Source organism: Cyclopterus lumpus, chromosome 8 (assembly GCF_009769545.1).
Source record: "Cyclopterus lumpus isolate fCycLum1 chromosome 8, fCycLum1.pri, whole genome shotgun sequence".
NCBI classification, from domain to species: Eukaryota; Metazoa; Chordata; class Actinopteri; order Perciformes; family Cyclopteridae; genus Cyclopterus; species Cyclopterus lumpus.
Genome location: NC_046973.1, coordinates 4,967,429 through 5,039,517, shown reverse-complemented (window position 1 = coordinate 5,039,517; position 72,089 = coordinate 4,967,429). Strand labels below are relative to the sequence as shown.

The window sequence follows — 72,089 nt, the reverse complement described above, 5'->3', positions numbered from 1 at the left end:
CATTGAGTTCAAAGGGAGGAACTTGTTAGCCATCGGGGGGGGGGGGGGATGCTGCACTATCTCCAGCTCCTCTGGCGCTGCACCCTATGTCTCAGATATTGACATTTCTATAGACTCCTCTGTATTGATCTGAGAACATGGAGGGAGTTTAATTGAAGCGAGGAGTCATAATGAAACGTAAAAGGGAGCTCACACTACGGTTGGTCTCCAACCTGCAGTTGCCAGATACAGCTAAGTGCTTAAAAATATGAAATAAGGACAGGTCTCAGGTCTCTTCTTGCATGTAACATCCTCAGAGACTCCCTTACCAGCACTTAGCTGAGCTCTTGTGCTTAATTATGCATGTAATATGTCGTCAGAGGAATTGCTTCAAAAGTGTGGGATCCAGCTCGTCCCCTGTCGTCACTGTACGATAAGATCGATTAATTGCTTTAATGAGAAGTCTTTCTAGCGTCTCTCCGACATATGTGGAGGGCGATGTCATCCAATACGAGGTTCTGTCGAAAGGAGACGTTCAGTGGACTGAATTTAAAACAAGTGGCTGGTGCAGGGCGTGATATTGATGTCCAGGGTCTTTTTCTAAATACATATCATATACGAGGAAAACATTGGTCAATAGTTTTCAATCAGAATGATAATAGGAGATGCTAAGTTGAAGTGGATTGGCTCACACAGTACACTCGTAACTGCCCGAGCACTGAAAGTGGCTGAAAAGATCTAAATATGTGACGAGGTACATTGTGTGTGTGATATATATATATATATACACCGTATATATATTGTTTGTTTAGGAGTTTTCAACATTTTACAGCATTAAAAAAGTTAATTTGACCTTTACATTGTTCTAGATGTTTTTACTCCCTACAAATAGATGCACATGTTTAGAACATGTACTCACTCGAAGGCAAAAGACAGAAGTCTTCCCATTTAAAGAAAAGGTTTGTTTTCGAAGTCATTCCAAAGAGGACGACGGCTTCACAACTTACGAAGCTCCCGAACAAGATTGCGGCATACCTCGGAGCGCCGAGTCCCATTTAGTACTCTAACCACGTCATCCTGGAGCACAACAGGCTGCCGAGCCTGAATGCTTAATTTGCGGCCAGTGGGATGCTTTATCTAGAGATATAAACAAGTGCAGGCCCTATTGCATGCGCCGTCACGTGGGCTGAGCGTGGGCTGAATACTTAAACAGGGTGTGGAGCCTCCTTGTTAACCCCCAGAGCCAGAACCCAAGCATCCATTCAAGAAAGACCCCCAGACCTTGAGAACCAGGTTGCGCATAGCAATCGAAAATCATAACACCGAGGATCTTGTCGCGTCAAGTTTTTTTTTCATTATCTTTGACTCTTAGCGTCACGGCAACAATGCCCCCCCCCCCACTCGTGCAAAAATTGAAAGGCCGCAATTAATTCCTGATTTTCGTATCAGCATAAAAAAATGATATCCTGCAAACTAGAGACGTAAACGGTTTATTAATTGTTTCGAGAAAAAGACTTTTCTATTATTGCATTGTGTGTTAGTTAATGTGTGAGGACGGCGGAAAGTGTGTTTGTATAATACCAAATAAGCCCTCTAATATCTAAGCAAGCCATCTCTTCAAGAACTTCTCTCTCTCTCTCTCTCTCTCTCTCTCTCTCTCTGTCTCTGTCTCTGTCTCTGTCTCTCTGTCTCTCTCTCTCTCTCTCTCTCTCTCTCTCTCTCTCTCAAATAAAAAATAGGGTACAGTCTTGGTGGCTTTGATTTATTTTGCATCATGTGTCATTAACCTCTTGTAAATAATCCCGTCTATGGTATTCATACCTGGAAAGCCGTATTCTTACTTTGACTGTGAATATTATTTAGTTTCCAGGTGACATATGTGTTAATCCTTTTATTGCACGCCAGATTTGCACATCGTTGTTCACTGCAGACTTCCACTGAATGGCAGTCGAATACTGACCCTAGTAGGTGGACGGGGAGGTGTAAAAAACGCCAGTCAGGCGTCCAATATTAAACTGATTAAACGTCAGGTTAAATGTGAATTATTGCAATGCAGAACCTTGATGAAGGCCTGTGTTGTTTTTTTATTTTAAATACATATTGCCTTGTACAACCTGTGTGTGTGTCTTGGATTTATTTGTTGGCCCTTCACAAGATGAGTTAAGCACAGCACACCTGAAGAATTCAAAGAGCACCTGTATGGGATTACCACGAATACCCAGAAGCCCCACTCAGTCGTCTTCATATAACAATGCAGTAGCCATAATTCTTATTAAGTCTCAATATCAATATTTACTTTCACAAAAAACAGGCTCCAGAAATGGAACTTTGTTAGAAAATTAAAAATGTTAAAAAAAAAGTTTTGGGAGGAAGTGAACTCAACTAAAGTCATTTTTAAAAGACTTATTTTAAGAAGTTTTCTGGGATTCATGCAGGCCGATTGAAGAGAAAGCAGTATTGTATTTCTGGGTCATTTTGTTGAGCCAACGAGGACACAGAACGTCTGAATTAAAGACAACATCCATCCCATTCTGTCAGTCCTTGAACGCTTTTTCTTTACAGAATTCTGAGTGAAGAAGGTCTTCAGTCCAAATAACACTGAATTATTCAGCCTGCAATTCACATGCAGAGAGTTCTGTACAGTTTTAGCATCTATTTCTGGTTTAAAACTGTACCATGCACCGAATAATACGTTTTTCCCCTAATCTAAAAAAGACTATATTCCTAATAAGCTGTTTCCATGGCGAATGCACATGAATATTCCAATAATATTCCCGTTTACAGGCGGCCGTGCATATTCCAGTTAATGTAAAAACATACATTTCCTTCCCTTCCCAGCTCATGTCTCTCCTGTGGTGTTCCCTCGTTTTAAACCAGAACCAACTGGACGCCGCGTGTCTTTTTCTCCATTCTCACCAGCATCATCTGGTCCATTTGAGGAGCTCATCACATCCTCATCGCCGTGGGCCACTGAATCCCACATCGATGCCATCCGCGGCTGCGTTTTGGCAGGTCGATGCCTCGACATGTTGGTTAATCACACCAAAATATGGAACAGTGGAAGGGGGAGGAGCCACTGGTGCAATTGTGTTTGTTTGCATTAAAAATATGCTTTATTCACCGGTGGCAAACTTGGTTGAAGGAATAAAAGAGGGAGGCTTTATATTATATGTGCACGGCTTCATATTATATGTGCACGGCTTCATATTATATGTGCACGCGCTGCAATATTTGTGCATATCCCAAAAAACTGCCGCCGTCCGAGTCGTTTACGATCCTTAAAAGTAAGCGTGTTTCACCTTACGACCATAAATGTGGGCGTAATTCAAAATAACCAAACGGATTATGATAACATGAGCCATATCACATTTTAAATATTATCATAGTGGAATATGAGTGTGCATATATATATATATATAGTTACTTTCATAAAAAGGTACATTTCTGATGAATATATATAGTCTCTTTAAAAATGGACGTGAGTATAATGCTACAACATTCCTTGACACCCCGTCTTGGCGCGATGATGCTGTCATTCACACAATCCTGCCAGTCGTGGACTCTGCAAAAATCAAACATAACCAATCGGCATGCTTTCAACCAGACGGAGAGGAACACAGCAGCCGGTGTTGAATTTGGCTGGATTTTTTGAACCCGCATATCTTCCAGGGCACAGGATCGGACTCCACCGGCACAGAGGAAACATGGCAGCACACCTCACTGATCCGAGCCCTATCCATGTACAATGGGAGCAATGAACGTTAAATTCGGGCACATCAAAATGACTCCTTGGCTCCCTCCGTGTGCCATGATGGCGCCGTTTCTTTGGATGATGGTGATGATGATGATGCGTTCATATTCATCCGCCCTCTGCGTGTGACAAAGCCGCATTCAGGAAACTTTATCGTCCGTCACAATACGATCAAAAGCACAAGAGTGGAAATTCGAGGCATGAAAGGATTCAATTCCAAGGCTTCCAATTGAAGGATTTTTTTGAACATTTATTTACTTTTTTAATTTAATTCTACATGTCATCGACAGCTTTTCCATTCAACATCGAGGAACAATATCTGGGGGAAAAAATCTGATGTTTCAGTTGCTTTGAACCAGTGTCAAATAATCTTTAAGTTTCCACATATTAAAAACTTGAGCGTGGCCTCGAGTTACATATTCATGACCTCGGTGTGCATCTTGCAGGAGCTGCATATTCCCCGAGTGTGTCTCCCAAGGTTGGATGCCTTGCAGTTGGGGGGCGTGTCCTCCAAGTGGCTCTTAAGTGGAGCTCCAGAGGTGGTACAAGTGTTGAGGGTGTTGTCGTGGTTACTGTTGGCTGTAAAGGCTTTACGGCTCTCATTGGTTCGGTATCCTTGAGTATATATCTGTCGTACTTCTATGTTTTCAGTGTGTGTCTTTGAGACGAAAAAATAAACATTTCCAGCAAAAGTTCTGCAGTATATGTGAGCGTGTGGTCGCTTAAACATTACATTTATTTAATTCATTTATTAATTTCGTCTTTCACATTTAGAATCAAACGATTAAATTAAAGCTGCTCTGATCAATACTCTTGTATTGACGATGGATTCAACTACAATGTGTAATGGGAAAGGGGGTCACGCTTATGAAGAAGTATGAGCTGACTCAGCAGTTCCCCTCAACTCTACAGAGCGGTTTAGTGTCTTTCAGGTCATTGTTTTAGTTTTCAGGCCCGCGACTTCGCTATTTTGGATCATCAATACCAGCAAAACAACAACAACAACAACAACACCACATGTTTTGGCCGCAGTAATTATGACGTTTGAAAAGGAGGAAGGTGACATTGTTATAGAGCTACAAAGGAGGTGGAAGACTTTTATCACATCTGTTCAATGTATTATTTTATAATAAAAAGAATGAAGCATCCTATATTCAATACATATTGTATTAATAAGCCGCTTTTTAAGCAGAGTGAGAAAATGGTGCACCGATGTTTCAAAAAGAAAAATGGCGATTCTAAGCGATCACTCAACAAGCAACAATAGAAACATTCAACTAATTATTATCTTAAGTTCCCAAACTAAAGTGCAATCCGTTACCGACGGCTGTCGTTAATCACCGGTGGATTGTTGGTGCCACGGCGATATGAAAAGTGCAGGTCTTAAAAACAAAAGCAAGTTGTGGGGAAAGGCATCCCTTATCCGGGGGTGGGGGGGGGGGGGGGGAGGGGAGCCCGCTGTCCATAAAAGAGCAAGTCATTCATTACTGTCACCCTTAAAGTACAGAGCCCTGATTGCTAATGCGAGGGACACAATCACCACGCAGGCCTCGTCATCTGAAGCGCTGCAATCGACCGCTGTTTACTCTCCCTGACTAATGCAGGGTTTTTTTTGGCGGATGTTATTTTCTCGGTGTTCTCTCGCATTAAGTGCTGATGTATTTGTTAGAAAACTCATATTAGCTCCTCGAGGCAAACTGCTCTAACTCAGCCTTTCCCGACGTTCTTTTTGCCCCCAGTCTGACATGTAAAATATTTGTTTACATCATAGCTTGACAACGGCGCGCTGACATCTCCATTTCCCCTTTGCGACCGCGTTGAAATAACCCTGTCAAAGAATATATATTACAATCCATACTCGGTGACATTTTTTTTTTTTTTTGCTCTCTTCAGATCGCACAAGGTCGACGCAAAAAAAAAAAAAAAAAAAAAACGCGCTTCGATGCAAAAATTCCCGATGAAGTCAATAATCGAGCGAGTGCAGTTTTCCCAGGCGTCGTTGTTTTATCAAAAGATGGAATATATAAATCAGTTGCTGCCCGAGTATGAGGTAACCACCTATTCAACCGATGTAAGAAGAAAAAGAAAGAAAAAGAAATCCCTTAACAGAATCCGACTCCGTGAGCTTTCAGTCGGCATGTATTAGATTTATCACTTTCTTGTCCCTACACCTTGTTGATGCCTCCAGAGTACCACTACATTGGTATGGGAGGGGAGGCCTGAGCTGTGACTATGACATCTTTCTTGGTGCATTATCTTCACACTCAATCTCCTCGGGGGTAGATGGAGTGCACGGAGGAAGTGCTTCCACCGGTTAAGTCCCAACATGTAACCAGACATTGCTTTTAGGGGTCGGCTGTTAACAGGGTTGACAATGCTCTTTTATAGCCTTCAGATTGAATATTCCCAGAGTCTCCCCGCTTGCAAAGGCCGTGTCATTACAGCTGATAGCGCCATTATCTTTTGAAAGAGTTGGAAGGACTTTTATGTTTTTTTGTTGTTTTTTTTCATCTTCCCTTGCACGCCCCCAGTCAGTGTTCTTTTCCTGAGGAGTATACGTACTTTCACAAGGACACGTTTGGCTTTTGCTCTGCATGCTCACGTTAGTATTCAGGTTCAGTTGAAGAAGGCCTTGACTTTGTGAAGATAATACGATTTTGATTCTAATTATGTAGAGAGGAAAAAAGAAAAAAAAACGTCATTATTTGGAGTGAACATACAATCACTCCCGCGCTCACGTAAACATCGTATCCCGAACGCCATCGTAACCGAGATGAAGCCGTCGTGAATGGGTTATTCACGGCCACGTAAACACATCCAATGTTAATTCTGTATACAGCGACGAGAGGCTGCTGCCGCTCCGCGTGGCAACGGCAGTAATCTCCATTTATGTATCTTAACGAGGCTGCGCATGTTCATCGTACGAGGCTGCTTTTGATGGGTCACGAGGCATGTTGTGGATTTGTGCTCCGGCTCGGGGAGGCTTCATGAATAACTGACGTCCATGTTTAATGATGGAGTAGAACATACACTGCGTCAAATGGCCTTGACTTTCCCTTGTTCCCTCCTCTGTCTCCTCGTCTCTCTCCGTGTTTGTGCTCCAAATGACTTCCTGAAGGAGGCGTGAAGACGCTGAAGCATCATACAGAGTGCTGTTTTATTCTTTAACCATCTAATCAGCGAATTCAGCTGAGAAGGAAAGGACTGAAAACAAAAAAAGTACTCTGGGAGGATGAGAGGAAAGTAAACTTGTAAGCTCGAGGAACCAACAGATGAACAACAACAACAACAAAAGGCTTTTTGTATTTATTGCATTATTTGAGGACAAATAAAAACTACCGTGACACATAGCCAAATTAATAATGCAAGCATACAAATTTGGTAGAGCACTGTTGTGGAAATTAATGTGTCTAGACAGTTGAAGTGAGGCAATTGTGTGTTGCTCAAATAAAAAGGTTGAAGACAAATATGAGGAATGATCATAACCACATTTATTACATTGTTTCCTTTTATTGATAAGTTTGAACGAGTACGAATAAAACCCCAATCCTCCCCCTGAGGGTTTTTTTCTCGTTTTAATTCAGTTTATTTTCCATGAGAATAAACACAAGATATTGATGTTGGAGTTTCACTTAGAAATGATCCTGCAGTGTGAAACTATAATTACGGCTGAAATATAGAGCGCTCTCACACCCTGCACAGAAGGATGCCGTTTAAGAGCTTTTTTTTTTTTTTTTTAATAAGAAGCTTTACAAGTACAATTACATGTATTAATTGGTTCCCTGTAAGAATAAATGAAAATGACAGGGTAATTAAAAGTCGCGGTGGTAATTTCCCTAAAGATAATATACTATACGGCACATTCAAAGTCATTCATTAATTGCTGAAATGATCTTGGAAGCAATTTTACAGCTCTCATCTTAAAAAGAGGTGACGGGGTTGTAAACCAGGAGATTTGATCAACCACCTTTCAGCCTGGAGATGATCAAACTAATAAAAACCACAAAAAGGAACGGGAATATGCGTAACGCGTACAAAAAAAAAGGGTGGGGGGGGGGAATGTGCTAATATATATATATTCAGAGGGCTGTCTGACCCCCAGAAATGCATCGAGGTTCAGAATCTTTTTTTCTTTGTATTTATGCCAACTACTCAATATTGAATGCTCGGGGAGATCCTGAAGCCTTTTAAATGAGCCTTACAAAAGCATCAGCAACCAAAGATTGATTCATTTGAAATAACCCTATTTACATATAATGACTCTATAGATCAGACTATAGAAGTAAAGAAAGACTGATTTACACAATGCAATACGTAGTAATTGTGGTTACTGAAACAGTGGAAAACAGTGAATAATTTGATAATTAAGTTTGCCCAACCAAATTCCCAATTTTTTAAAATGTTGTGCAGTTTGTGCCCAGAAACGGTCACGGTTGTCGCAACTAAAGTTTGTATTCTTATCCGCTTTAATCTTACACGTGCCCCTTTTCTTTATTGTTTCTCCAGAGTTACCGCCATCCTCATTGGTCCTGATTTGAGATATTACTTCACACATCCATCCACCACATTTATTTTGTGTTTTGTTATGCGGACCGACCGGCCGGGCTCCCTTCCTTTCACGCCTCTACATTTGTGACAATGTTTTATCCTAATGATTGGTATCCGGGGATAATTGCCTCTAAAAAAGGATTCAGAGGTCAGAACTGAATTGGTTTTCCATTTGGCGCTTCGATTGAAAGCCATGAAGGCCGCGTATCGTTTGAATGCAGTTGTGGAATATTTCCTTTGTATTGTCTCGGCGCTTTCACAGAGGCGGGTGGGTGGGGGTGGGGGTGGGGGGGGGCTCAGGCCTCTTTCTATAACGTCCACTGATTGAAAACACATTCAATCAAATGAGGGGGAGCTCCCTGCGTACTTTGTACACAGATTCATTGTTTTGCTTTGTTTTTTTAACCCGTGTGAGAAAACGCTCGCATTGCTCATCTGAAAAGATTATTGCCATTCATCGTTCATGGTACATCATTTATCCGGGACCTGTAGCTTGGCGTCTATGGCGCTCAAAGCCTTGTGATGATAATAATATGGAAATTACGTTTAGAATGTATGTTTACTTGTTGGAAATGTTTTGTTGTTTTAATGGCCACCTGCTGCCTTTTAGCTGGACCAGACTGCAGTTGTTGCTTGATTGCTATGGTTGATGAATAATTTATAGTTTGTCCTGTATTGCGCATTAATGTACATGAAAAGAACTCACCGCAGTGTCAATAAAGAACTTTAAAGTGTGGGGCTGGTGTCATCCTTCCTATTCTTTATTTAAGTTCTATAATTGTTGAACAAATACATACATATATTTATATATATATATATATATATATATATATATGTATGTATATATATATGTATGTATATGTATATATATATATGTATTTATATATATATGTAAATATATATATATATATATGTATTTATATATATATATATATATATATATATACATATATACAGTGCATCCAAAAAGTATTCACAGCGCTTCACTTTTTCCACATTTTATTATGTTTCAGCCTTATTCCAAAATGGATTAAATTAATTAGTTTCCTCAACATTCTACACACAACAATCCATAATGACAAAGTGAAAACTGTTTTTTGCAAATTTTTGCAAATCTATTAAAAATAAAGAACGAAAACATAACATGTACTCAAAGTATTCACAGCCTTTGCCATGACACTCAACATTTAGCTCCGGTGCATCTTGTTTCCACTGATCATCCTTGAGATGTTTCTACAACTTGATTGGAGTCCACTTGTGCTAAATTCAGTTGATTGGACATGATTTAGAAAGGAACACACCTCTCTATATAAGGTACCACAGTTGGCACTGCATATCAGAGCATAAACCAAACCATGAGACAGAACAATTTCTGCAGCATTGGAAGTCCCAATGAGCACAGTGGCCTCCATCATCTGGAAATGGAAGAAGTTTGGAACCACCAGGACTCTTCCTAGAGTTGGACGCCCAGCCAGACTGAGCGATCGGGGAGAAGGGCCTTAGTCAGGGAGGTGACCAGGAACCCGATGGTCACTCTGACAGAGCTCCAGTGTTGTTCAATGAAGAGAGGAGAACCTTCCAGAAGGACAACCATCTCTGCAGCACTCCACAAATCAGGCCTGTTTGGTAGAGTGGCCAGACGGAAGCCACTCCTCAGTAAAAAGCACATGACAGCTCGCCTGGAGTTTGCAAAAAGGCACCTGAAGGACTCTCAGACCATGAGGAACAAAATTCTCTGGTCTGATGAAACAAAGATTGAACTCTTTTGGCCTGAATGCCAAGCGTCATGTCTGGAGGAAACCAGGCACCGCTCATCACCTGGCCAATACCATCCCTACAGTGAAGCATGGTGGTGGCAGCATCATGCTGTGGGGATGATTTTCAGCAGGAGGAACTGGGAGACTAGTCAGGATTGAGGGAAAGATGAATGCAGCAATGTACAGAGACATCCTGGATGAAAACATGCTCCAGAGCGCTCTGGACCTCAGACTGGGGCGACGGTTCATCTTCCAACAGAACAACGACCCCGAAGCACACAGCCAAGATAACAAAGGAGTGGCTTCGGGACAACTCTGTGAATGTCCTGGAGTGGCCCAGCCAGAGCCCGGACTTGAACCCCATTGAACATCTCTGGAGAGATCTGAAACTGGCTGTGCACCGACGCTCCCCATCCAACCTGATGGAACTTGAGAGGTTCTGCAAAGAAGAATGGGAGAAACTGCCCAGAAATAGGTGTGCCAAGCTTGTGGAATCATACCCAAGAAGACTTGAGGCTGTAATTGCTGCCAAAGGTGCTTCAACAAAGTATTGAGCAAAGGCTGTGAATACTTATGTACATGTTATGTTTTCGTTCTTTATTTTTAATAGATTTGCAAAAAACAGTTTTCACTTTGTCATTATGGGTTGTTGTGTGTAGAATGTTGAGGAAAATAATTAATTTAATCCATTTTGGAATAAGGCTGTAATGTAACAAAATGTGGAAAAAGTTAAGCGCTGTGAATACTTTCCGGATGAACTGTGTATATGTGTGTGTGTGTGTGTGTGTGTGTATATATATATATATAATTTTTTTTTTTTTTAAAACAGCTTTGCTTTTAATATATATATATATATATATATATATATATATATATATATATATATATATATATATATATATTAAAAGCAAAGCTTTTTTTTTTTTTTTGCAAATCTGACAAACAATTATTAGCTGTGGATTTATGCACATGTGATCACTATTTTTTTTTTTATTTGCAGTAAAGTGTCTCGACATCCATGACATTTTGTCCCGTCCTTCTCAGGATTAATGAAGATAAGCTTGATGATCCTCTCACATTTCATGCAACCATCAGGTCAAAATGTGTACCGTATTTTCCGCACTTTAGGGCGCACTGGATTATAAAAAAAGATCGAAAATAGACCATTCATTGACAGTGCGTCAATGAATGGTCTATTTTCGATCTTTTTTTCATATATAAAGTGCACCTGACTAAGGCGCATTAAGCGAAACAAAACAGTCAGTCAGTCAAACTTTATTAAACGTGTTCACAATAACTCAACATTGTTCAAACGTTAATGAGTGTATTCACAATAACTCCCAACCTTGTTCAGTTGTAACACGTAAAAAAAACAGTCTGATACCGCTAAATCAAACGTTAGCGTAACTCTGTGTGGTTTTCTTTACTTGGCGCAGGTCATCTTCTTGCTTCCTCCACTTCCGTACCATTGATTCATTAATGTTGAATTATCTATTCCCATGTTCTACTGCGTGACTGACAGCCTTGAGTTTGAAGTCCGCGTCGTAAGCGTGTCTCTTGACAGGTGCCATTTTGGGGTCCTTATACACACACACTGTAATATTATGGCGAAGCACAGTATGTATTACTCCGCGACGCTCCTGACTACGGTAGCCGTAAAGGGGCGTTCACACCAAACGCGTTGCGAATCGCTAGAGTTGAAATATTTCAACTTCCAACACGAGTTGCAAAAGTTTCGCAACCCGCCAGCCAATCAGCGTTGAGATGCTCCGCCCGTTGGGCTGCTGCTGCTCTGGTAGCGCTGGAGGCGGAAGTTATCGAGGCGGAGTCGGTGAAACTCCCCGAGCGGTGTGAGCCTACGGGTGATGTTATGAACCCAAACACCAGGGCGTTAGATGTTCCGACGTTCATGGGATGTCCACAACAAGTATAAAGCAGAACTAGTGGTTATTTCGACCGTGGTGGATGGAGGAAATTATAATTGTTTTTACCGAGATAAGCCACGCCCCCTTTTCGCAACTGGTTGCAAAAAGACACAAATGAACACAACTTGACTGGCGAATAAACTGACGCGAGTTATAAAGCCGTTTGGTGTGAACGCACCATAATGCTGCAAGCGGTGCGGCTTTATAGTTTACCAAAGTCGTACTAAAACACTTTGACAGAGCGCCGTGTACCACACAAAATCGCTTCGAGGTCAGTAAGCACAGCCAGAATTAATCCATATACAAGGCACTCCGGATTATAAGGCGCACTGTCGTTTTTTGAGAAAATGAAAGGCTTTTAAGTGCGCCTTATAGTGTGGAAAATACGGTATATTCTTTTTCTGACCAAATACCTGCACAACAAATGGCACGAGCAATCGGACTAATCTCACCGCTCTCCCTCCAGTAACCCGCTCCAGAATGGAAGAAGGGTCGCGGGTTTTATTCCTCCAGAATCGCCTCCTCCCCCTCAGCTCTCTGCCCTGGACCACATGAACCAATGACAGCCATCCCCACGCATGTGGAGCAACAGTTGCGATTGGCCTGTCCCGGGACATTTTGGTTTGTCAGCCGTTTTACATTTACAATTAAAAAAAATAGCCCCTGAAATTAGATTGTCTGGTGTCACAAAACTACCCATGTACATATAATACACCACGAGTCCTTTGATAGCCAGCATCGCCGGTCTGTTGCCGCCGTCTCGTCTAGGGGTCGTATTGCCAAGTGCTTAAAACACAGTATATTTATTTTAACACCAGGAAAGCGAGGCCAACTGAGAAATGAAGCTGGATCAAGAGAGACAGAGAGAAGCACTGAGCACAGCGACAGTTTGTTGTGGAGTCCGTATTCCAAATGGTTGTGTCATTTGTGCAGTGGGACCCGGCTCTGAGCCCGGTCAGACCAATATGTTGATGTCAGATATGCCAGAGGTTATTTTTTGTTGTTGTGTTTGTGTTATTTAATGTCTGCCAAGAGGTTCACAGAAGGGAGCGTGTGTCATCGCTGCAGAATCCAGAACCACTTGTTTCACACCGTATAACAAACCTGCACCCCCCCACCCCCTGCAGTGTGTGTGCTGATCCAGCTACAAAGCACCTTTCTTCCTGGCTGCAGCACCGAGCACTTCAGACCGACATCCATCGGGCTGTACGGAGCTTCCTGCCCCGCTGGCCGCGGCCTCAGCCAGCCATGAGGAGGCTGCAGCAGGAGTTCTGCACATGCTGACATGGTCTCTTTATGCTTCTCATATGCCTTGGACATGTATATGGAAATTAAAACGAGCCTTTCGGCTAACTCGGGCATGTTTACTTCTGTGACAACGTCGATTTAAAGTGCATTGTTTCTTCTTTTTTAAAGAATTAAATTATATATCTGTTAAATGTAGCATGTTAATGTATAATGGAGCACATATATTCGGCAAGAGCATGTAGGCCTCACCTCTGGACACTTTAACACTCTTATTTGTTTGTGTGACTTCCCGCAGAGCTGATAATGAGAAGGAAAATGTGAAGCACTTTTTGATTTATTTTTTTGCAGATGCAGTGTTTCCCCCATATGGTCTTGTTTTATTTCTAAGCTGTAAAATATATATTGTATTTTTATTTATATATTTTTTTGACCATGAAGATGTATAAACGTTTTAATGTGGAATTGGCCAAACGTTTGGTATGACAAGAATAAAATTAATGAATTACTAATTTTTTTTAAATATATATATATATATATATATATATATATATATATATATATATATATATATATATATATAGACACAGTCAAGAAAATGTATTTTCGTTGATACATCATATTCATAATGAAAATTAATGTTTCATCATCTAATCGATCCTGTCAAGATTTCTTTTACAAAGAACCATATTTACTGAAACATTATTTAAACTGCAATACACTTGAAACTCATCACCTGATGAGCTTTAACTGTAATGGAAAAGAAAATGTGTAATGACTCCGGGGCCCCAAAGCAGGCATCCATTAACCATAATAGTGTGAATCCACATGAAGAATGTATTGGCTTATGTTGGTATCAGTCATATTTACCAAAGTGCTCCCAAATGGCTATCGGGGACATTCTGCATGCAACTGGCTGCTTCTGCAGATTACCTCGGCACACAATGTACGCCGATAGCTCTCCCATTCGCTCGGAGAATTCCCCCTTTGTTTACTTAAAGCGCAATTCTTCGGGTAAATATTTACACTCGGTTAATAACTGGAGGATGTGATTGACGTGCACCATTTAACACTCCTCATTTGATGCTTCCATGGTTCGTTGCAGGCTTATGATGAGTCTGAAGTAAAGTGTCAATGGCAACTGTTTATTCTCCACAACACTGAATGATCTTACGAGAGATGTTTGAAATATAATGTGTGTAAGTAAACCTGTCGGTTGCACCGCTTGCTTCGCGACCGCATCTGTCACATTGTAGGTTGAATTCTGTGTTGGAAGCAGTGGATTCAACATTTGAAATGCTGTCCTGAGGCTCCACATTAACCTCATCATTATGGACGTCAGTACTGTCAGTATCGGGGTGACTTTCACTGTAAACTAACCACACTCCCACCTCCTCTTTAGGTAACAACATCAACGTTTCATGTTTTACTCTTGCTTCATTACAGAGAACGTTCAACTTTTCAAATGTACCTTTTACCTCTTTGTCGTAACTTTCATCACCAATCAAAAATTACCTTTTTGAGGTTGTGTGCTCTTTGCTGTTTTGTATTTCTTTCTTTTTGCAGACTCATAATTTTAGTAGTTTTTAGTTTGAAATGTTATTTATTTGTAATGTTGTAGGTCTTCTCAACGGAAACCAAAAAGTGCACTCCTTGTCCAAACCCAGTTGTATTTTCCCAAAAGAAACTAATGAAAGAAATCAAACCGTATGTTTGTCTAACACTACCTACTTCTGCACGGTCAAAACACTGTGTGCTCCTGCCAGTCTAGCAACACCTGGCCTTAGTTTTCCTCTTGGTTGTATTGGCCTGTCTCAATTGACAGTCGCTGCCCTACGCCCCCTAGTGGTGGGAGGTCCAACAAAACACAAGTAAACAAAATGGCTCTTACAGTGGTGTCTACAGTGTCTCTGACAGTTTTCTGTGGAAACCTCACGGTGTCAACATAAACAGAACTGTTCACATAAACCAGTTGTTTGCCTGAAACACAACGTCCATGGAGTCCACAACGTCCATGGAGTCCACTCCGCTGCGTTTGTGGCACTCGGGGAACATTAACTGTTATTTTAGTTCGAGCCGTTTTGACTGTTCTGCCTATTATTCTGCGTCATATTCACCACCATAACTTGAACACACCGACTTTCAACTCAACGACACACAAGAACAACACATAACAACCAATGAAACGGTACTAAAATGACGCAAGAGACTGGCAGGTGTGAGTTTGAAACATAGCTGGCTTTGACAAAGGAATATCACCCACAAATCCTTATTCTATGATGTAGATGGTGGCGTTATTCATCAGGCAATATTAAACATGACTAAAGTACAAGACGCAATGGCCAAAGACGATATCCCGGAACCTGATTTCCTCATGCGCCTAATGGCGTACCTGGAGAAGTACACTGATCTCTGTAGGAATTATCGTGTTGGCTTTCTTCATTTTCATAACCTGTTTCATACCAATAAGTCGCCATCTCATTACAAACACGCTAGCTGTGCAACATCAACTGACTGCAAAAACGACCGACCCTGACCTGTACTCCATACCCGACTATACCACTGATTCACATTAACAAATGACACGAATGGTATAACGTATATTGTATAACGTTTTGTATTTTTCCTGCTTGTCATCGATAGAGATATCTGTAGTCTCACGAAAACATATTTTTGGCAATATTGTATGATTATAGAGTAATCAAAAGAGTGGAATGTCACGGTAAAGATATGTGTTTCTGTGGACTGGTTCAAGGGCAGAGCAACAGGGAGGATGAGATGGGAGAACAGATGACCAAAACCTGACCTACTTTGTTTTATGTCTTGTTGAAACCAAGACACTCTCCTCTTTGTTCTGCTAACAGTTCCTTATCCAAGCAATACACATATTCCTTCTCTGTCATCATTTGGGGGCCATGGAGGAGGGTGCATATGCTGTACAAATCCAAGTGTAAGACAATGTATCAACGAAAGAACCTCCGATAGCTCACCGAGTGTGGCTGTTGAACGTTCTCCCAGCTTGCAATATTTTCAATTCAATATTTGAACCACAACAATATACTATATATATATATATATATATATATATATATATATATATATAGGAACTAATGTCCCGGTCTAATATAAGCTTTTCTTAATTTCCTGGCCTAAAGTGACTGTTTCACCTGTCCTGGGTCTAACGTGACCTTTTTCGTATCTGCTGGTCTAACGTGACCGTTGGAAAAATGGCTTGATTTAAAATGAACATTTTGGTAAAATCCCTGCTGTAATATCTAAGTTGATGTGAAATACAGACCTTTTTGATACCGACATTCCAGGATTATTGACATGTTTCAACATGTGCAAGATTAACAGTATTACAACGTTTTTTTACGTGGATTAAAAAGTAAAACATTACGAAAGAAAAGATTAATTCATTTAGTTTAATTTTTATTATTTTCAAAGCAGCAGCAACTCCGGTCAGTTGGTTGGTCGGTAGGTAGGTATGTAGGTAGGTAGGTAGGTAGCAGCAGCAGCTCCGGTCGGTCGGTCGGTAGGTAGGTCGGTAGGTATGTAGGTAGGTAGGTAGGTAGCAGCAGCAGCGCCGGTCGGTAGGTAGGTAGGTATGTAGGTAGGTAGGTAGGTAGGTAGCAGCAGCAGCGCCGGTCGGTAGGTAGGTAGGTATGTAGGTAGGTAGCAGCAGCAGCTCCGGTCAGTCGGTGGGTAGGTAGGTAGCAGCTCCGGTCAGTCGGTAGGTAGGTAGATAGCTAGATAGATAGCAGCAGGTAGGTAGAAGCAGCAGCAGCTCCGGTCAGTAGGTAGGTACGTAGGTAGGTAGCAGAAGCAGCAGCAGGTAGGTAAAAGCAGCTCCGGTCAGTCGGTCGGTCATTAGGTAGGTAGGTAGCAGCAGCTCTGGTAGCAGCAGTAGCTCCGGTGGGTCGGCAGGTAGTTAGGTAGCAACAGCTGGTAGGTAGAAGCAGCAGCAGCTCCGGTCGGTAGGTAGGTAGCAGCAGCAGCAGGTATGTAGGTAGGTAAGTAGCAGCAGCAGGTAGGTAGAAGCAGCAGCAGCAGCAGCTCCGGTAGGTAGCAGCAGCAGCAGGTAGGTAGGTAGGTGGGTAGCAGCAGCAGGTAGGTAGAAGCAGCAGCAGCTCCGATAGGTAGGTAGGTGGGTATGTGGGTAGCAGCAGCAGGTAGGTAGAAGCAGCAGCAGCTCCGGTCAGTCGGTAGGTAGGTAGGTAGGTAGGTAGCAGCAGGTAGGTAGAAGCAGCTCCGATCGATCGGTAGGTAGGTAGGTAGGTAGCAGCAGCAGCAGGTATGTAGGTAGGTAGCAGCAGAAGGTAAGTAGGTAGAAGCAGCAGCAGCAGCTCCGGTAGGTAGGTAGGTAGGTAGCAGCAGCAGCAGGTAGGTAGGTAGGTGGGTAGCAGCAGCAGGTAGGTAGAAGCAGCAGCAGCTCCGGTCAGTCGGTAGGTAGGTAGCAGCAGCAGCAGGTATGTAGGTAGAAGCAGCAGCAGCAGCTCCGGAAGGTAGGTAGGTAGGTAGGTAGGTAGGTAGGTAGCAGCAGCAGCAGGTAGGTAGGTAGGTGGGTAGCAGCAGCAGGTAGGTAGGTAGGTGGGTAGCAGCAGCAGGTAGGTAGAAGCAGCAGCAGCTCCGGTCAGTCGGTAGGTAGGTAGGTAGGTAGGTAGGTAGGTAGGTAGCAGCAGCAGCAGGTATGTAGGTAGAAGCAGCAGCAGCAGCTCCGGAAGGTAGGTAGGTAGGTAGGTAGGTAGGTAGCAGCAGCAGGTAGGTAGGTAGGTAGGTAGTAGCAGCAGCAGGTAAGTAGGTAGAAGCAGCAGCTCCGGAAGGTAGGTAGGTAGCAGCAGCAGGTAAGTAGAAGCAGCAGCAGCTCCGGTCAGTCGGTCGGTAGGTAGCAGTAGGTAGGTAGAAGCAGCTCCGATAGGTAGGTAGTTAGGTAGGTAGCAGCAGCAGCAGGTATGTAGGTAGGTAGGTAGCAGCAGCAGCAGGTATGTAGGTAGGTAGGTAGGTAGCAGCAGCAGGTAGGTAGGTAGAAGCAGCAGCAGCAGCTCCGGTCGGTAGGTAGGTAGAAGCAGCAGCAGCAGCTCCGGAAGGTAGGTAGGTGGGTAGGTAGCAGCAGCAGGTAGGTAGAGGCAGCAGCAGCTCCAGTCGGCCGTTCTGTAGGTAGGTAGGTAAATAAAAAGTCATGTTAAAGTTAAAGTTTGGATCTCGTTAGGTTAAAGTAAAAGTTCAGACTTTTCGGGAGCAATTTAGGTTCAGTGTCTTGCTCAAGGACTGTATATAATACAATATTTAAATCTATGTGTGTGTATTTAAATGTACGCGTTTGTTTGTGTGAAGTGATTGAACTAATAACTGTCACACAAGGTGCCACCAGATCACATATATCACATATATCACATATGTTCCAATTTAAAACACAGAGGGCTCAACCCTCGGGAGCAATTTAGGTTCCGTGTCTTGCTCAAGAACACTTGAATATTTTAATCTATGTGTGTGTAGTTTATGTTTAAATTTAAATGTCGGCGTTTGTTTGTGTTTGTGTGTGTGTGAAGTATGATACTATCTAAGCCACGGGTGATTCCTCAGCTGCTCCAGGGGGAACTGCTGATCCGGGTCTGTATGCATGCGTCGTGTTAAATTAAAAGTTCAGACCTCTTCACAATAAAGTTAAAGTTAAAGTTAGAGTTTGGTCCTCGTCACACCTCTCTTTCGTCACACACTTCTTAATTATGTTAATGTTAATTCTAAGATCACATATATCACATATATCACATATGTTCCAATTTAAAACACAGAGGGCTCAACCCTTGGGAGCAATTTAGGTTCAGTGTCTTGCTCAAAGACACGTGGACATTTAAATGTAGGCGTGTGTGTGTGAAGTATGATACTATCTAAGCCATGGGTGATTCCTCAGCTGCTCCAGGGTGAACCGCTGATCCGGGTCTGTATGCATGCGTCGTGTTAAAGTAAAAGTTCAGACCTCTTCACGTTAAAGTTAAAGTTAGAGTTTGGTCCTCGTCACACCTCTCTTTCGTCACAATTTCTTAATTATGTTAATGTTATTAATAATATGTTCCAATTTAAAACACAGAGGGCTCAACCCTCGGGAGCAATTTAGGTTCAGTGTCTTGCTCAAGGACACTCGGATATTTAAATCTATGTGTGTGTAGTTTATGTTTAAATTTAAATGTCGGCGTTTGTTTGTGTGAAGTGATTGAACTAATAACTGTCACACAAGGTGCCACCAGATCACATATATCATATATATCACATATATCACATATGTTCCAATTTAAAACACAGAGGGCTCAACCCTCGGGAGCAATATAGGTTCAGTGTCTTGCTCAAGGACACTTGGACATTTAAATCTACGTTTTGTAGTTTATGTTTAAATTTAAATGTAGGCGTTTGTGTGTGTGTGAAGTGTGATACTATCTAAGCCACGGGTGATTCCTCAGCTGCTCCAGGGGGAACCGCTGATCCGGGTCTGTATGCATGCGTCGTGTTAAAGTAAAAGTTCAGACCTCTTCACGTTAAAGTTAGAGTTTGGTCCTCGTCACACCTCTCTTTCGTCACACACTTCTTAATTATGTTAATGTTAATTCTAAGATCACATATATCATATATATCACATATATCACATATGTTCCAATTTAAAACACAGAGGGCTCAACCCTCGGGAGCAATTTAGGTTCAGTGTCTTGCTCAAGGACACTTGGATATTTAAATGTAGGCGTGTGTGTGTGTGTGTGTGTGTGATACTATCTCAGCCACGGGTGATTCCTCAGCTGCTCCAGGGTGAACCGCTGATCCGGGTCCGCATGCATGCACGCCTTGTAGAAATCTTTGCAATCTGGAGAGAAAGAAAGAGAAGAAAGGGTGAGGTCCTGTGATCCATCACAACGTCAATAGATTTGTGTCTGCCGACATATTTGTGTATGTTTCTCTTACGTTGGGAAATCCGCCTGCCGTTCTTCAGCTTCTCAAAGGACAGGTTCTCGCTATATGACACGCCGTGGAACATGGGGAACAGGACCACTCCGATCTGGTATACTGTCGAGGGTCCGGCTTCGTATTTCTCATGAATGTACCACTCCGGGGGGACGTAAGAACCTAAAATATACAGACATAATAAAGAGACAGTGAGGAGGAGGAGCAATTGTTTCAATGTAAAAGTCACCGATGAGTAATGTTAATACAGAGCAGGAGTGAAGCTGGACTTCTTACCGTAAAAGACGTCATGGGTGTCTCCGTCTTCGACGAAGCAGCTCAGACCGAAGTCGATGAGGCGAAGTCGCGGCGACTTCATGCAGGTCTCAATAAGAAGATTTTCCGGTTTAATGTCCCGGTGGAAAATGTGATTCTCCTGGAGGTCAATGGCTGCATCCACCAACTGATTAATTATAATCTGAAAGACAAAAAGAGAGAGTTGAGGGATCAGAGATGATGCTTGGACATGTTTTCATGGCTGTGACTCTGAGATGACTACAGCAGCTTACCTTGGCTTCCGTTTCCTTCAAGTGGCCTCCTTTGTCTAGGATGTAGTTGCAGAGGTTTACGGCCGGCATCGGTCTCTCCAGCACCAGGATCAGCCCCTGTTCCTCAACGTACCAGTCCAGTAGGTGAACTGGTGCTGAATGCTGTTCTGAGTTGGCCTGTAGATGCTCTAGGACATCGACCTCCATGGGGATCGTGTACCCATCATCTTCTTGGGAAAGGTGGAACTCTTTTTTCCTGTCGATATGCTTGATGGCGACCTAAGAGGTAGAAAGAAGACTTTTTGGTTACACTTTCTGACCGTACTGTGCATGTGTGTGTCTGCATGTGTGTGCAAGAAAATGTGAGGAACACTTACAGGTAGATTATCCGCTCTGCGGTAGCCAGCAAACACGCATCCAAACGATCCTTGGCCAAGTTTCTTCAGCTGCTGGTACTTGGCCTTAAACACGTCTGACTCGTCTAGAAGCCTGTACTTCTTCGCAACCGGTCCGTCATCGTCGACCGCCTTCCTCTTAGCGCTTCCCTCGCTCAGAGCCGCCTTGGGTGTGTTTCCGCTTTCTAGAGATGGGAGAAAAAACATCACAACATGAATTTACCGGCATTCACAACACGAACGAGGACAAAGAGTCCCTCAAACTAAAAGACAAGACAATCATTCAATGTGTCTTAAATCATTTATAGCAGAATAATAGTTAAAATATCGGCATAAAGCTTACCAGTGTCCTCTGAGCTGAACGGCAACTCCTTCTCCTTCTCCACAGCGACACCAATGTCCTCTGAGCTGGAAGGCAACTCATCGTCCCACGGGAAGGGGCCCGGTTTCCTACTTCTCTTCCTCGGTAGGCTTTCCCCATCTTCTGTTTGTTTCCTCTTCCATCTTGCAGCGACGACACCAATGTCCTCTGAGCTGGAAGGCAACTCCTCCTTCTCCACAGCTGTGAAGAACTTTCCAAATACTTTACCCATTAAAACTGAAGACGGCTGAAGAGCTTTAGTAAAAACTTTAGTGTTTGTTGCTGCAACGCTGGATGGACTATATATAAGGGAACTGGCACGGAATGTTCATGTGCTGTAAGTTCCATGCCTTTAATGTCATATTCCGTAACACGGTGAAGTTACGGAATATGCAAATGAGGGTTCAGAGTAAATTCTGTGTAGTTTATACGTAAACATGGAGGTATCCACTCAATACATTCATACAGTGCATTCTATAAGCATACACTTTAAACCCCTTTACATAATTTCTTAAATTCATCTTTTTTTTAGAGGCACTTGCATTTGATACATGTGATATACATTAAAAACAATCTCAGCTATCCATTTAATGAAGCACCAGTTGTCTTTAGGCTACAGTGTAAAAAAGATAATTTGGCTCTAAAGCTGAAAAGTTGAAGTCTGATTTATTAAAGATTCTTCAAATGTCTTGTGAAAACATACCTTTACTCATGTAGATGAGAAACTGGTTTACCAAAAACCTTAGGTTCACAAAAGTTGTGGAACATATGAATAAAATAGTAAATACATGTAATAAATGTCTAAAAACAAATTTCTTTTAATGTTTTTTTGGGGTAAAAGTGTTCTACTTTCACCAAATGTGAGAGGGACTAAGATAAAATGGGACTGAGAAATGACTTCATATTACAGATCAAGCATCATAGAATGTATGCAAATAATAATAATAATAAAAAGACAGAGCTGCTGCTGCAAATAGTATTAATGTCCTCTTTTTTTGCTCATTTATTACTTTCATCTTTCACGACGTCTGCGATTCCCACTCGGATCCTCGCCCTCTGCCCATCCTCTCCTCCAGGTGTAACAACAACTTTGGTTTGTGTTGTGAATGCAACACATACAGCAGAGTTCCCTCTTGTTGCATTGTCGCCTTGTTCTTGTGCTCCGATTGGCTGTTGCTCCCTGACAGACAGGTGTAAAAAGAAAAAAATGTTGTGTTGAATTTACTCAATTTTATTTAGTATCTTAGCTCTTTGGGATAAGCCATGTTCAGAGCGTAGATGACTCCCGGAATCTTTGCACAAGCTCGGGCCACAGATCCAGTTGTCGAGGATGATTAGTCCTTCAACGTCATCACATTGTCCCATTTCTCCTCCTTTTTGATGACATATGCGCATGCTCCGCTTTTGCAGGTCTCAGGATGTCATCTCCTTCGATATCCTGTATGTTTAAAGAAAATAGGAGAGAAAAACACGTATTCATGAAATGTATATACTTTACTGTATCAACATTGCATAATAATATATAAAAATATATAGTTTTTAATAAAACTATTTATCTGTGAGGTGTTATTAAAGATTTACATAGGAATGACAGCTTCGTTCTGAGTGCCATAGGTCAGATAAGATTAAGAGATGGACTAATATTGGTTAGTTAGGGTATCTTCTTCTTTTAAACAGTTTGGTTCATTTGAATAAAACAGATACAACAATTTAAAGAGATTTAGCCTTTTCATGGATTATCATCATTCCATAACAACAAGCATGTTGTTTTACAGTTCTGGATTTCATTTCCAGACCACAAAGCTTGTCAAAGCCATACTGTTTTTGATCAAGTATTGGATGTCAGTGAATGTTTAGAAAAGGATACCTGTTCACAATACTTCATTTTCATATGAATATTCTCAACCTACTGTCAATTATAACATGAACTTCTGAAAATTGATGTGGGTGACATTATGATCTCAACACATAACATGTGACTGGCAAATCAATTCAAATGACTTACCATATACTCCCGAACGAGCTGTCCCTCATCCTCACCCAGGTGGATACAAAGAGCCTTTATGCTGCGTTCACACCAAAAGCGTTGTGAATATTCGCAAAGTTGAAATATTTCAACTCTGGTGAATTTTTCGCGCTGCCCGGCGAAAAAAATCCCGTCTGTGCATTGACTTTGCATGGGATCTACTCACACAAAAGATTTGCACCGCTTTTGATGTCAACGCAATGTCAAGGATTTACGGTTGACATCACTTGTCTCCTGTGTAAAAGACACATACAATACAATTCAATTATTAAATAATTAGAAATACATAAATCAGTACAACAATTTCAATAAATTGGACAATATTTATATGATGTAATAACCTAAAATGTACAATATAACTTAATTTTTTTAATCATCACAAATAAACATGAAATTTGACCTCTGCATTTAAGATGAAAAGCGCCCATGGAACAACTTGATCCTGAGCAGAACTGCTGGGGTCAGCATACCTGTGAAAAGTTTGTTTGTTAAATGTACTTACCAAAACAATATGAGGTCCCCAAGGAGTTAGACCCTGTTCCACGTCACAACAACATCAGATAGAAAAAAACTGCAAAAAAAATATTCACGAATTCACAAACATAAATTTGTTTTAAGAAAGAGGTAATTGTTCAATAAACCTTAGTAATTTGGGTTAAGCTAACGACTCAAATCAGATCCCAAAAAACTCATTTTATATTTAAATAAAGCCTCATTATTACTATAGAAATGACCAACAAAAGGCAGAAAGGTTTCTTAAAGCAATCATCATTATTTGCAAAATAGGTGAAGTATAACCCCCTGTACAATGACTTGGAATAAATAATAAATAAAATATATATATTTTGATGATTAGTGTCAATTCTGAATTATTACTAGACAAAATACTGTGGGTAAGCTACCTTAGTTAGTTAATTTCGGACTGTGGTCATATATCAACCATGCTTGTCTACAGAGGAGCTGCAGCTTACATTTTTCATTTCCTCCGTGCTTTCAGAGCTACCTTTACATGTTTAAGCTAACTCTGGCTCATTAGTGTATAACCGAGGAAAAGCTACCACAAAGTGAAAAGATACTCGCACAGAAAAGAGTTGAGCAGAGCGACGCGGGACTCTGTGTTGTTTCGTTTTGCTCAGGCAACAGCGAGGCCTTCTTACCGTAATGGCGTTAGGACCCCGTTCTGTTTACCTTCGACACAGAGGGGTAACGTTAACAATGGCTGCGGTAACATTAACCCATTTGGCACCAGAGAGTAGCAAACGATGTTGAACTTTAGTTGTTTTTTTGGTTTTGTTTTTGTTCCCTTTAAATATCACCGCACGGATAAGTTTAAGTTAAATAAATATACTTAAAGTCGGTCCGTAACGTTAAACCTTTCTACAAGCCGAGAAACCCGGGAAGGTTAAGCTACAAGCTATTGACATTAGCTAAAGTAAATTAACATTACTTAGCTAACAGCTAGCTAGTCAATTTACATTGCTTAGGTTCAACTTTTAGTGGCCACAAACTTACGAGTCAACCAAGAAAAGCATGTGATGCATCACGCATTTATCTTGATAGCAGCATCCAGTTAGATAATTATGTTCACTTAAATTATTCTACTAATGTTAACCTAGCCTTAATGGTGTAGGCTACATTGAGCTAACGTTAGCAGCACTAGGCCTCAGTTAACATTAGGTAAGACACAGCAGACAGCCTTAACGTTAGCTAACTACTTTTTTTATTGGCAACTGATAAAGTAAAAATACAACACAGCAATGAATTTAAAATGTGTTCTTACTGAAAACGGAGCGCTTTGGGAACCTGACAGCAGGAGATACAGGACAGCTTTCAAGGGGAAAGAAATTCGCGCCTAGACAGGGGAAAGGGGGCGGGGCTTGTGGACGCACACATGCGCAGATGTGGAAATTGATGTACATAATATTTTCATGTTACCTTTAAATGGAGGAAATTAGCTTTTCGTAAACCATGGAAATATGAGTTAAGATTAATTAAAAAAGATAAGTAGGATTCAATAACATATTAAAATCAGTGAAATGACCTTGATTAAATCAAGTAATAACTAAAAGGGGTCCAAATAATTTTCTTCAGTGTGCATACTCAAGGCCTCAATATACTTCACCATCGAACGCACACACAACCTCACGCCACCAGAGTCTGAGCTTGTGTGCTTCTTTGGGGAGGATTTAAAAGTCCATCTATTATGCAGATCTCTACCACATGCAATGTGCACATACGTGTGTGTGTGTGTGTGTGTGTGTGTGTGTGTGTGTGTGTGTGTGTGTGTGTGTGTACATGAGGTTGCTTATCACTGCCTCACAGTTATGCTGACTAACGCCATAAAGGCCTGGCGTCCTCACTGGGAATGACTGGAAGTTTGCTTCCGCATTGTGATTTTATGCCACATTGTTGCAGTGGAACTAGCGACAGAACCACGAAGTATGTTGAGGAAAATGTTGAGGAAAAACACTGCAAAACAAGTACGTAAACGCGTAATGCGTATAAAAAATACGGAAAACACGTCACAAATATCACAAATGTAACTTAACATTGAAGTCAGAAAGCGTGGAGTAGTTATTGCTTTTGTTTTGCATGTCATTTGGTAAATTATCTGAAATATCTGCAAGTCGCTCTAAAATCCTTTATAAGTGTATATAGATATTAGAGATTTTGTCTCGTGAAACTACTGCCCAGGGAAAAGATACATCTAGTTAGTTCAGTTAATGTTAGTTCATATTTCTGTCTCATGCACTGACAGGTGTAGCTGGTAAAAGTGCACCTGGCGTGTTCACAGCTGTCATTAGAAGCGTGCACACGCCGCTTCGCCCCCTCTCTCCAGGCATCTTTTTTTCATTCCGGTTAAGCGACAGCGATGGAATGAGTGGGAGTGTTTTCGCTTCTCCTTCAGGAATATTTTCTGGTCTTTTTTTTTTCTCTGGTTTTTTTAATGAAATATTTATGCCAGCGTTTGCGAATGTGCATGACAAGTAAGCAAGAAAGGTATAAGAGGCTAAGTGCATCAGAGTGTGAGGTGAAAGATACGATTGGGACGGATATTCTCACCGACGATCCCAGAGAGAGACGGTAAGTTGTGGCAACAAGTCCTCCGACCTCAGAAATAGGCCGATTATCGGTGCCCTCCGAAAACGAGCTGCTGCGTGACGGACAGATGGCTGATTCGGGTGAACATGGCGGAGTTTAAAAACTGAAGAGTCATACGTTCCCCTCAGGACCACGAACCATAAACACAGCGCCAAAAATAAATGATAATGTTTGTTTTCTTAGAGGGGCCTTTTCAAACAATCTATCCTGCAAGTGCATTTCCGATGTTTTCCAGTTGAAAGGCACATTATCTTAACACGAAGGAAGGTGCGAGGGGAAAATGGGGTCATATTTAGTCTTTTATTTAATCACAGGTGATCATTTTGGCCAGTCAGAGTGCCGTGTTTCCTTTAAAAGGCCAGGTATTTAAAATGGCTATTCAGTGAGTTCTTTTCTGCAGTGAAAATGTTATTGAGAGGCTAAACACCAACACATGGCTTGAAGCAGAGTGTTTCGTTAGATAAAAACATGTGAATTTTGGAAATGATTACAGTCATCTTTTTTAATTGTATTTAACAACACCTTGACGTCTCACATGAGTCAGAAACAGTTCTACAATGCAACGACTGGTATCTACTCAACATGTCGTGAAGATGTGTCTGCTAGTGTTGCCTTTTCTTTATCTGCAACTGAGCAGAAATACAGCAAAAAAAAAAAGAGCGTCGCCGCATTCAAATGTTTGTTTAGGATTTGAATGTCAATTAATGAAGCTTCAAAATTCCAACTATTCCACACAGACCTCGAAGTGTCCTCATGAGGTTCATTTCCTGTTTGCACTATTTGTCGCAGTCCCTATAAAAAAAAAAAAGTATAAATTCTAAGTGCATCACGATGAACAAGAGATATGAGAAAACTCTCAGTGTGTTTTCCTTAAGAATAAAAACATTTCCACCGTAAATTCACCAGAATGCGGGAAACAAAATGATTGATACTCTTTCTGTTGTGAACCCGCCGAGGTATTCAAGGCACATCTTCCTTTCCTGAATAATGCTCTTTGAACACCAGGAAAATACTTTGCCATTGACTTTCAACCAGGTAGTTGTTGGTCAATGCTGCATGAAGATATTAATGCGCCTGAACACACCTCGTGTTAAGACCAAAACGCCCACGGGCGCACAGATGGATGCAGATGGATTTGTTACTTACACAACGTCATCTGAAACTAGCAGTGAAAGCTGTTATTGCAGGTTAAGACACCCTTCTTTGGTAATGAATGATTAAAGAACATGTTAGTATTATTATAAGTAGTATTAGTAGCAGCAAGAGGTGTTCAAAAAGTAAGTTCAAGCATTTGAACAAACAAGCAATGCTTTCATTTTTCTGGTGATTACAATCTGCTCATTAGCAGAAAGACGACCATAATCTGACAATTTAAACATAAAACATCGTCAGCAGTTGATCCAGTGCCTGACCTTGACACCCGATGAGCACATCAGCCAAACAGCGGTGGAACATGTGTCTGCATCGTGGTCCGATCCGGAGGCAACCGGCCAAGAAGAGGATACGAGCTTATGACTGTAATGCATTATTCTTTATTTTCAAGAACCTTTCACAAATAAAGATAAAGATAAGAGCTGTAGCTGAGGTATTGAACCATTATGTTGAAAATAAGCACTTCTTTTTAATCAGTAAATCCAAACCACATGTTTTGCATGGCGTACTTAATGGAGATTTGCATATGAGTGACTAAATGGTAGTCAAGCATCTCTAGGTCAGGTAAGTGAAAATAAAAAACCTACCTTTGCTTTACTTGAATAACTAGACACGGTATTGTTTCAATGTGCGTGCGGTTAAAATACTGCAATTCACCGTTATCAACCTAAATTGTAACATTTATTAAGGGGAACTTATTATGCAGCAAGTGTGACTCGGGACACTGATTATGTTGTGTAGAAAGAGGAGCGAGTATACGAGTAATGATCAATGTGTTTAGGTGCAGACTTTTTGCCACCGTCAGCACAAAGACGAAGAGGAGACGGCAGGTGCAAGAAGAGCGCCGGGGCTAAGGCCTAGAAAGCATGTGGAGTTAGGCAGCGTTGTCATCAGTGGGAAGAGAACAAAATATGGTGGACGATCAAACACATTCACATTCACAGGGAGCCAGGTGTGCTACAGCAGCGTCCCAGGAAGAGCAGGGTCAGTGGGTGAAAGGGGTGAAAGGGGAGAAGGTGGAGAAGAGGAAACTCAGCTGGAGAGAGCGGTGAAGAAAAAGTGCATTAAATGAATCATCGGTGCAGCTTACAGCAAGATGGTTTACCTTCTCCCCGAAACCCGAGCTGGAGCCCGGTTACCGTTACAGGAGTATACTGAGTAACACTTTATAATGACGGCACGCTATGAAGCATTATATAATACTTCATTTACAAATGGTGAATCCATCATGTATAAAGGAAATGATGAATTAAGTGTTTACTCATACTTCACTAATGCTTCATAGCGTGCAGTTATTATAAAGTGTTACCGTTAACTGTAACGATATGTATTTATTTAAATTTATTTCATGACGAACACTATGAAATGACAATAAAGTAGTTTTTTTTTTTAAACCTTGCTGATGCTGTTAGAATTGACCGTCAGCTGAACCAAACATGGCTTAGCAACCATAGACCAGACCAGATGGATTCCTCCACATGGGGCTGTTGTAAGAGAGATACTCCAAAACCAGAAAATACTAGCGCAAAAGTATATAAGAAATAGAGCAAGATTAAAATGTTTCTGGAACCAAAGCATGTCTGACAATGACGGCAAGTATGAGATGGGTCACAGACATAAAGTACCAGTAGATCAAAGCTTGACAATCATATTCGAACACTAATGAGCGTCTCCTCTCTTTTCATGTTGAACAGCTCGACACACGGAGCGCAGCGTTGATGGTAAAGTTGTTGCTATCGAGGCTCGGGTCGTGCACAAACTCTTCGTAAAAACACCATTCCACAATGTAAATCCCAACAGTCAAAGTAAAAAAAAATTAAAAAAAAAAAGACGTAATCATTTCCAAAATTCAACTACAATCCATATTTTATTTATTTATTTAAGTGTTTCAAAAACAAGATTTTCACTGCGGTCAAAACACTTCTCGGCCTGCCGCTTGCTTGCAGCACACAAAGCGAGGCATGCACTGCACATTCATAATAATAACAGGAGTTACATACAGTGGTTTTAAGTAATATAAAAAACATTGCCTGTCTCCGCCCATCACTTTCCTCATATGCTGCTGAAACTTTAATCCACGCCTTCATCACCTCCAGAATTGACTATTGCAATAGTATTCTTTATGGCACATCTTCCAAAATCCTAAACAAACTCCAATACATCCAGAACTCTGCTGCTCGCCTGCTCACCCACTCCTGTTCCCGTGATCACCCCTGTTCTCCAGAGCCTTCACTGGCTCCCCGTCCCACAACGGATCCAATACAAAATCCTTCTCCTCACTCACAAAGCCCTCCATAATCAGGCCCCCTCCTACCTCACCGACCTGCTCCACCACCACACTCCATCAGGCCCCCTCCTACCTCACCGACCTGCTCCACCACCACACTCCATCAGGCCCCCTCCTACCTCACCGACCTGCTCCACCACCACACTCCATCCCGTCAGCTCCGCTGCTCTGATGCCAATCTCCTGTCCATCCCACATAGGACCAAGCACCGGACGTGGGGTGACAGAGCCTGCTCCATATCTGCCCCCTCCCTCTGGAACTCTCTCCCCAAACTCATCCGAGACTGCACTAATCTTTCCTTTTTCAAATCGCAAATCAAAACCCACCTGTTCAGAACTGCTTTTAATGTGTGATTGTTTGTTTTTGTTTTATTATCAGGGTCCGAGCGACTCAGAAAGTCCCTATTTATTTGTTTTACCTGTATGTTAGCTATTCTTATTTATTTATTTTTTAGCTTTTAGGATGTTTTAATTATGTGAAGTGTCTTTGAGTATTATGAAAAGCGCTATATAAATTAAATGCATTATTATTATTATTATTATTATTATTAATGTGATGATGCTAAATATTGTTAAAATGTTATTTATCTTTTACAAGGAATTTGTTTTTGTTTAATGCTGCTGCTGCTCTGCTGCTGCTTCTGCCGCCCTCAGGCTCATCAAGAATGGCTTTTATTCAGATGTGATATTCAGACCTACTCGATAACGATGCGACAATCATAATCATAAAAAAAATGAAAAACCTGTTGAACAGATTCTGGTCTTGTGCCAAATTTGACACCAGGATACATGAGGCACCGTGTTACTGTATCTCAGCCTGAGCTCAACTGGGCATTTCATTTGTCCAGGGGGTTCAACATTAAGTGGTATCATCTCCCCCGGGGGAATCACGCCGTCGGTCTCATGTGTGCGTGAGGGAGCGAGTGTGAACGTCTGTCCGCGGCTAATCCCACATTCTGCTGCAGCAAACTGTACCAAACGTTGGCCAATTACAGCCGCATGCTCGGGGACCTCTCGCGGTTGCAGTGACTCACACTTTCTCACTTTCACCTTTTATTTGCCATTGACCGCCTGCTGAACCCTCACTCACGACTCTTTAACACACTTTTGTGCGCCAACGCATCGTATTCCGCAACTCACGCAGCAATTTCGAGCCGATCGCTTGGATACGTCTGTTTTTGAGTTTGCAACAACAACAAAAATGGTTGTTTTTACGACGCCCTATAGTAGTTTGTATTCATTCAATCAAACAATACAGCTGTGAAGACACACCTGGCAGAGATCTGCACTCGAGTGCATGTTTAATTTGCGAGAAAGACTTTATAGTTTCCCTCAGATGATGCAAGAGATCCAGAAAAAAGGTACTTATTTTTAACGATGTATAACGGTCCATGACACATTTTCTTTTTGAAACTCTTTTTGAAACTCACTCAGTCAAAAATAAATTTTCTTGTATTTGATGGTATAAATCTACAGTATTTAACATCCAAATATAGTAGAACTGCTCTTTATATGTATATTTAAGAGGAGTACTTCAATTTAGGAGCAATTCAGCCTCAGGAGCATGTCAGCTGGAACTGATTCTGGCAATATATATATATATATATTCTTGCAAATATTGTCTCTTAGAAGAAGATGAAAGAAAAGCATCTCCGGTATCAGTGGCGCCTGCATTGCTTGTTTGAGCACACCTGCACCGCTCGTGTTTACGTGACATAAAGACATATGGAGAACACACACGCAATCTGCCAGAGAAATTATATATTGCACGTCTGCTCTTTACAAGAATTGATACACATTGTTTACAAAGCTTTTTGCTTTTATTACCGAGCGATGAATTTAATCCACCGTGGACCCACTTCACTGACCCCAATAAAGAGCAATAAACGCATTAAACTGATGAGGATGGATTATAATTCAGTTTTTATATGACCCGAGACCGTCTAGGAAAAAAAGCTTAAAGCGGTTAACACTGAATCGGAGAGACTCGGCTCGAGCTGAGACAAGAGGGGAAGATCATAGATGTTATTCATATTGTGTACGTTAAATCTAAAATATAGAAATAAACACCCAAAAAAAAGGTCCAAGAGCCAAGTATCATCAGATAACTGAGGCAGCTGCTGACGGCGAGTCAAAAAAACTTCATCGACTCTTATTTGCACACTGAGCTGAGAACAGGTTGGTGGAGTAGCACTTCAGAGAGTGCTTTTCCAGCGATGGCATATTTGCTTGCTGTTTTATGGAATACATCTGTGAAGTTTTTTTTTCCTTCTATTTCTTGTGTCTATCAGGCTCGGGTTTCATTGATTTCTCTGTGCCTTCTTTCCAACGTGAAATTGAACCGGACCATCTTGTGTGTCGGCTCACGTAAGCCGCTTCACCGCTAATGAGCTTCTGCACCGACTGACGGGTAAATGTGTTCATGCGTAACCTTGACGACGATCCTACACTCAACCAAATTGCATTGAATTTACATTGCGTTGGTTCTGAACCTCGAGTTCTGCACACTGGCTGCAAGACAAGTCTATTTTTCTGTTTTTTTACCCTCCACACACCCACACACACACACACACACACACACACACACACACACACACACACACACACACACACACACACACACACACACACACACACACACACACACACACACACAGGTGAAACAGTTTGTCTGATTGAAGCTGCCCGGCCGCAGTATTTGTTGAGAGCTCGGTCTGTCATTCATGTTTTGTGTGGCCTGGGGGAGGACAGAGTTCTCCAAACTGCAGCAGCACAATAAATTTCACTGACGGAATTAAGTTGCTGTCTAGAACTTCTTTACTTTCTATATCTTAAACCCGGTCTGCGTTGACACTGACAGATAGATGCTCACTGGATTTATTTGCAATTTGAGCATTTCAGGGTGGACTTTTGTTTCCAGTATCTCATGTGAGTCTGGAAAACTGCATCATGGAGCGTACGTGCTGTATAAAGGACAGACGTGTTCACATCCTGAGGTTTCTTCCTTTCTTTTGATCCTCATTAAAATGCAAGGGTCCATATTGGGCTATAAAAATGAATTGAAATGTAATTGATAAGCTTAAACACATGCAGAACACTCTATTTGTCGGCTGTAGCTCGTGGGTCGTCCCGCAACCACAAGGTACCCGGTTCGATCCCCGCTCTCCCCATAGTTGCATGTTGAAGTGTCCTTGAGCAAGACACTGAACCCCCAGTTGCTCCACGGGCGCTTCACTGCAGCCCACTGCTCCTTAATAACTATGGGTCAAATGCAAAGAAGAATTTCCCCACGGGGATCAATAAAGTGTACATTATTATTAGTATTTATTGATCATCTACCAAAAAAAGCATGTTAACGGTGTAATTTGTGCCAGATTGAACGAAGCTAATGGGCGACTCAGGGAAGATGTCAATATATTAGTCTAAACATGAGAAGAGCTGCAACACTCAGTGATGTTCAGAGGCTTTAAGTCCCCGTGACACGTGAAAACAAAGGAACCGCGAGGACTCCGACCGTCCAAGGTCAAACGTTGAAAATGTTCAGTGAATTTTCCTGCATGATTTCACACGAGCACGTTGTGCACAAACGGCGTCGCCCGTCTCATTCGGCGCCAGGTTTTAAGTCTGCAGACACTTTTATCTCTCTGATCTTTGCTCATTTTAAATCCACTGCCTAAGTAGTGCCACTGCAAGAAGTCGATGTGACCTGGATGACTGTGAATTCCCAAAGATATATATATATTCCTTTGCTTTATTTTTTGCAGCGTCCTCTTTTATTTTTTGTTTTTAAGTGTCTAGCGAAGATAAATCAAGATTAACAATGCAACCGAAACCTAATTCGGATATATATTTCCTTAAGTCTGCAGGGAAATTACCACTCTTGTGACACATAGTTTAGCCCACTGCTTTGATTTGTGAAAGCATCTTAATGTGGACATTAACATTTTGAACCCAGATGATTGTGTGCAGGATGAACTCATCAGGACATGAGACACCGGAGAGACCCGGAGACCCTTCGCATTACTGCCGTCATCTCTCGCACGCCGGAGGAAACAAGTGAGGAGGTGGAACCGATGCGTGTACAGTGACCCTGTGGTAAAAGTACCACAACAGTAATGTAAGTGACTCCATCCTCCTGCTTTTATGGCTGTAACATTGTTTTACACAAACCAAAACGTGATCATATTTCCCAGGAGCTTTTCCATTTTATTTGTCATTATGTTTACTTGGCACAACATCATCGGTTGGCAAATCCGGCGCCCCCTGGATCCCTTTCGCTGCCAAGTGTAAATTAAAATGTGTCCTTGGGATAGTTGGGATGTTTTATTTATATTATGTCAGGCACGTATGAAAGTTCATTTGCTTCCCACCGTGCCTTATGAATACAGAGACACTCGCAGCTGCGGCGACAGCAGTATGGATGAGTAATGCAAAACATACTTTGCAAAATGGATTTTGAAATCATGAAGTCGTCCTTTTTAATTGACCTAGCCGGTGGTTAAGCAATTGTATCGCTACTGTAATAGCAGCTGCATTGATCGTGTAATACAGCGCTCGCTTTCCGTTTGATTTTTCTTTTGATGAATGAAAAACCTTGTGAGTTAATAGAAGTCAAGATCAAATAAAAACAATAGATTAGTTTAGCTTCTGACTGGAAATAAGGTGAATCTTTTTTCTCTTAACCATAATGTATTTTTTATTTTTTTATTATTTAGGTATTTTTTTATTTTATTTAGGTATTTTTACAGTTTGACAAGAAATAAATCCTTGAAAGTAAGGATGGTTAAAAGAAATTTAGCATGCATCTGGCCATAAGGACCATTTAAATATAAAGTAAATGTTTAAGCAAGTAAACAACAACAATCAAATAACCACAATGTAGTTTTTGAATAACCATGTTATGTTCTCCAGTGCTATTTTACCTAGATTGTTTGCATGAACTAAAACCTATTTTTATGAGCTCCGGTGGCTGCAGGCGTGATGCGGACGCAGCCATGCAGAAATCCACTTGGCGAGACATCACTTCATTCTCAGCTATGCTCGAGGCACTTCCTTTGACAGATTATTAGATTATTCCGTTCATTTATTCACCATTTCTTAAAAACATTTAACCCTCGACTGTCGCGATAGATAAAACGCTTATTAGCCAGGACGTCTTGGGTGATAGTTGCCATAGCTACCGTCATTTTAATGAAGCTCCCTGTGCATTGACAATAGCGTAATGGAGAGGCGTGGCGTGGAATGATAATATTTGATTTTCATATGCGATACAAGTTTCACAGTATTGTGAATGAAGATTAATGACGAGCGAATCCAAGCACGGGCCCAATTAGGAGTTTCTTTTATTTCCCCCCCCCCCTCTCCCCATTCATCCCCGGGGAGGGGAACACGTAGCAGGACTGAAATGTATGAGCACCGATTTAGTTTGTGTTTATTATGTGTATTGTTTTTTGGAGAGCAATATCTACGGGGTCTATGCTTTTCTAGTCTTATCGACCACTCGAAGCGCTTTACGTCACAATCAGCATTCAAACACGCACACACACACACACACACACATTTCAAACTGGTGGCAGCGGCCGCCATACAGGATGCTGTGAAACTAATTCTTTGAAACGACTTTGAAAAAAAAACGCCCCATTGGCTTTTTGACCACCGAGTGCGACGAAAGCACGTCACCCGGCTGCACTCTGAGCCCATTTCCAAACATGTCGTACAGTTGGGACTTCCCCGTGTGGTTGGAACAAAGACAGAGGCCGAAATGTAAAGACAAAAGCCCACCTTGGTATGAGCAGCTTCAAAATGTCACCCGAGTGTGAGATTTTGTTCGAATTACAACGCTGGTGCCTCATTGGACCGGAACCCATGACGTCATCAAGGCTATTTAAAGACGTAGGTAATAGTTCCAACACTGTCTCTGTGGACACAAACGCTCTTGGGTCCTGAAAGAGAAACATAACTTGCCCCGGCTCCCCCACTTATTATATTATTCTTCAAATCTTTTTCTCCGCCTCCAGATGAGAATCGGCGCTTATTCTGAGTGCGTCGTCTTTTTCTTCTACTTGTCAAACTGACACACACACACACACACACAGTGTTACGCTTATTTCATACACAAGTGGCGTGTAAGCGCGGCCTCCATTGTGTGTCTTATCCACGCCGCCATTGTTAGGTCTTGCGTGGACGTAACCACTTTGCATGACTACATCTGCCCACCCACCCTCTTACGCACACACGCAGACACACACACACACACACACACACACAATTGCTTGTAATTGTATGTTTGTTGAATACATAATGATTTTTGATCGGTATTGTTACAGATGTTTCAAAGAGCAGTTTTCTGTGATTATTATCGTGCATATGTGTTGTGACGATAACTGGTTGTTGTTGTTGTTGTCAGTATTCAGATTCAACCCTTAAGACTTCACCCACAGTTTGGTTAGTGGTGGTGCCCCGTTATTATTAATAATATCAATCATTTTAAAATTGATTTTATTGAAAATACAAAGTGTACAAAATGTGTATGCGTGCTGTATTCGAGGGGCTTTTCTCACTAGTGCAAAGAGAGAAATGGCTTGCAACATGAAACTATACCGTGTGTGTATATTACAGCAACTACACATCTTTCCCTGTGTTGTGAGGGGTGTTGCAAGTCCCCCCCCCCCCCCCCCCCCCCCCCCCCTGACGGGGCTCCTTTAGAATCCAGGCAATTTCCCTGTCAGTCGTCCTGTTGCCCTTTTTTTCTTTATCCGTGGAAAAATCCCAAATTCTGCCACACAGCAGATTTAATACCTGACAGCAACTCGGTTTCAGTTTCCCCGTGCTGTCTCCCACAGGTTCTTCTTCTCTGTAATGAGTTCAGCCAGGCTCAATTCAAGTGTGATGACCCATGTCCAGACTTACCTCAGGATAAGTGGACTTGGTTAACAGGTGGAGGCATCCAGAAGATATCAAAGAAGTGCTTGTGTAGAGAAAGTCAAAGCAGGAACTCGGCCATATCTTATCGTGTTTGGAGATGTTTGGTGCAACGTGGGAGCAGTTTTTCAAGACCTCCATGCATGTTATGAAGCAACAAGATGTAACGATGCATGTGCTCATTGGGATGGTGTCTGCTTCTAGACGGAGGACTTTTCTTCATATCTGCAAGCTGTTCTGCAAGGGTAGTGGCTTCCCGGCTTCCTGCCGTCGGTCTCTGGAGGCCGCACAGGCCTCAGGCCTGTCTGTGGGTTCCACTGGAGGAGGTGCTCCGGGGAGCAGGAGAGGGGAACCTCGTCCCCTGTGGATCGCCAGGAGGGGAGAAAGGAGAGACAATGAATACCTCGGTGTGAAAAATAACGAATAACAGAGCGTTACTTGTGGTAACAGCAGTTTAGTTTATGTTGTGAACGACTTTCAGTACAAGGTCGAATGATGTCTATACGGAAATGTGTGTATATATATATTTATGTGTGTGTGTGTGTGTGTGTATATATATATTTATGTGTGTGTGTGTGTGTGTGTGTGTATATATACACAATATATATATATATATATATATATTTATATATATATATATATATGTGTGTATTTTCCGCACTATAAGGCGCACTTAAAAGCCTTTAATTTTCTCAAAAAAACGACAGTGCGCCTTATAATCTGGAGTGCCTTATATATGGATTAATTCTGGTTGTGCTTACTGACCTCGAAGCGATTTTGTGTGGTACACGGCGCTCTGTCAAAATGTTTTAGTACGACTTTGGTAAACTACAAAGCCGCACCGCTTGCAGCATTATGGTGCGTTCACACCAAACGGCTTTATAACTCGCGTCAGTTTATTCGCCAGTCAAGTTGTGTTCATTTGTGTCTTTCGCAACCAGTTGAGAAAAGGGGGCGTGGCTTACCTACGTGGCTTGTCTCGGTAAAAACAATTATAATTTCCTCCATCCACCACGGTCGAAATAACCACTAGGTCTGCTTTATACTTGTTGTGGACATCCCATGAACGTCGGAACATCTAACACCCTGGTGTTTGGGTTCATAACATCACCCGTAGGCTCACACAGCTCGGGGAGTTTCACCGACTCCGTCTCGATAACTTCCGCTTCCAGCGCTACCAGAGCCCAACGGGCGGAGCATCTTAAAGCTGATTGGCTGGCGGGTTGCGAAACTTTTGCAACTCGCGTTGGAAGTTGAAATATTTCAACTCTGGCGAAATTTCGCAACTCGCGAAACGCGTCTATAGGTGAATTTCAACCAAACGCGCCTGTGCGTTGACTTTACGTGGGATCCAGACGCGCGAAAGATTCGCAACGCGTTTGCTGTGAACGCCCCTTTACGGCTACCGTAGTCAGGAGCATCGTGGAGTAATACATACTGTATTACAGTGTGTGTGTGTGTGTATAAGGACCCCAAAATGGCACCTGTCAAGAGACACGCTTACGACGCGGACTTCAAACTCAAGGCTGTCAGTCACGCAGTAGAACATGGGAATAGAGCCGCTGCGAGATAATTCAACATTAATGAATCAATGGTACGGAAGTGGAGGAAGCAAGAAGATGACCTGGACAGTTCTTCTTCCATCAGGAACACACACCTGAACTCCCAATTACCAGTATGAGAACACTCCCTCCCCACCCACTGATCAAGCCTCCCTCCCGATCCAACCCCTTTACATTCTGCACAAGTATAACAAACTAACAGAGACTCACTGCTCGTGTGCGTTGTGCTGTTGACTTTGCTGTGCACCAGTGGTTCATCAAAACCAGGCTCCTTGAAGTTCACGATAATCATCCTCACGCATTTCTACATGTAACTGATGCTATCTTGTTACACTGATGATCCGTGGCTAATCTTGCACGTTCAACAGCAAACAGAAAATCCGGAGATTTAGTGGCGTAAACACCAGGCATTACATGGTATGGCATTTTTAATCTCTAGTTTCCATTCCCTGTTTGAATGCCACACATTGTGTTTTAAATTGTTTAAGATTAAAAATGTTACCCTTTGAGCATTACTGCCAACACATTTGCTTTTTCTAACGATGCAGATGGGCGGAGAACATTGGGGAACCTTGAGGATCTTCGAGAATGTCGGTTTGCCCCGAAGAGAAACTCAACGTTTCAAAAAAAAGAACCCGACATTTCGTTGTCAAGAAGACATGTTAGTTGAAGTCAATTTTCTTTTACATTCTCATTTAGTAATATGAGGGCTTTACACAAATCTGCTTGCAGGGGCGGCATCACGCAACTGAGCTTGGGCTGCAGATCAGTGAGATTTGTGAGCTCATTTTGGGGGAAATTACATACGAAGTGCAATAAAAGGAGATGTTTTAAGAACCAGTTCAGGAGAGTACCAAAACCAAGGGCAAACAATTTACATCTCACAAATGCAAAGTCCACCGGTCCTGCAACTAACTACAAGTCTTATTCCCATACAATTTTGGGGACATGGTTTAATCAAAAGTGACAATAATTTGAAGGAGTGTGACTGTAGCTCGGCATGTTGTCGGATCGGGTTGATGGAATGATGCCTCGCTCCTTTTTTGTCGGAATGACGAAGGTCTTCCTCAAATTCTCTGTATTCAAAAATGTCTTGTGTTTAACTGAAGGTTTAACATTCACAATAACATGGAGATAAGAGACATTTTCAGGCATGCAATTTCCCCGCAAATTCGGCTTCTGGTGGTATTCTAATAATTTTTATTACATAATTTCTTAGTGAAAAGGACAGATGGCATCTTATAAAGAAATATCCCAAATGTTCTGGTCACACATTTTTTTTTTTGTAATAAAACATATAAGACCACAGACAGTCATAAGGGCCAAATCTACTGTATATAATGACTAACAACCTGTGTTTCTATTGTATAAGGATCTCTGTATTCATCTTCAGCTCTCCCACTTACGATTGGTGTGATACTGAAGGCCAACAAAGAACAACTATCCTCGGTGTCGGGAGGCAGGCAGCGCTGAACTGGAAACCATGGCAACACAGTGCTTGCCTCTCTAATCCCCTTGGCCCTGCCAGAGAGTAGACAAATACCTGCGCAAGCCCCGGCCTATTCAACACCTGCATAAAAGAAAAAGAAAACCCGATCCGCGCTTGTATGAAAATACACCAGGGAGGACCAGTTTTGATGGACTGTTTTTTATTTTTTCCGACGGCATCGTCCGTATCACACACACACACACACACACACACACACACACACACACACCAAGCGCAGACCGACAGGCTCGGCTGTTGTTTGCATCCACGGGCTGTTCAGTTCTTCTCATGAAGCATTCAGTGTGGAGGCACCAGATTTGTATCGCTTCCCAATCAAATGAAATAAGATTTACATTAGGAACTCGGGCTATTTAATACATGCTCACTTGTCTTTTCTTTATGTGTGAGCAAATATATTCATGCAATCATTTGATTTACCTTACACGGAGAAAAGCACACTGCATTTCACATGATCTGTTGTTTGTCTTTCATTTTATTTTCCCTCTATGCATAATATAATTGCATATAAAATATATCGTCTGGTTTTTTTTGTGCTCCGGTATATTTTATGATTCGTTTGCATTTTCTTTTTTTGGGTTAGATTTGACCTTTTATTGATGGCATACAACAAACACCTTTATTTAGTAAAGCTGCTTGGGGTTTAATGAAAGTGCACCTCTTGGTGTAACTTCACACAAGAGACGCCGTGTGTGCAGCGAGAAGGTGAAAGCTGCATCAACAAAGTTACAAACGTGTTAGCAGCAACAGTTAGCAAGAAGAAGGTTTATTTTAAGATGCATCATATATATATATATATATATATATATATATATATATATATATATATATATATATATATATATATATATATATAGCAGCACAGATTCAGACTCAAGTGATACTGTGCACGGAATATGAATTAGACCAATAAAAGTCATATTAAATGGGTTTAATTGGCCAGGAAGCTGATAATATGAGTGTTTTATTCAGTCACTTACATATTTCATATTATGCACTGACGAAAAAGAAAAAGGCTTCTTCTTAATTGTCTGGAGTTGATGTCCTTAAACTTTTTTTTTCAAAGTCCATTATTCAAGAGGGATGGTAATTACATCTGTGATGAATAATTAATGCTAAATGGTGCTGTCCACAAAATGAAATCCAAGTTCAAAGGGTGAGATTGTTTTACATGACCCTCAGAGTGTCACAGTGACCCCCCCCCCCCCCTCAGAATTAGAATATTTAAAACGGCTCCATGAAAAACCTGTTGGATGCAGAAGTAATTTGTTGTTACGCGTGTTTGTTTTGTATTCAGTCCTATTTTTACATAAATGTTACAGTAAACACAAAGAGCGAAACAGCCCCACCTTCAACCTTTTAAATCTTCACGAAAAAATCTCCAACAAGAAAACAATTCAATAGCCAATGTAATAAAAAAAAATTTTTTTAAAAAGAACACAAGTTACACCTATGATTTATTATCTTCCACATTTGTAAATGGGGCAAATGTGAAATTGTGTTTAAAAAAAGGTGGATAAATACAGATATACCACCAAGCTGAAGGAGTCTCTGCCCAAATAGATTTTTTTTTCTTTCCCACTAATGATGTCAAAGGTTCTCGTATTCAGAGTATTATAGCAGAAAACAATTTACTATGTAAATATAAAGTAATGGAGAGAATGAAGTCCCTCCACCACCTGTGTGTGTGTGTGTGTGTGCGTGTGTGTGCGTGTGCGTGCGTGCGTGTGTGCGTGTGTGCGTGTGTGTGTAATCTGAGCTTCTGTGTGCTTTGATGACATAGCTGGCTGTTAGGTTAGTGAGCGTCCCGTCCGATTTGACTTATTTTTTTTAACCATGCAGATGTTCGTGAAAAATTGAGAGCTTTGACAATATAAAAAGATTATAATGTTTCCCCGTCAAGATTCCATGTCCTGGCAAGCAAGCCGGCGCCACGTTGAGCGAGTGTGAACGCGACATAGATGTGCTCTGATGTTTTTCTGTTCACGGAGACGAGGGCGAAACGCTGCCACCGGCCACCAAGACGGTCCAGAGTGCTCGCTGTCTGCGGCTCGGCGTTCGACCTCCACGGTGTTCGACCATCTGCTGACAGACTTGGCGAGTCACCTGTAACATCTGCTGCTCGACCTCTCGGCGAGGGTGACCCCCAGCTAAAAAGAGGGTGTCACCTCTGCTCGGCCCCTGTTGCCCCCCCCCCCCCCCCCCCCCCCCGCTGCGAGAACCTTCCTGAACACATGCGCTGGGTAACCCAGCGGCCGGGTCACCTCGACCCGCCTCGGCCCGTCTGAGCCTCCACCGCTCCACCGAAAGCTGTCGTGACTTTAATGAAAGCAGCACTACAGCTCCAAAAGTTACAATAACTAGTAAGACGGTCTCCATCCAACGCCACTCCCCCAAAAGTATCTTTATGAATACAAACATGTCATAATAAACATAAACTTCACTTTCTGTCAAGAGTAGCACGGAACTGAAGACGCAAGTGACACACGCTCTACATCTGCGTTCAGGACGTCGGATCATTTACAGTGTTTTCAACCCAATCATGGCGCCGGCAAAGTCAGACAAGCGTACACAAAATTAGACGGACGTATTCCGGCCACGGCTGCGTATAGCGTGTCAAGATCACGGATGGAACAGTCGCCATTTGCAGTAACGGAGCTCGGTGTGTGTGCGTGTGTGTGTGTGTGTGTGTGTGTTTTTTGTTGTTGTTTTTGTGTGTGTCGATCTCGACGACAGCTTTTGTTGTTTGTTTTGCCAGCGTGGTCACACGACGGTTTACAATGGGAGCACATCCCCGACTGATGGAATGAATAAAATTATTTATTTAGCGTGCACATGCAGGATATTTGATATGCTTGGCTACGTTTAGCCCGTAGCCTCATCATAATGAAACAGCGAGCAGTCAGAGTTGCAGAAGAGGCATCTCACTGGAAGAGGAGAGACAACGGCGCCGGGGGCTCTGTTAAATGATGCTCCTCGTCCACAGTCACACCCTCGTTGCTCTTCATGTCAATACAATTCTCAGCGACGGAGACGGGTGAAATATATCAAATGCATACGCAATTACATTGACGCTATTAACAAACGTCTCCAAATAATTAACCATGTTTTCCACATCAGTCATTCATAGATTTCAAGATGGCCTATTCATATTCATATTCATACTCATTAGATCCCAGTGCCACTTTAGTTGAAAATGCTTTACATCCAGTCAATTCAATGACCTGTGAAATTCCCAGGCAGATGATGTAGTTCTTAAACTACATGGTATAATGTCGGCTATATTCGAGGATTACATAAATCATCTCATGCAGACATTTTTGTGTGATGTAGTGAATACTAAATGAATTTCTCCGAATTTGACAAAAAAATAAATAAATAATAACGTTATTAAAGAAAGCTGAGCCAGAATCCCTCACTGTCATGTTTCCTGCTTTCATGTGATTTAGTGGTTGACAGAATTGCTTCCAAAGACTTTCGAACATTCATTTTTATGACTCTTGTTCCCTTGACTCTCCTCAATCTTAGATGCTATTGACCATTTTGAAACAGAAGAGGCTGTAGGGGAATTTATTCCGCTTTCAACTGTTCCCCCGTTTCCGTCGGCTTAAATGAGCCAACGTGCGCCTCAGGGATTCATCTCCGCCCTCATCTGTGTGTGCTCTAATTGGCCAAATAATTCTTAAACACTCATCTGTATCTAACCATAAAATCTAGTGACTTAAATAAGATTTTATCTCCTTGAAAACAGCAAGAAAGGGACTTTCAAATGGTCCACTATGCAGTCGCCCAACGTCTTGTTGTCAACACGCTGAGAGACTTTAACTTTAACATTCTGCGTGCAGCTTTAAGGCGTAATGCACACACACTTTCACTCAGAAATGTTTCGAAGCTGTTTATCCCAGGCTAACGTCGGCAACCTTGTATGGGAAATAAATATATATATATATATACATAGACGTTGTGTCGTATCTTTTAAACGGCTGTGATGTTGAAGAATGAGGATGAAGGAATCTCTGCGGACACTGTTCTTTTCCGTTATAATAGAGTTTATTACAGAGAGGAATCACAGGTCAGGACGAGCGTCTAGATCACTCGGAGAAGCTTCTCGGCCAGATGGAAGTTCTGACTTGAGAGTCCCGGCAGCTCAGTTTATATAGGCACTTCGTCGTGCACAGATACCTAACGTGACTCCGGAACCCCCAATCTAAACACTTACTTTTCAGACACAGGAATGTGTACCATATATCAAGATTAAGAAGTAAGGGATGAGGTCACACAAAGGCCTCTTAACAGGTGCCCTTCGGGCAAAGGGACAGACCCCTCTCCAACAGGTCAAAAGGCAACTATGTGGAATGGTATCTTATAAGCCAATCTTCTCAGAAAGCGAAGAATATTTGGAGACAAACCTCTAACCCATACCTGTCTGGACTCTGCCTCCTAGAGGTCAAAGGGCATTCTTTTTAGTGAGATGGTATCTTGGGAGCGAGCTCCCAAGGCAGCCGCGAATACACCACAGTTGGCAACCTTGTATCGAAATATATATATATTTATATGTGAACTCAAATGTCTGCTTTCCAAGTGAATGGAGTTTCCTACTGTAGTGCTGCTTCGAGACAGGGTTTAAGTTAGAGAAACCGCCATGTGCCGCCAATATTTACTTACATTGGTGTTTTCATGTCGTGCTTTAGCTGAATAAATAATACTTTGATTATTCTTCACTGATGTCCCTGGTAGTAAAATTCACACACACGCACACTTTATTATATTGTCAGGATTGGATTCATAGGCTGAGTTTGTGCTGCTGCCCTAAAGCCAAACTCATCGCTAATTTTGAAGCTTCAGTTGAGTTTCTTTTTGGGCCCAACCTGTATTTGTAAAGCAGCTTTCTTCCAAGTGTGTGCAGATCGAGGTGCTTTGCAGATGATTGACAAGCTGACAGACCAGTGTGGACGGTCTAACAAAGAACAAAAAGGAACTTGAGACCAATGCAAACTAGAAGTAAATAGTATAGAAGTATATTGCGTTAACGGTGCTAACAGCTCTTAACATTGCAAACTACGACGGAGGTCCAGACAGAGTCACCTCAGGGGGATCCAAGGGGGATCCAAGGGGTGGGGTGAGCATCATCAACTGTAACCGTCATGTGAGAGCAGTGCTGAGCGGAGTAAATATCAGTTTACATCAAAGCTAGTGTAGTTAGATCATTACGCATTACTGAATCATGACTTTTGGTATTTCAAATAATTAATTGTGGATATTTGAAAGTCATAGTTTTGTCCAAAATGTGTTTTAAGGGGATTTTTTTTTCTTTGCACCAAAATAAATTCAACAACCATCAAAAGAAAAGTGTGGCAGTCGTGGTAAGAAGGGCACTCCAATCTGTAATTCTTTTTTTCCGGTACTGTTTGCACACTGCAGCGCTCTTCTCATAACACTGGGCAGAGCTCTACCTGCCCGTCCTCAGGGATCCACCTGGCACTGCCTCATCAATAACTTGGCTCACAGGCAGAGTCTGCTCGCTGACTACAAAACACAACGGAAACAAATTGCATCTCTAATGAGTGCAACCCATCATGAACAACCGTGCTAAGTCAAACACTTACATTAGCACATTGAACACTATACACAATGTGGGAAACGATTCCATGACAGATAGGCACTAATGTGTAATGCACATTATAGCAAAGGCCTCTCTTTGGTTACCTGGTTTTCTGCTGACAGCCGTTTCCCAGACTTCACTCTGGTTCACAGTATACATATGGTTACGGTTGAGGGTAAAGTGTCATATTTTGACGTGCTGGGTTAGAAAGTGACACCGAGGGGACAGTATGCGACCAGATGGGAGGTGCATGTGTCGCTTGAGCCCAGTTTAACATGGATTAAACGGCTTGTTAAATCTATATAGAAACCATTGGGTGGGAATATAAATGTCCCTATAATAAATGACTATTTGTAATCTGTGAAAGACTAACAGAAAACTTTAAATTAGGGTCGGCCATCCTCTTCAAAATCAATTGATATTTTTGTTGAAATTATCATGAAATAAACCTGGTATCGGTGTCTTTCGCAGGACTTTAATAAGCCCGTCCAAACATTTCATTCGGCCCGGGAACTGATTGCTCGTCACTGGAATCTTCCACAAGCTGCGAGCACGAACAATACCGTGTTTGTAGTTTATGTTTATTATGACATGTTTGTGTTCATAAAGATACTTTTGGGGGAGTGGCGTTGGATGGAGACCGTCTTACTAGTTATTGTAACTTTTGGAGCTGTAGTGCTGCTTTCATTAAAAGAGTTTGCAACAACGGGCTCTTTTTTTTCCCGTTAAATAGTTTTTACAAATCCAGCGTACTCAATAGATTATCAATCCTGCCTTTCAGCAATAAACCACGAAAGGGCGTGATTTACCTTCATTTTACAACAGCTGTGTGTTGTTGTACGACATCCTCAAGTGGCTTATTGCTTTCATAAAATGATCGTTGCCACATATACCCGGTCAAGGTTTTAATGAAATAAACACGGCAAACAAAAATGCAATCATTTATTGATCTAATAACCGTTCCTCGGCCAAGCAATATATTTCTCAGGAACATTTAGTTGCCAAACAACACACAGACAGTGTAAAGCATATTAAAAGATTGGGGGGCGGGGGGGATTATTGACATTGATAGTTATCGCAATTAATTGGATCATTGTTGAAGTGGTGTTCAATAATGTTAACACTAAGTGGGTTTTAATCGCCCCCAGAAATACCGAACGGGAGGAGAGAGAAACAATAAATCATGTTGCAGTCACACTCAAACCACACATGTATCATCCATTGTTAACTAATATGTTCACATGCAGGGACCTCCTTTTTGTTACAGCTCAACCAAGCTAACATTATAATATATCACAAACAAATACACACATATGGAAGAGTGAGGACAATAGTCCACAATTAGAACATGCAAGTTAGAATGACCACAGACGGGACGAGAGCGTAGCTTACTCCTGACCCCTCCGCTGGTCTGAGAACAGCAAGCGGACCCCCCCCCCCCCCCCAGTTCCTACATTTCTCTAATTATTGTCCCCACGCCTCCATCCGGTCCATCTCTTCCAACCACTCATCCACCCTGAGCCCCACCAGTAAAAATCTGAATTCGCCACAAACAAAACTGATATTTTTGCAATGACGCTGTTACGATGTGATCACAGCTGTATGTGTTTAGAGTATTATATAATGGGGGTTGAACGTGGCTCAGCCAGCCAATCGTAAGCAAGGACAGGAGCCGTCCGTTTTACAATGTCCATTTTACACTTGTGTTTCCGTAACAAGCTAAACAAACAGACGTGGCATGCTGTTTGGTGAGCTTTAGGGTGCTTGTAGGTAATGTGTTACATTTGAATAGAGCCAGGCTCGTCGTTTCCGTCCGAGCTGAACATTACGGATGCTGCGTGTGCACACGGACTTGAACATGATCCGCTCTCGAAACAGAACTGGCGGCAGCCTCGAAATGAGGCACAATCAGTTGTTGCGATGCGATTGTGTAGAGCTTCTGTTCATTAGAATAAAAAATAAATGAATACACATCAACTTGACACAAGTCTTACAGTCTGGCTTAATGAATCACTCCACGACATCTGGATTGTAAACAGTTATCACGAAATGCTTTTTGAGTGCTAAACTCTGGACTCTACATGTGGAATATCTCTGATTATATCAAAGACACAGAGCAGTAGGAGTGAGGCTTTTCACCAACGCTGGCATGATGAATAACTTAAGTGGAGAGGAAGAAAAAGTCCAAGCATCTCTCTGGTACTCTGGAAGAATAGAGTGTTAGTGTGCAGGGGATCTTGATGAATGCACCTTGCAAAAAGAAACCATGGAGGTACCCAAAATACTATTGTCTGTTTTAATCTTGAAAAAGGAAATTGACTTGAAAACAAAACAAAAACAGCAGATTGCTGAAGACGGGTCAAAATTATGTATTTCACATTTCTGTCTTGGCCTTGAAGAAATGTAACGGTTGTTGTTGTTGTTGTTGTTGTTGTGTGCTGGACTGATGAGCTGGTGTGAGAGATGCATTCATGTGTTATGTAATGACACAAGTGCGTCCTGCAGGATGGCGAGCTGGCACGTAGCATTCTTCGGGGGACACAAATCAAGCTTCCATTGTAAGCTCGTCAGTCATCGCTGTGTTTTGGCAAACTGCTCGGCAGTCACAGTTGGATGCTGGCAAAACCAGTTCTGCAGTGTCAAAATAATGACGGGACACTGCAACATTTTAGTCTCATTATGAAGTTTCGTGGTCCTCTTTCGCAAATAGAAAAGTGTAAAAATTAATTTGAGAACATTTCAAGGAAAATATTTACATAGAGCGGATAAATACGCGGAATTGTCGTAATGGCAGTGTTGTCGGTATCCCATTTCATGGCTTTCTGCAGTGGCGGCTGGTGGAATTTTCTTTTTTGGTAGGGCCATCCCATCAATTTGTGTCAATCGGGAAAGGAGAAATAAAGTCTCTGGAATCAAAGTTGTCTTTGTCCGTTTATTGCTTGCAAGGGAAAAGTATGAGACGGCTACTCAGGGAAGTCTGTGGCATAAGCTTCAACATTTGAAAGACTGAGGCCCATTGTCTTCTCTGGCCCTGACCCTCCAAGTCACTTCTGCTTACATCAACCAATTCTCTATGCAATTTATGCTCTACCTTTGTATCATAAGCAATGCTATATTTTACCATCACACTCCTCTTCTCTCTCTCCTTATGGATGAATTTCCATCTCTCCATCTCTCCATTCTCTGTGCTTCCTGCCTCAAAGGCCGACCTCATTGGTCTGGCCTCTTTTGCGATGCCTCCTGCCTCCTGCCATGATCCTGCTGACTTTTTCCTGATCCGATGTGAGGTCCTGGGACAGTCGTATGTGTACAGATTGTAAAGCCCTCCGAGGCAAATTTGTGATTTTGGGCTATACAAAATAAACTGAATTGAATTGAAAAGTATATGATATATAAATACCATATAATATAAATATATAATATAAATATCATAACTATTATAATCAAATATAAATATAGTATAATATAAATCACATATATATCAAATCTAATCCAACATGTTTATATATTAAGATGCCCCTATGAACCTTGTTAGGGTTAAAGTGTGCCTGTTTTTATCCACCTCATTGTGTTTCTTCACCGCAATCCTGTGTCCGTCATCCAGCTGGTAGCGATGCTCACTTTGCCCAAGATGGCTGCTTGACGGAGTTATCCATGTGTGTCCTGGTGTTCTCATGTTTTATGTGTGCTTCATGTCCCTTACTCCCGTATATGTCAATGCTGGATCTGTCCCCGTTGATTTATAAAGCTAAACACGGCATTAACACGACAGTATCCAGCTAGCCAAACCTTCGGGGTGTAGCGGTCTCTATTGAAGCTTTCTGTGCTGCTTCCCTTTCAGCCAGTCTGTTGTCTTATCAAGTCTGGTTGATCTAGACCCAGCTGTTTTACCTGTAGTTTCTCCACCAAAGTTCTTCTCTCAAAACGAGGAGAGATTTTACTGGGTCGCTCTTGATTGCTCTCCCGTTTTCATGTCATTAAAAAAGACGAGAACGTGCAGCTTTTGGGCCAGACAACTTTGGCCCAAAAAAACTTTAGCTGAATCTATTTTAGGATGCTGATAGGCTAAATTGTATATCACTAATTTATATCTTTAATCAGTAATAGGCTAAAATTCTTCTTAGAACCATGACTTTTGGGCCAAATCGATTGGGCCAAATCGATTTGGCCCTAGCGCAACTGAGACATGCAGACAGGTGGAGAGGACAAGCATGTAGGAAAATCATATATTTTGCGCAGATATCCTATTTTACAAATATTACTTGATATATTCCATATTTCCAAAACACAAATAGTGACAATTTGTATAATTCATTAATATTATCATAATATTCGTATACTTCTCTTTGTGGCTCAAGGTGGGGCCAGGCCCCGTGGCCCTCTATTGGCAAGACGCCACTAGCTCTGTGATGTAAAAACTGATTTATTCTTTATTAAATTGTATTTGAAGTAGCAAATTCTTGAAGCAAACTTGTTTTTCTTTTCCACCATTTTTTTTAAAGGCCACAAGTTCATGACTCAAGTTTGATAACAGCATAACCGCTCATCCACTGGGTCCCCATGTGGTATACTATTCATATCTCAGTGCTTTATTCTTTCACTCAATTTCACAATTTTAAATACCAATGTGTTAAGGTCTCTATGCTGTTTTCATAGATGGAAAAGAATAGATTGATCAAATATTGTCCATTAGTCCACACTTAATGTCACTCACACACATCAGTGGGGTGGATAGGAGGATGGAAGGAGACATATCTTCTATTTGACACTAAATTAACTAACTTGCATGAAGTAATAATGACCCGACTTTTCTTCAGATGACATTAATTACATAACTAATAATGATTTGAGAAGGAATAAGTTAACATTTTGCTAAGAGTGTCCTTTATTACATAGCTTATTCTTGGAGTCATATGTAAGTAGGAAGAGGGTTAAGCTCACATGACACAGGAGTAAAGTAAACACAAACATGGACTGCATGAGTTAGTTCATGCATGACATGAAACGGGTCCCGGACGGATGAAGAGCACAGACACTGACTGACATTCTCAGTGTTATGTGCCAGACACTGCAGAAAGCGGTAGTATTAGATGCATCCAATTTTTACAAGTTTCACTTGTATGTATACTGTGCCAAGACTAGATTTAATAAGTAATATGACTCACCGAGACTCTGTAGACGTGAGTCCCTGACTGTTTTACATCTATTGAGGTTTTTTTTTTTTCCTTTCAGAAAAATCAAAACAAGTGATGCATTCTCCATCTAGAGCCATCGATCTGTCACCCGATCCGACACTTCCACTGTCACACAGCAACACGGATAACCGTCATACCCTCCAGCAACTCAACAGATTTTCATTCTCAAACACATAAAAAAAAAACAAGAAGCAGAAAAACTATGTCAAAAGGTTTGTTGCACATTTATATGTCCAAATTTGGAAAACAAGCACTCCCAGAAAATATATGACTTGTGCCCGCTTTAAAACCAAAAGGTTACTATATTATAACCATAGTTCTATAAGCACAGGTGAAGCCTCCTACCAAGGACACCCTGTCGCTCCTTTGCTCGTCAAAGAGGGTGTAGGATGTCAGACAGTGGTGCTTGCTGCCTTATACTGTAGACTGAGGGGTCCGCACGTGATTGGGCAATGCACATTTTCAGTCGGCAAATGCATGCTCACGATTGGAGCGTATACCCATAGTGTCCAGTAGAGAGCTCCGTCTGTTTATGTAGCTAATTAGGGTGAAGTATTTGGAATAACGAGCAGTCCCATTGATTTTTCTCTTCGGGGATGGGAGTTTCTCAGCACGAGTCAAACACACTGTCGCTGCATTATTTGGAAAACCACATAGCTCTAGGCCTATGGGCAACGGCCCAGTCGGCCCCATTCAATTTCTGTGCTTGAAAATGGGTAAGTGATACTCCAAGTAGCCAATTTATACACCTATGTGAAGCCAAGAGAGCCTTTGTGCTTATAAATCACTGGGTGCATACAATTATGTACTTTGTGCTGAAAGGGATGCTCCCTCTTGGGATATTGAACACTTTACTTCACACTGCAGTTTACAGCACCACGACTCCTCTCCAACTCGCCTTATCATAGCTCTCTCCACTGCCTCTGACATCCAACCCAAAACAGTGGGACACCCATCTATGGTAAGGAACTCCTCTTCGCACAGAATTGGTATCAAACTTTACTGTCCTCTAAACAGCCGATAGGGAGCGATCCATTCAAAGGAAGCCAAGGTAGTTCTGCCAAATGGTTTTGTTCCAACCACCTCCATCCACAAAAGGAATTTAAGTGACAACGGGGACACAATGCTTTGAGGTCACTTTCCCAAACTTCTGAATTGGAATAAAAACATGTTAATCTATTTCTAACAATTATTTCCCAACCCCCCTAGGGCTGAGAGATTACGCAGTCGCTAAGTGTTGCAATGCAATCAACAACAACAAAAGTGTTGAATTCCCACACCCACGTATGAATATACACAGATACTACATCTCTACACACATGCACATATTTTTAGCCATTCCCCCTGTTGTATCCTCACTTCCAACAGCGCTTTCAACTCCGAGAGTCAGTGAGTGGGAATAAGTGTTTCTTGGATGGATCCCACATTGACACAGTAGAGAGCAGATAAAGTAGAATTATCTGGGTTCAGAGAGTTGAGAGCCAATTGTGGAACTGTCATAAGGCTTGGGCATAGACATTGTATTTAGGTACTTTTAAGAACTGGAAAAAAACAACAACAACAACCACAGTCTGATTATCAGGCTAGATTTGCTAGAAGTCCATTTTTTACCTTGAAAACAGTTCAAGCTCATCTTATGGTCCGTCTCGTACTTTTTAGTTAACAGATGAAAAAAGATATATGGAAATTGCAGCATCTACAGTTCCATAACCACCAAGCAAACTCTAGATCATTATATTTTGATTCAACGCCTCCAGCCTTAAATGGGCCTTAAATGTGAGATTGTTCTGTCAACCACATGTGAATGATCCAATAGATCACACACACTGTACATAGTGCATTACACATGGCAGTGGAATTTAATTCAACGAGTCCAATGTTGACTGATGTACAGGTCATGAAGAGGAAAATAGAATAAATATTAAACAATGGCTGTTTTGTCACGCATTTACAGCTTGTTTTACTTCACTATGCCTTACATGTTCCGTTAGATTATCGTAAAACTATATTTACAATGTTAAATATGAGTTATAGAAGTGCAAAAATGTGAATTTAGCATTTATTAAAAAACAGATAAAGAAATGTTGCGCTTGGCTTAATAAGGAGAAGGTAAATATGAAGAGTATTCAACCCACCCTGCTGCCTTCGCTTCTCTTTAAAGATGGTTATCTACTGTAAATCAATAGGCCTCCTCGCTATTGGCATGACCGGGAGCTGACTCAGCCTAATTACCCTCTGGTCCGACCTTTAAATCACACGAATGAGAACAAATAAATAATGACCGGTTAAAGTACCGCTGTCTTTGCACTTCCGTCAAAATCGGCATGCACAAATGAATTGTAAATTTATGGAAATGCAACAAGCGTGAGGGGAGCATCCTGCATTTTGGGTGACAAATTGAAAGCAGAGGAACACCCGAGAACCGTCTGCCTGAGTGCCGAGTAAGACAGTTAATCTCTACACTGTCCGGGGCCACTTAATTCCCTCTGAAATGAGGCACACATTCCCCTCTCCTTCCTATCCCCCATGTTCGTCTTCCCTTATCACTGTAATTTGGTGGTATCTGACAATGGGAAATTTGACAGTGCTATTGACAGTAATTACGCCACAGTGGGCTAATAAACTTAAAGATTTCATTCAATGAGGGGAATATTAAAAAGGATTGACCTGTAGCCTGAATAGAAAAAATATAATGGCTAGTATATAGGCATATTACTGCACCGTCACCCCAGGACCGTTGTTTCTTATATACTAACACCTTTATTATAGAAATCTACTTAAGGAAAGATAATTTAAGGAAAGATAGTTTTCTGAAAATCTAAAAAGTGTGGAAATTCGATATTTGATTATTAATATATAAATATGTAACCTTGAAACGTCTACCTGAAAAGAAAGTCTTTGCACGGTTAGCTGCTAGACGCTGGCTGGTTAGCATGAAGACTGGAAACAAGGGGGACAAACCTCGCTCTGTGCAACAGTAACACAACTCATCACCCCTAAAGCTCATTTACATTATATCTGGTTATTTGTTTCTGCACAAATACACAAAAAGTGTAAAACCACATGTTGCCGGTTTGAAGACCGCTGGTTAGTCAAACCAAAGTAAGTTGGCTAGCTTAGTTAGGTAGCTACCAGCTACTGTGATTACAAGCTAATTAGCATCACGCAGTTATTTGGCATCAATCTTCTCGTCTTGTAGCACGAAAACTACAAATAACGTTTCAGTGATTACCGAAAAACAATTGTAGCCCTCCTGACAATGAGATACTTGAGTTTCATTTGTTTTGTGTAGTTGACTTTAACCCAAACCTCGAGGTCTTTGCATCTTCTGCTTCGGGTAAAAAAAAGTTGACAACTTGATCGAGTTGTATCGAAGCAAAAGATCTTAAGCTCGAAGATTTTTTAACTCTTGACAGCAAACATAATTTATCAAAGACTCCATTGATTTTTTAAATTTTATTTCTCATGTGCTGGGATGCAACTCACCACGGAGCCCCACAGGTTACACAAAATGGACAACTTTGCAGACAGCCGGGAGTTTTATTTGACACGGTAATGATCTGCAAATATACGTTCATATACGTTTGAGGCCGATCCACATTTTGTCGATTGTCAGTCGACCTTGAAAAGCGACCAAATGGAAAGCCCATCAGTCTTTGAGAGTCACAACTTTTCAAAGTCAGTGAGCTAAAGTTTTCAAAGCCTCGCTGTAACGAATCGGATGTTTGACGTCTTCATTAAGTGATCCTGGGATTGTTCTTTTGCACTTGTTTGGACAAAACACGCTGTGAATGAAAGCTGCTGCTGCAATAAACACAGATCTGTGTGCTGGATACGAACACTAACAAAGACCAATCAAAGGCTTTATATTGTGGAGAAAATATGGTTGGATATTAGACTCGGAGAACTAACAAGATTGTGGACTTTAACATCCAGCAGGCTTCTTCATAAAGCAGTCTGAATTTACTGAGGAGTTCTTTTACGGTTTAAAAGTTAAGAAAATACATCTGACTCAATTGCCTTTTCTTGCACTTTTCAATACAGTCCATCACTTAATGGATTTACCTATGTTGGTTGAACGGTTTAAAAAACGTTTTTGTGAGTATAAAAGACTACTTATCACCTGCCTTTGGAAAACCTTGAATTATGAGGTGAGATAATATGCCGTTGACACTTTGTATAACATAATTGCCATTTTCCCTCTTTGGTGTAATACGGATGTGGATAATACGGATGTGGATAATACCACCGGTCCGATAGTGATTGAAATAGCTGGGACGATATGGTATCTAAATCCATTAAATAACTCCTCAGTACATACGTATGTATTTAGTTAGTTTTACAGAGTAAGAAAAGCATTGTTTATGAAGTCAGGCCTACACTCCCTCCAGTCCCCTACAGTCACTCCCACGCTGACGATACAGCTCATTAAATCAACACTGGTATCGAATCGGTACTCGATACCCATATCCCAGCTATTGGAATCGGGACTGAAATAAGTTGGATTGCTGCATCCCTAGTGCATCATACAATCCTGGTGATTGACATATGCAGTAATACTATATCATTCACAGAGACCATTTTTCTTCAGAATGAGTACTTTTAGTACTTCTAGTACATTTAAGTTACATTTTGTAACTAATTATTTACACCTGCTGTCCAGGACCGGCCCTGAGCTGCTCCCAGAGAGCCGAGGGCTGTGTTGGCCGACTGTCATGCTGCCGTGACAAAATGAGCCGAGGTTCTCATCTGCCCCGTGGGTCGTTAATAGCTCCCTGGGAAATGTTTCGGACTAGTTCTCATTCATCCATTAATCCTATTTAATTAATTTTCTTTCATTCACCTTGATTAGAACCAATCAATAGCACAGGTTTCATTATGTGTGTGTTTGAATGTGTGTGTGTGTGTGTGTGTGTGTGTGTGTGTGTGGTGTGTGTGTGTGTGTGTGTGTGTGTGTGTACGCCGTATAAGTGATGTGGAGATTAGTCTGAAGTGACTAAATTGAGTCATCTGAGAAATCCAACCACGGTATGAGTTATGTTTTTGAGAGTGAAATACAGATTTTGGATTTAAATATTTACTAAATACAGAGGCCATGTAATCTCTCCTCTCTTTTTGGCGGTGAGACATCTTTCTAGCCAGTACATATTGTTTTTCACCACAGAGGGCCCTGATCCTTTGAGCTCTTTGTCTCCACCCCAACATTTATAGGCTTTTTTTTCTGGAGCTCAAGTCAGTCCCAAAGGTTGCAATTAGAAAAGTGCGGTGCCTCCGAGTGTATTCACTTTAATAGTAGAGAGTGATCTCCTGAGTGTTGTAGAAGGGTACTGTTGGAAGTGCTGCTCTGTCTCTAACTCGGGCTAATTGGGTGTTCTTTCAGCTTCAGCCAACAGTACGTTTAATAAAAAGAAGTATTTCATTGTGAGCAGCAAATCTTAGCCGAGTGTACAAACTGTGTTTCTCGAAAAGCATACCACAGCATTGCAGGTTGTTTGATTCTCTTAGTTTTTTTTGTCAATTTCAAAGATTAAAGACCTTTTAAACATCTGATTTCCCGGCTCATTGTTACAAAAACATGCCATCAGTCAAACATGCATTTGGATTTCAAGTTCATGATATTGTAGCGGCACTAATTCCCCAGATTTCAGCTGATTTGGGAGGAAAGATTGTGAAGAAGATAAAATAATAATAAAAAGTTATTGAAGTACATAATGCGTTTCATGTCGTGGTTCAATAAAAATAAATCCAACAAAAACAAAACAAATCTGTAAAAAGCCTTGGTTGAGTATATTGGGCACAAAAAGCATTAATGCCTGCCCGGATGCTGGCGACCTCGTGGAAAGGTTCTTTAATATTCACTCCAGCTAAGACAACAAAGAAATATCGAAAAAGGCCTAAAGATCCGAGTTTCTGGATGAAATAAGGTCTGCATTAAATCCAGGAAGAATCCGTCATGTCCTGGGTGTTCACGACCTCGCCTCTTTTAAGCCCCATGAATGCATCCTCATCACAAGTGTCACTATGCATACAATTGTGCCTGCCGTCTTCCCTCCCCTCAGCCTCCATCTCGGCCCCGGTTATTTGTTTTTAACACCAAATTTCTACCCGAGCGATTCACACTTCCTGAGACTTAATGATGGGAGTGACCTTTGCCAGGCTTGACAGCCAGTCCACCTAATCTTTCAACACGTGTCCTGGACAGCATAACCCAGAGTGGCATATCAAAGCTAGTATTGCATTTTCAATGTGTTTCCACATTTTAATTAATGTGTGCACACATGATAGTAATTCACAACTTTAGTTTAATTCAAACGTTCCCATGTTTAGATTAATTTGTGCGCACAAGATAATTGTGAGACCATTTCTCAGTTGTAAACATAAACACAGCTGCAGCAGGTTATGTTTAAGATGACAGATAAACTCGGGTTAGTTAGGCCAGGTGGGAATGCGTAAATTAATAGACTTATAATATATTTGACTATATATAATTACATGAATGTGTTATTTACATGTATGCTCTTGATTATCTTTCAGCTGCAACCCCAGCGTTGTGAATTAAAAATGAAAAATAAACATAATTCAAAGCAGTAAGTAGGCTTACTTCCATGACGGGCTGTACAAAATAATGACATTAGAATTGGATAAAGATTAGGTGACACTAATATTATTAGTATTATACTATTATAGAATTAGATTCCAGAGTAGTTGCTTCATTCAGGATTGTTTCCAACTTGTGTGATCCAAACATTTCCAAAATTCCAGAGTGATAACAAAAAAAATACCAACGTAATAATTTCCAAAATTCACTACAGATTTTTATCTCTCAGAATATTCTGCTTTAATCCATATTTTATTGGACTAAGCCTTTCACAAACATTTTCAGTTGAACCCCCCCCCCAAAGAAACATATTAAGATACATTAATAGTTAATCCTATACTTAATACTTCAGATTAATTCAGTTTTCCAAAAGTTAAATGATCTTGTCGTAAATTGGGCCTATAAAAATAATATTCGCAGATGAAAGCTAAGGAAAACGATAAATTCACGGAAGTGTCTTTATACTGCATGAAGCTGCTGACTTAACTAGTTAATTATGAGGCCGGTGGCAGTGAAAGTGGAATATGACCACGACATTGGTTCGGTTATGGTATAGAGGGCAACTTCATCAACAGCGCACGCTCCTTTTTGATGATGGAGAAGCAAATCAACTGTCCCAAATGGCCTCCATTTCCCCTCGCCTCCTCCTCTTCCCTCCTCTTTTTCATCTCTCTATCATCATCTATCTTGTTGAGGAAGTGGCGAGGGAGGAGAGGAAAAAGAAATCAACCTAAGTGGTACTCCCGAGCAGCAAGATGGAAAACTATTGTGCAACAGGTGTGACCTTTTTGTGCTGCAGTTTCAACATGAAAACAAGCGACATTTCCACAAAGTGACATGTGGCCTCAAAAGTAAAAGTATTGTATGCTTTTAAAGTTATGATGCGAAAAAAGGAAAGAAAAAAGTTGTTTTTAGGAAGCTTTCTGGCTATTTCTGGCTTAGCAGGTTTTCTGTCCCTCGAGAGCCCCCTGATGTTTGGAATAAACAGAATTAAATGTTTTTTTTTCTTTCTTTGGAAATAGCCAAAATGAGATGAAAAGTGAAGTGGAACTACTGCTGACATTAAGGCTGTGATGGAGGAAGCACAAATCTTTCATTTAATTCAAAGTAGACATTATATCTGGTGGGATTCTGCTCTCACTGTAAATGTCCTCCAAGGGGTTACGCCTGCCTTCACCTAAAAGCTGCTGCAGTAGAAAACAGTAGTTCAGACTTTCACAGCTTCATGTTCACTCTAAATTACTAGAATCTACGTTTGGACAGGAACCCCATTCTTGAATACCGGTGGTATGAAACTCTGCCATGTGCGTCTAATACGACACTGTTTCATACTACACTATTTAATACTGCACTGTTTAATACTGCACTGTTTAATACTACACTGTTTCATACTACACTGTTTAATACTACACTGTTTAATACTGCACTGTTTAATACTACACTGTTTAATACTACACTGTTTAATACTACACTGTTTCATACTACACTGTTTAATACTACACTGTTTAATACTGCACTGTTTAATACTGCACTGTTTAATACTACACTGTTTCATACTGCACTGTTTAATACTACACCGTTTAATACTACACTGTTTCATACTACACTGTTTCATACTACACTGTTTAATACTACACTGTTTAATACTGCACTGTTTCATACTACACTGTTTCGTACTACACTGTTTAATACTACACTGTTTAATACTGCACTGTTTCATACTACACTGTTTAATACTACACTGTGTAATACTGCACTGTTTAATACTGCACTGTTTAATACTACACTGTTTCATACTACACTGTTTAATACTACACTGTGTAATACTGCACTGTTTAATACTGCACTGTTTAATACTACACTGTTTCATACTGCACTGTTTCGTACTACACTGTTTAATATTACACTGTTTAATACTGCACTGTTTCATACTACACTGTTTAATACTACACTGTTTAATACTGCACTGTTTAATACTACACTGTTTAATACTACACTGTTTCATACTACACTGTTTCATACTACACTGTTTAATACTACACTGTTTAATACTGCACTGTTTCATACTACACTGTTTCATACTACACTGTTTAATACTACACTGTTTAATACTACACTGTTTCATACTGCACTGTTTAATACTACACTGTTTAATACTGCACTGTTTAATACTACACTGTTTAATACTGCACTGTTTAATACTACACTGTTTAATACTACACTGTTTAATACTACACTGTTTCATACTACACTGTTTAATACTGCACTGTTTAATACTGCACTGTTTAATACTACACTGTTTCATACTGCACTGTTTCATACTGCACTGTTTAATACTACACTGTTTAATACTACACTGTTTAATACTACACTGTTTAATATGACACTGTTTCATACTACACTGTTTAATACTACACTGTTTAATACTGCACTGTTTCATACTACACTGTTTAATACTGCACTGTTTCATACTACACTGTTTAATACTACACTGTTTCATACTGCACTGTTTAATACTACACTGTTTAATACTACACTGTTTCATACTGCACTGTTCAATACTACACTGTTTAATACTGCACTGTTTCATACTACACTGTTTCATACTACACTGTTTCATACTGCACTGTTTAATACTGCACTGTTTAATACTACACTGTTTCATACTACACTGTTTAATACTACACTGTTTAATACTGCACTGTTTAATACTACACTGTTTAATACTACACTGTTTAATACTGCACTGTTTCATACTACACTGTTTAATACTACACTGTTTCATACTGCACTGTTTAATACTACACTGTTTCATACTGCACTGTTTAATACTACACTGTTTAATACTACACTGTTTAATACTGCACTGTTTAATACTACACTGTTTAATACTGCACTGTTTAATACTGCACTGTTTCATACTACACTGTTTAATACTACACTGTTTCATACTGCACTGTTTAATACTACACTGTTTCATACTGCACTGTTTAATACTACACTGTTTAATACTACACTGTGTAATACTGCACTGTTTAATACTACACTGTTTCATACTGCACTGTTTAATACTACACTGTTTAATACTACACTGTTTCATACTGCACTGTTCAATACTACACTGTTTAATACTGCACTGTTTCATACTACACTGTTTAATACTACACTGTTTAATACTGCACTGTTTAATACTACACTGTTTCATACTACACTGTTTAATACTACACTGTTTAATACTGCACTGTTTCATACTACACTGTTTCATACTACACTGTTTAATACTACACTGTTTAATACTACACTGTTTCATACTGCACTGTTTCATACTGCACTGTTTAATACTACACTGTTTAATACTGCACTGTTTAATACTACACTGTTTAATACTGCACTGTTTAATATGACACTGTTTCATACTACACTGTGTATTACTACACTGTTTATTACTACACTGTTTAATACTACAATGCATATTACTACACTGGTTAATACTACACTGTTTAATATGACACTGTTTCATACTACACTGTGTATTACTACACTGCATGGTTAATACTACACTGTGTAATACTACACTGTTTATTACTACACTGTTTAATACTACAATGCATATTACTACACTGGTTAATACTACAATGCATATTACTACACTGTTTCATACTACACTGTCTAATACTATACTGTTTAACACTACAATGTGTATTACTACACTGGTTAATACTACAATGCATATTGTAGCGGTGATCCGTCGGTGCGGTTCTCGTTTAGCCGCTAAAGAGCTGCAGACACCTTGAGTCTCTTCCTTACGCGAATAAGATGACCGTATCCTTCATTTCGTTTTCTGGCTTTATTCAAACATTAATCAGTCGTACACACATAACATAAATAAACTCTCTCTCTCTCTTATGGTCTTACGATCTTACGGTCTTACAGTCTTACGGTCTTACGTTCTTACGGTCTTACGGTCTTACGTTCTTACGGTCTTACGTTCTTACGGTCTTACGTTCTTACAGTCTTACGGTCTTACGGTAGAAAAACTATGTTTCCTCCATGCCTAATGCAGCTCATCTCATCTCATCTCATCTCACCTGCTGCTGTCATGACGTCATTAAATTGTTCCGTAATTAAGAAAACAAGGTTAAACCATTATCTCACTCTGCCTTTGAGCCTCCTGCAGACTGTGCATCTTTACATAAGTGTTCTGATGGCTGAGGTTGCTTGCAGAATCCAAAACTTTTGTCTTAAGTGTGACAACATATACTGGTTAATACTACACTGTTTCATACTACACTGTCTAATACTACACTGTTTAATACTACACTGTTTAATATGACACTGTTTCATACTACACTGTTTAATACTACAATGTGTATTACTACACTGGTTAATACTACAATGTGTATTACTACACTGTTTCATACTACACTGTTTCATATGACACTGTTTCATACTACAATGTTTAATACTACACTGTTTAATATGACACTGTTTCATACTACACTGTTTCATACTACACTGTCTAATACTACGTCACTCCACCGTTGCTAGTCACTGTGTTTGTTTTGTGTGTCCACCATGACAAAGGATGCTAGTTGTTCTTGACATACCCAGAAGGCTCGTCAACTCACTGTACCAGTGCCAAAAAGCCAGTTCAGCTTGGTCCTCGACACCCAGTGTACAGTTTGCTCATTAGAGCTCTTTTTCTAAAAACAACTGCTGCTGCTGCTGATGGGGTTGATGAGAGCCATGAGACTGAATTCAATCAGTAAAATATATATATATATATATATATATATATATATATATATATATATGCGCTAAAACACACTGGAGGTGAGGAAAAACTACATAGTTCTACTAATTCCAGTGCAGTTCAGTACTTCTTGCTTTGGAGATGAGGACTGACCGTGGGGCGACTGTGGGTCAGTGGTTAGCATGCCTGTCTTTCAATCAGGGGGTTTACGGTTCAATCCCCGCCCTAGTCGATGTGTCCTTGAGCAAGACACTTAACCCTGCATTATTCCCTGTAGCTGTGTCTACAGTGTATGAATGTAACATGATTGTAAGTCGTTTTGGATATAAGCGTCAGCTAAATGATATGTAGGAAAATGTGGAGTCAAAACACAAGGATGTGATGAGCAGCTTGTTACCAAGCATTCTGATTAAAATGCTCCTCAGCGTTACCATTTAGGAGCACAGGTGTGTTTGGTGGCGTTAAAGTGCAATTACATTTAACTCATTTTAATTTCACGCCCAGGTAGCATTTGTGGAGATGTGCTGGTTTTTGCCCCCCCCCCCCAAAAAAAAAGAAAAGTTTTAGCGACTGCTAAACGAGAATCCTGCAACCTACATCTTTCCACACACACACACACACACACACATCCGAACAGAACAGAAGTTGAGAAACAATAGATGGCAGAGCAGCGCCAGAGACTTCCCATGGTGCAATGAAACCACATGAGCAGAACTGAACACTGACAATAAAAAAAAAAACACAATCGATGGAGAGCTTCACGTGTCCTATCCCATTGACAGATTATTTCACGGATCACAGCAAAACAAAACTGTGGCTCATTCAACAGAGACAGAGTGACTCTCAGTTCCCCTTCTCCAATATGTTATTTGGATTACTTTAAAGCGGAGGCTGTTTAAGCCTTTGCGTCCGGAGTAGAATTAGACAGACAGCGAGAGCACGGGGAAGCTTCCAGTGTGACATACTGCAGATGCCAAAAAAGAGACAGGCAGACGGGGAGATTCACATAATCTAAGTCATTATCGGACGTGAATGAACAGAAAGTGCAACCAGCTCAAACGAACAAAGTGATTTCACAGATCACTGATGCCCCTTTTCTGGAGGTGGCAAATTAATGGCCACGCTATATATTCTTTTTCTTTCCCCCCGTGCTGTGCGAGTCCTCCCGAGTGCAATAACACTGAGTGTAAGGGCTCGCCATCAAAGAGGTGAAATCGTTTTCTGCCCCGGACACAGAGCAAAGTGAACGGGGAGAGAACGGATAATGGGAATCGGCTAATTGTAAATTAACTGAAACTTGTTAATAGGATTCTGTTAATTTAAGATTTATTTCCCTATTGATTAATTTACTTGTGTGTGTGTGTGCGTGTAAAATGGTGTTGGAGGATAATCAGCAGCAACCTTAAATTAGTAAGAACTGAATGTGTAGCATGTCATTAATCAAGATGACGATCGTGAGAATGCAGATTTTCTTTATAGTCTCAGTCGTTGCCAGCAGCAGTCTGCAAAATATAGTTAATCCAAATTGATATTGATGCAGTGGTCTGAATGTAATATCCCACTGCGTTGATGTAATTAATGCATTTTGCGTGTGCATTTCAGATACGTTGGATATATTAAATGTCTAGGTTACAAAATGACAAAAGCTTTGGAGGTTTTTTTTTTTTAAGTATTATTAATCCATTGCAGTGTTTCCAAAAACTTTTATTTCTCAGGACCCACTTTTTTAAAATGACAAACCGTCACGTCGATAGAAGATTAAATTTGTTGCTGACCATTTTTACTGCCGTTTCTGCTTCTTCTTATATTATCTTGAATATTTAAGCCGGCCATTTGGAAGAGATACATGTTTAATAAATCACTACTTTGTTGTATGCATGCATTATTAAAAACATATACTATTAGAATAAATAAATGCATTTAAAAGGCTATTTCATTCTTTACATTTCATCTCATCAGAAAAATAAACAGAATGTATGCTGGCCTTTCATATTAGATTTAATGTAATAAGTAAACTAATAATCAAAATAATATGAACATTCAGGCTCCAAGTGATACACGTTAAAATAAAAAGACTATGGAAGAAATTTCCCCAAATGTATTTGGCAACCAAGTCATTGGGAAAGACCGATCTATTGGATTAGTTTGGATCAGTTTGTTCAATCGATACACAACGATAAATTATGAAAGCACCCTTCCAGGACATTATTGAACAAACAATTTGAATCTATATAAATAAATCCCTGCAGGGAGTCGACTATTTATTCCCCTCCAGAAGCCGACTCTGTGTCGGTGTGTTAAGGTGCATTCTGTACATTTAAACGCTGTTTGTCACGACCCATCCTCCCGACTCTGTTCCTCCCTAGCGTTTGCCAAACAGCCTCAATGAATCAGGCTTTGTTTTTATTTGTCTGCTCTGGCACAGCATGTGGAGGATGGTGTTGGTGTTGGTGGTGGAGGCAACAGGTAACAGAGTGAGACACAAGCTGAGGAAGCATGTGTGCATCAACACTGCCTCAGAAGAAATATCAGCTTTTGAGCTGTGACTGTGACTAGCAGACTGTGGATGTATTGGAGAAATAGCTGGTAATCATTTTTTTTTTTTTTTTTATCAGTACCAGACATGTGTCTGATAACTCACTCCTACAAGGAACAGTTCAAAAATGTTGGTTAATGTGCTTATTGCCGTTCCGTTGAAGATAAGATGAGAATATTGATACCACGAGAGCGTATCAATCTTCGCATCTAGCATCGAGACCGCTTTGACTGAAGTTACCGTGGAGGGATTTCTCTGTAAATATGCAGTGGACAGCAGGCTGCAAATTTGCAAAAAAAACATAACAAAGATGGCGGGATGACAAAGAAAAAAAGAAGAAAAAAAAAAGGGCCAAGATAATAATCATGGCTTTTTTTTTTCGTGGTGCGGTGCTGGCCACTCCCGTGCAGATGGACACTTGGATGCGAGACTGGAGGGGTGGAGGCAGTTCCACGGATGGATTCACAGCATTAGAGAATCACTGCTTCTGTTAGTGGAAGCATGAATTATGATTTGACTGCGGTCCCATTGCCACAAATCAGATATGAAATTAAGGCTCACATATAAAAAATGTCTGATATCATTATTAAACAGATTTATTGGGATTTATTTTAATTTTTTTGTTGGTGTTGCCATTGAAACATTTGAGGAAAACCGGATTCAGGCGAGTGTGTATGACTAGAAATGAAGCTGAAAATGTCTTTTGATTACAGACATCAATTAAATAATCAATCAAGTAGGAAATGTATTTAACCACCTCGCTCTCATATTCCTAGCTGCTGCAGCAACATTTACTACTGTTAAATAAGCAGTGCATTGCAGTATGATTGTGAACTTGAACTTGAATGTGCTGTATGAATAAGAGTGCGTGGCTTTCATCCTTCACAAACTAAACATTACAGTAGTAGGCCCTGATATGGGTATCTTAGCAACAAGTCAAAGGAATAGTTTAATTTATTGACGCTTCTTTGCTTTCTTGCAAAGAGTTAGATGTCCCTCAAAAATGAAGCCAGAGCCAAAGAGCTTAGCATAAAAAGGGGAAATAGCTAATATTGTTCTGCAATTCTAAAGCACTATTTAACACAAGCTGCTCACATGTTTGTGGGTGCTGGATCTGGTTTGTTTATGTCGAAAAGCTGCCCTTACAAAATGGCAACGAGCTGTTTCCATGCTTCCAGTCTTTATGCTAAGCTATGCTAACCGGCTGCTAGCCCCAACTTCATAGCATCCAGTCTGTACAGTACACAGTAGCAAGCGACCGCTAAAGGTGAACAGCTAGCTGGCTCCCATCATTCTTAAACATTCAGCACCCACAAACATGCGAGCAGCTTGAAAGCAACACGGATATGAAATTAAAATAAATAAAACAGCTATTGCAGTATAGATTCAGCACGTGGTCGATCTGAGAGTGGAAAACAACACATTTGAAGCGGCGGCATATGTTTGATCACACCTCAGCTGCAGATGTCACAACAGTGTGAGAGTGAGAGGAGAGAAAACAACCTCAGCTTATAATACACAAGCAGTCTATTTAAAGGGTTAGGCTAAACCAAGAGTGTTTTCATGGAAGTTGGCGAAACAAAAGGTCCCATTCAGGCAAGCCTCATGTTTTTGTATGATGTATTTGAAGCATATTAAAGGGGACCGTTTATTCCATCAGAGCTGCCCGTTGGCTGGTCGAATTGCTTCAGAAACCCCACACGGGCCCTGCAATTTCGGTAACTTCACGATATCGACCATCAGAGGTTCACGCCCCAACACCACGCAGCGATTGGTACGTTCTCGTTTGAAACACTCGAAGATGACAAGGAGCTCTCTGGGGTTGGAGTGTAGCGGCGGATATCCGTGCCACTTCCTCTACTGTGCGCACGCTCATATCGTACCACTCCCATTTGGTACTTGAGATGTGACACTGGAGTTTAAGTAAAGACGAGTAGTCAATTTACAAGCTGGTTTTACACCAATAAAAAGCTGAATCATTGGTTTATCTCCCCAAATCCTTCCGCCTCTTTCTCTGCACACAGAGGTTTTTTTCCTGCCTTCAACCAAATCCAGCTCAGATATGATTGATCAATACTTCACAGATTACAAACTGAAACCAGAATGCTTCCGATACCAAAATCTGGTCTTGTTGCCGACAAATTCTACTTTAGAATCGGTTGATAGAGATTGCTGAGCGACTGAGTGTCTGTTAATCATTCAACCGAACTGAACTTTGAGAGTCGCACCTCTACCGTCTGAAAATGTGTGCGTGTGTTATCTTCATATGGAAACGATATTACCGTCTCTTTATGACGGACGACTTTACACGTCGAATGTGGCTGTCCGGAAACGACTATGGACAGTTTTAATTTGACATCTTAAGAACTGATTCTGAATGAGCATAGCCAGACCCCTAATTTAAGTGAACGCTGACAGCTGCGGAGAAGGAGGAGGAGGGTCTGAAAGACAGTCAGCTGTCGAAACTTTGAAAAAAAAAATGGACGACGGTTTGAACGGCTGAAATGTTACGATTGTACTTGCATCAGATCTGTTGGCAGAGACTTCTAACGGTGCAGCTGATGACTTAGGCCACCAGCTTTCTTTGGTATAATACCTTTGATATCTGACTGCTGTGGCTCACTTTTGTCAGTGCCTCCCTGTCAGACTGTCAGATTCTTCAGCTTTTGTACTTGAGCGCTGGAAAAATATTCAACTAGTAATTCAGCCCATATTTTTATATTAATGACAGAAAGCTGACAGGCTACTTAGCATCATTGTATTTCATTATAGTGAAAGACAACCTAAATGTTGGTTGTAAAGGCATTAAACTCAGCTCTCTATTATGGGCTATCCTCCCTGTACGGTTAGCTGAATAGCTTTTAACAAAGGCAAGAAAAACAAACATTATTAATGAGCAATGCAGTTTTTTGTTGTTTTTCTAACAACCCTGTCTTGGCAAAACACTGATTAATTCTGTGGACCATGTTTAAGATTTTGCCCGGGGGTCTAGAAATGACTTTAATCCTCCTTCTTCAGTTCTCTTTGAAAAGCAAAACAAAAGGGACTGATTTGCAGCCTTTGAGATGCAATCCACCTAATCAGCAACAGATTTCAGTACATATCCTGGCCTTTTGATAGTGTCTTTCCTTCAGCAGAAAACACTAAAGCACTCCAGTTGTTTAATCACAACGACTGGTCAGAGCACATGCACCCCCACAATTATTTCAGCCAAGGTTAACGATGATAAAAGAAGAACGCGAGATTTCCGTGAGCTGCTTTCCCTTGAAATGCGCTGCACTCTCAGCACTCCACATTTGCTTTAGTTTTAGTTTCAGTAATTTCTACACTCTTATGGAAATGATCGGATTAGCTGGACACACATTATCTTTGGTCTGCTCGAATTTCAGTGTAATTATTCACATTGAAGGCGACAAATCAGGAAATAAAGTCTACATGCCAGCGCTTTTGAAGGCGCCCTCATCACCCTGTTCAAACCGGTTTGAGTTGCAGAACTGACCTCCCCTCCCCCCCCCCCCCCCCCCCCCCACAGAGAGAGAGAGAGAGAAAAGGTTTTATCCATCCTCACAATTACAAGAGACACTGAGCTGGGTTTGGCTCCGTTGCCTGAAGTTATTAGCTCAGGGTAATTAAGTTTGCTTTATTCTCCCCCCCCCCAACATAGAAATTATTTTTTTGCAGTTTTCTGTTATTGTAGGCGTCTGACTCGTGGAGATACCCGCGAGCCGACCCCAAACGCATGAAGACATAGTGCCAGGAGGAGGGGAGGGGATGACACGGAGACATGGAGGCTGTGCTCGGCAAAGTGAAAACCTTGTCAATGACTTCAAAGGTCTCTCTGTGTCTGTGGGATTTTGATTGCAATGGTTTGGGATTTGAATAGTTGAACCACTGAGAGGAGGTTTGAATGAAATCATTATTTCATAGGGACTATTGCTCCATCTAACTATACATTTAGTCAAATTAATTTTTTTAGACTTTACATAATTATTGATTGGGTTGATAAATGGCTCATAATCGCTGCTCATAGTACAAATATCTTTTCCAGCTTTAAAATTAAGATTCATTTTTGCAGGGAAATCTGCATGAATATCAAAACCCAGTCGGCAGAAAAAAAAAGTGTATGTTTCTGCAAACGACGGGACAAAAATATCCTTCATAAATCAGCGTTGTATCACGCTGGCAACAACACCCAATGTCAAGGTTAATGGTGGGAGGTGTGATTGGTGATGTTGAGGAAACAAAACTACATGGTTAAGTTGAGAAAAAAAGATCATGGTCAAGGTCGGTTGATTTCACACAGGACAAGAACAGCGGCCTGCAGGGTGAAAGTCTGTGTTTGTCTGACCCGTCATTAAAAAAACCACACTGGTTGTTGTTTAGTTTCATCCGTGATTTGAATACTCTTTTTTTTCTTACAACATAAAACAAGACTGAACATTGAATATGTTTGTTTTATGTCCTGAGCTATACTTTTACTTCAGTAAAAGATCTGGGAACATCTTCCACCACGGCTTATATATATATGTCTAGTTGTAAAAACTATGTGAAAGGTAAAATGAAAGTGAAACTTTTGATGTTGGCAGAGAAAAACATGTAGATATATATATTTTATAACTGACTCCATGTATTGAACATTTTAAATGTTCTATAATTCATTGCTTCACTCTTGCGACTGCAAAATCTTTTTTTCTGACATCAACAATGGTATAAAAATGCATATGTCTCACAAAAACTAACAAGCCCAGCGCGGGAAAATATGCACTGTAAAATACAGCGGAGCCGGCGTGGGACCGTACAGGTTCCACTCGTTCTGTTAGAGCAGCAGTGAGCCGGCGGAGAAGCCAGCTGAAATAAACACAGCCTTTTTTCTTCTCGTGGTCCTTTTTATTAATTCATCAGCCTTTACTGCATTTTTGGATAACTCTGGGTTCGCCTGTCAGTACGTCTCGGAGAATAAATAAATGAAAAGCAGTTGCGACTGGAGCTCTACACGCTGATGACTGAACTGTATTGTAGCCTGAGATTCCTTTTTTTTCATCCCCTCAACGGTGACTCTCGCTCCTGTTTTCACATGAATACGCGTCAAATATATCGGTCCAACGGTCACATTTACCTCCACATTACTGGCTACAGCTACATGTCGAATTTGTCCTGAACTTTAATTGTAGAAAACAGCGTGCAGGATGAAAAAAAAAAAAAAAAAAACTGCAATTCAAAACTAAGTGGGCCCCGCATTTCATCTCAGAGTCTAATGCATCCTCTAATGGATCAGCGGCTGAGTCGGTGTGTGAACTGCAATCATACCTTTCACATTAATGCAGGTGAAACAAAATGAAAACTGTCTTTCATAGCCGTCACTTTGAGCCAATCAACATCAGTGCAAGCATTCGCCCGAGTAAGTGACACTCTTTGCCTCCTGCTTTGCTAAAAAAAAAGCTTCAGAAGAAAATTTGGCTCGACGTAGGAAAAGTGAACATGTGTGAATTTACTGTCCTATGTTTTCATACATACTGTATACTGTTTGCGTACATACTTGAGGGAGTGTGACGCATAACGGCCAAAAGGTTAGAGAAGCAACGAGCAGCAAGAACTACCTCCCTCTCAGTGACTGAGGCTGTGGTTGTACTGGGAAGCTTCCAGGTGTCACCATTTGATTGAACAGCAGGCCATGTGCTGCTCCCAGCATGAGTCTAGAGATGGCAATGGCGGCCTGTCACTTTGGTCCAGACTGAAATAGCTATGTTTGATGGATTGGCATGAAACTTCCTACATATTCTGGTGCCCAGAAAATGCCTCCTCATGACTTCGGTGATCCGTTGACGTTTCGTCCCCCACCACCATGAGGCCAAAACTCTGATTTGCCTGGTCCTGCTATGGCATGCATATGAGCCTCAGCTTTTTTTTCCCTTCAAATGCCTGTTTGCGTTGCTGTTTTAATGGTGGATTTGGAAAAATGATGCCCCCATTAACGGGGATGCTGAATACATTTTTGCCATGGCATATTTGTAAAGGGAAGGAAGGGACAGGGTATGTGGCCCTTGTCCTTTGGACCCTCTGCATGTTGAAATAATGCAACCTTTAAATAGCAGTAAAATACTGCATTGTTGAGTTTGACCAGGTTTTTGGTGGTAAAAAGAAATAAATGTATTAGACCTTTAATACACCAATATTCTTTATCTGACACAACTTTCCTGGTGATGCACACTGCATGAGAACCTTGTGAAAACAACATTCATAGTAAAACAGTCATTAGGCTCATTGATGTCCTTCGTGTGTCGAGGTTTTGTCAGCGAGTCCAAATTGCATCATACAGACAGATTTAAGACCACCACATGCACACACACCACCGACTGTAAGGCAGGATAATACCGCTGCTGCAGCACGCAGCATCCGAATAGATTAGTGTAGCGCTTGTTTCCTTTCCTGTTTGGTAGAAATCCTTTTTGTCATTCACCTCAACCTCCGCCTCACTGGACCTGCTGTCTCTCTGGCTCACAGTGACTTGGCTAAATTAGTCAGGCAGAGTTGGCGCCCCTGACGGATTATTGTGCGATAGTCGTCGGTAGCCCAGAATGTATTTTAAAGCCGAACTTTAATCTTTTGATGCCAGCGCCCCGAAGCCAATCGGATCGTTAACTGAACTGTGTTCCACAAAATCTCTGGAACTCTTCGACTTCTTTGCTGGTTTCAATACCGATCGTGTCCAGTGACAATTACGGCTTGCTGGCTTTTCTAAAAAGGTTGGACTCTGGTGTGTTGGTATTAAAATTCATCTAATGTGCGGTCGTGTTGTCATTCTGTCAATTGTTTCCATTCTTACCACCCAACAGTTAGCGGCAACAATTGGGGAAAAGAAAAGGCCGACAGATATAGTGATGACAGGATCCAATCTTGTACTTTTGGTAGAGGAACAAAAGGCTCTGTGGCTCTTTAAAAGTTCATTTGATATGGTTGAAAATCCCCTGCGGCGCTCAAAAAGCTGACAACGGGAACTCTTAACATCACAGTCGCCGTCTCATTTCACAGTCAAAGTACGACGAGAACGAGGCCAAGAACCTCCCGACGTGCCTGAATACTCACAGAGGCGTGTGGGCGGGATCGCCGACCTTTGCCTTGACCCTTACAGTTTTATCAGCCTGAAGTATAAAAGACCTGAAAGATAATCTGACCTTAATCGTGTGGAACAATCAGCTTTTTGTCGGTTACGTCTGACCGTAATTTCTGCGAATCCCACGAACGCAGCTCCGTGCTGTACTTAAGGACAAAATACAACGCCGATGTGTATTTAATAGCACACTTCAGTGCGGCAGGCATGTCGGAGGACTGTTGTTAAGCTTCAAGTAGGTTTTCCTGTCTTTCATTGTAAAGACAGGCATTAACGCTCGAGCTGCCAGAAGGTAGGCAACGTGC

The 72,089-nt window shown here is 41.1% G+C and overlaps 1 long non-coding RNA gene across 1 annotated transcript; it reads right to left on the bottom strand.

Moving 5' to 3' along the window:
• Positions 1–23,567: 23,567 nt before the first annotated feature.
• On the bottom strand, positions 23,568–25,329 carry LOC117735714. The gene is made up of 3 exons (XR_004609910.1): positions 25,243–25,329; positions 23,965–24,033; positions 23,568–23,696 (listed from the first exon to the last, which is right to left on the bottom strand). It is a non-coding gene; the product is annotated as an uncharacterized LOC117735714 (long non-coding RNA).
• Between the last annotated feature and the right edge of the window lie 46,760 nt (positions 25,330–72,089).